Source organism: Arachis hypogaea, chromosome 9 (genome assembly GCF_003086295.3).
Source record: "Arachis hypogaea cultivar Tifrunner chromosome 9, arahy.Tifrunner.gnm2.J5K5, whole genome shotgun sequence".
In the NCBI taxonomy this organism is placed as follows: domain Eukaryota; kingdom Viridiplantae; phylum Streptophyta; class Magnoliopsida; order Fabales; family Fabaceae; genus Arachis; species Arachis hypogaea.
Genome location: NC_092044.1, coordinates 60,024,400 through 60,096,488, shown reverse-complemented (window position 1 = coordinate 60,096,488; position 72,089 = coordinate 60,024,400). Strand labels below are relative to the sequence as shown.

At 38.2% G+C, this 72,089-nt stretch overlaps 3 non-coding genes across 3 annotated transcripts; 1 reads left to right on the top strand and 2 right to left on the bottom strand.

The window, feature by feature from the left end:
• Positions 1–48,335: 48,335 nt before the first annotated feature.
• Positions 48,336–48,443, top strand: LOC112713261 (small nucleolar RNA R71). The gene has a single exon (XR_003158234.1). It is a non-coding gene; the product is annotated as a small nucleolar RNA R71 (small nucleolar RNA).
• A 2,265-nt stretch (positions 48,444–50,708) lies between these two features.
• On the bottom strand, positions 50,709–50,816 carry LOC112713263 (small nucleolar RNA R71). Its single transcript, XR_003158236.1, has one exon. It is a non-coding gene; the product is annotated as a small nucleolar RNA R71 (small nucleolar RNA).
• Positions 50,817–53,916: 3,100 nt separating this feature from the next.
• On the bottom strand, positions 53,917–54,024 carry LOC112713350 (small nucleolar RNA R71). The gene has a single exon (XR_003158323.1). It is a non-coding gene; the product is annotated as a small nucleolar RNA R71 (small nucleolar RNA).
• Positions 54,025–72,089: the final 18,065 nt, after the last annotated feature.

The following is a 72,089-nucleotide window of genomic DNA, read 5'->3' as shown; positions in this document are numbered from 1 at the left end:
CAAGTAACAATATGTGCAGATTGTATTGCTGTCAGAATTACTGTTAGTTGTGAGTGATGCAATATATCAAACAGTTAGTGGGTTAGCAAACTGAATGGTAAATAACAAAGAACATGAAAGAGTAGAGGGGAAGGGGAGAGGTTAACTAAGACAGAAAGTAAATTACTCAAACAGAAAATTAAATCAACAAAACAAAAATTCTCAATCTAGTGATCTCCTAATTTAATCATTGTTGATGCACAATCAATCCCCGGCAACGGCGCCATAAACTTGATGCAGGTGGAAACTGTCTCTCAACAAATTTCCTTCGGCAAGTGTACCGAATTTGTCATCAAGTAAAAACTCACAATAGAGTGAGGTTGAATCCCACAGGGATTGATTGATCAAGCAACTTTAATTAGAAGAATGTTCTAGTTGAGCGAATTTAGAATTTGGGTTGAGATTTGTAGAAATTAAAATGGCAGAAATGTAAATAACAGAAAAAGTAAATGCTAGAATTAAAGGGCTGAAAGTAAATGACTGAAAGTAAATTGCAGAATTGTAAATGGGAATGGGGTGTTTGCTCATAAAAGTAAACGCAAAAATTAAAGAGAATGGGTGAGATCAGAATTGGGGAGTTCATTGGGCGCAGGAGATGTTGCAATTCTCCGGATCAAGTTCATTTTCATCTCTTCCTCAATCAATGCACTCATTGATCTCCTTGGCAATCTTAATTGATTGAATTACAATTTCTTGCAATTCAATCTCTCAAATCTTGATCAATAGCCAATTCCTTGGTCAATTGCTCATGAGAAGAGATGAAGTGTGGTCACTGATTATACCACATGCATTTCCCAAATCAAGTATTGAGAGGATTATAGTCACATATCCATCCAAACCCAATTTGGTCCAGCATGAGAAAGCATTTCTAGCTTGATCTCTTCATTCCTCTTTCAAGACTCAGAAGAGATCCAAGTTTGAATAGCTTCTTTTCCAAGATAACTACCCAATGGGATGAAGATCGAAAGCTTTCAAGTAAAATCAAGAGAAAAGATAAAAGAAGAATAATGAAAACTAGTATTGATCCATCAACTTACAACAAAGCTCCCTAACCAAATGAAAGGGGTTTAGTTGTTCATAGCTCTAGAAATTGAAAACAAAGATGGAGAATTGATGAGCGGATAATTTATACGCTTTTTGGCATTGTTTTTAGGTAGTTTTTAGTAAGTTTGAGCTACTTTTAGGGATGTTTTCATTAGTTTTTATGTTAAATTCACATTTCTGGACTTTACTATGAGTTTGTGTGTTTTTCTGTGATTTCAGGTAAATTCTGGCTGAAATTGAGGGACTTGAGCGAAACTCTGAAAAAGGCTGACAAAAGGACTGCTGATGTTGTTGGAATCTGACCTCCTTGCACTCGAAATGGATTTTCTGGAGCTACAGAACTCCAATTGGCGCGCTATCAACGGCGTTGGAAAGTAGACATCCAGGGCTTTCCAGCAATATATAATAGTCCATACCTTATTCGGGAATTGACGACGTAACTTGGCGTTGAACGCCAAGTACATGCTGCTGTTTGGAGTTAAACGCCAGAAAAACGTCATGATCCGGAGTTGAACGCCCAAAACACGTCATAACTTGGAGTTCAACTCCAAGAGAAGCCTCAGCTCGTGGATAGATCAAGCTCAGCCCAAGCATACACCAAGTGGTCCCCGGAAGTGGATTTATGCATCAATTACTTACTCATGTAAACCTTAGTAGCTAGTTTATTACAAATAGGACTTTTTATCAGTGTATTAGACATCTTGGGATGATTAGTTCTCAGATCATGAGGGCTGGCCATTCGGCCATGCCTGAACCTTTTACTTATGTATTTTCAACGGTGGAGTTTCTGCACACCATAGATTAAGGGTGTGGAGCTCTGCTGTACCTCAAGTATTAATGCAATTCTATTTTCTTTTATTCAAATCTCTCTTATTCTTATTCCAAGATATTCATTCGTACCCAAGAACATGATGAATGTGATGATTAAGTGACGCTCATTATCATTCTCACTTATGAATGCACGTGATTGACAACCACTTCCGTTCTACATGCAACAGAGCTTGAATGTATATCTCTTAGATTCCCCAACAGAATCTTCGTGGTATAAGCTAGATAGATGGCGGCATTCATGAGGATCCGGAAAGTCTCACCTTGTCTGTGGTATTCCGAGTAGGATCCTGGGAATCCAGAAAGTCTCACCTTGTCTGTGGTATTCCGAGTAGGATTCCGGTAATGAATGGCTGTGACGTGCTTCAGACTCGCAAGTGCTGGGCATTAGTGACAGACGCAAAAGAATCAAGGGATTTTATTCCAGTAGGAGCGGGAACCAACCAGTGATTAGCCGTGCTGTGACAGAGCGCGTGAGCGTAGTTTTCACTGCGAGGATGGGATGTAGCCTTCGGCCAGGAGATGCCTCCAGACGATTAGCCATGCGAGTGACAGCCGCAGAGGATCATTTTCCCGAGAGGATTCAAAGTAGCCATCGTCGAACGGTGAACCCCTATACACAGCTTGCCATGGAAAGGAGTAAGAAGGATTGAGTTGAAGCAGTGGGAAAGCAGGCATTCTTGAGCCATACAGTATCTCCATTCGCTTATCTGAAATTCCCATCAATGAATCTGCATAAGTGCTCTATCCCTTTTATTATTTCTATTTTCTTAATTCTATTTTCAAAAACCCATAAACCAATTTAATCTGCCTAACTGAGATTTACAAGGTGACCATAGCTTGATTCATACCAACAATCTCTGTGGGATCGACCCTTACTCACGTAAGGTTTATTACTTGGACGACCCAGTACACTTGCTGATTAGTTGAACGGAGTTGTGTCCACTCGTGCCAATTTCAAATTCTATAAAAATACAACTTAAAGAATAGTGATCACAATTTCGTCCACCAAGTTTTTGGCGCCGTTGCCGGGGATTGTTCGAGTATGGACAACTGACGGTTCATCTTGTTGCTCAGATTAGGTAATTTTCTTTTCAAAAATCTTTTTCAAAATTTTTCTTTTCTTTTCCATTTTTCCAAAAATGTTTTTCGAAAAAATTAATAAAAATACAAAAAAATTAGAAAATCATAAAAATAAAAAAATATTTTGTGTTTCTTGTTTGAGTCTTGTGTTAATTTTTAAGTTTGGTGTCAATTGCATGCTTTAAAATTTTTTCTTGCATTTTTTTCGAAAATCTCATGCATTCATCGTGTTCTTCATGATCTTCAAGTTGTTCTTGACAAGTCTTCTTGTTAGATCTTGATGATTTCTTGTTTTGTGTCTTTTCTTGTTTTTCATGTGCATCTTTGCATTCATATTTTTCATGCATTAAAGATTTCTAAGTTTGGTGTCTTGCATGTTTTCTTTGCATCAAAAATTTTTCAAAATTATGTTCTTGATGTTCATCATGATCTTCAAAGTGTTCTTGGTGTTCATCTTGACATTCATAGCATTCTTGCATGCATTCATTGTTTTGATCTAAAAATTTCATGCATTGAATATTTTTGTTGTTTTTCTCTCTCATAATTAAAAATTCAAAAATCAGAAAAATATCTTTTCCTTATTTCCCTCCAAATTTTCGAAATTTTGGGTTGACTTGGTCAAAAATTTTTAAAAATTAGTTGTTTCTTACAAGTCAAGTTAAAATTTCAATTTTAAAAATTTTATCTTTTCAAAATCTTTTTCAAAAATCATATCTTTTTCATTTTTTTATTATTTTCGAAAATTTTAAAAAGTATTTTTCAAAAATCTTTTTCTTAGCTTTTATGTCTAAATTTTCGAAAATTAGCTAACAATTAATGTGATTGGTTCAAAAATTTGAAGTTTGTTACTTTCTTGTTAAGAAAGGTTCAATCTTTAAATTCTAGAATCTTATCTTGTAGTTTCTTGTTAGTTAAGTCATTTTAAAAATTAAATCTTTTTCAAAATATCTTTTTCTTAAAACTTTTATTTTATCTTTTATCTTATCTTTTTCAAAAATTTTATCTTTTTCAACATTTGATTTCAAAATATCTTATCTAACTTCTTATCTTTTTATCTTTTTCAAAATTTGATTTCAAATCTTTTTCAATCAACTAACCAACTTTTTGTTTGTTTCTTATCTTTTTCAAAACCACCTAACTACTTTTCCCTCTCTAATTTTCGAAAATATCTCATCCCTTTTTCAAAAACTCTTTTTGTTTTAAATTTTAATTTTAAACTTATCTTATCTTTAATTTTCGAAAATTACTAACCCCTTTTTCAAAAATTATTTTCGAAATTTCTCTTCTCTTCTCTTATTCTATTTAATTAATTAATTACTAACACTTCTCTTCACCTCTCTTCATCTAAGAATCCGAACTTCTTATATCCCTTGTATTTGGATTCTTCTACCCCTTTCTTCTTCTACTAACATAAAGGAATCTCTATACTGTGACATAGAGGATTCTTCTTTCTCTTCTTGTTTTCTTCTCTTTCATATGAGCAGGAACAGGGAAAAAGGCACTCTTGTTGAAATTGATCCAGAACCTGAAAGGACTCTGAAGAGAAAATTAAGAGAAGCCAAATTACAACAATCCAGAAACAACCTTTCAGAAATTTTCGAACAAGAGAAGGAGATGGCAGCCGAAAATAATAATAATAATGCAAGGAGAATGCTTGGTGACTTCACAAAGCCAACGTCCAAGTTTGATGGAAGAAGCATTTCCATTCCTGCCATTGGAGCCAATAACTTTGAGCTGAAACCTCAGCTAGTTGCATTAATGCAACAAAACTGCAAGTTTTATGGACTTCCATCTGAAGATCCTTATCAGTTTTTAACTGAGTTCTTGCAGATCTGTGAGACTGTAAAGACGAATGGAGTTGATCCTGAAGTCTACAGACTCATGCTTTTCCCTTTTGCTGTAAGAGACAGAGCTAGAATATGGTTGGATTCACAACCTAAGGATAGCCTGGACTCCTGGGATAAGCTGGTCACTGCCTTCTTGGATAAATTCTTTCCTCCTCAAAAGCTGAACAGGCTGAGAGTGGATGTTCAAACCTTCAAACAAAAAGATGGTGAATCCCTCTATGAAGCTTGGGAAAGATACAAGCAGCTGACCAAAAGATGTCCATCTGACATGTTTTTAGAATGGACCATATTAGATATATTCTATTATGGTCTCTCTGAATTTTCGAAAATGTCACTGGACCATTCTGCAGGTGGATCTATTCACCTGAAGAAAACGCCTGAAGAGGCTCAAGAACTCATTGACATGGTTGCAAACAACCAGTTCATGTACACCTCCGAGAGGAATTCCGTGAATAATGGGATACCTCAGAAGAAAAGAGTTCTTGAAATTGATGCTCTGAATGCCATATTGGCTCAGAACAAAGTGTTGACTCAACAGGTCAACATGATCTCTCAAAATCTGAACGGGCTGCAACATGCATCCAACAGTACTAGAGAGGCAGCTTCTAAAGAAGCTTATGATCCTGAGAACCCTGCCATGGCAGAGGTTAATTACATGGGTGAACCTTATGGAAACACCTATAACCCATCATGGAGAAATCATCCAAATTTCTCCTGGAAGGATCAACAAAAGCCTCAACAAGGCTTTAACAATGGTGGACGCAATAGGCTAAGCAATAGCAAGCCATATCCATCATCTTCTCAGCAACAGACAGAGAATTCTGAACAAAACACTTCTAATTTAGCCAATATTGTCTCTGATCTGTCAAAGGCCACTTTCAGTTTCATGAATGAAACAAGATCCTCCATCAGAAATTTGGAGGCACAAGTGGGCCAGCTGAGTAAGAAAGTCATTGAAACTCCTCCCAGTATTCTCCCAAGCAATACAGAAGAGAATCCAAAAGGAGAGTGCAAGGCCATTGATGTGATCAATGTGGCCGAATGCACCAAGGAGGAAGAGGACGAAAATCCTAGTGAGGAAGACCTCCTGGGACGTCCCTCAAGCAAGAAGGAGTTTCCTATTAAGGATCCAAAGGAATCTGAGGCTCATATAGAGACCATAGAGATTTCATTAAATCTCCTTCTGCCATTCATGAGCTCTGAAGACTATTCATCCTCTGAAGAGGATGAAGATGTGACTGGAGAGCAAATTGCTCAATACTTAGGAGCTATCATGAAGCTGAATGCCAAGTTGTTTGGTAATGAGACTTGGGAAAGTGAACCTCCCTTGCTCATTAGTGAACTAGATACTTGGATTCAGAAAACTCTACCTCAAAAGAAACAAGATCCTGGCAAGTTCCTAATACCTTGTACCATAGGCACCATGAGCTTTGAAAAAGCTCTATGTGATCTAGGGTCAGGGATAAATCTTATGCCACTCTCTGTAATGGAGAAGCTGGGGATCATAGAGGTACAACCTGCCTTGTTCTCATTGCAATTGGCAGATAAGTCATTGAGACAAGCTTATGGAATAGTAGAGGACATGCTAGTAAAGGTTGAAGGCCTTTACATCCCTGCTGATTTCATAATCTTAGACACTAGGAAGGAAGAGGATGATTGCATCATCCTTGGAAGACCTTTCCTAGCCACAGCAGAAGCTGTGATAGATGTCAACAGAGGTGAGTTAGTCCTTCAATTGAATGGGGACTACCTTGTGTTTAAGGGACATGGCCACCCCTCTGTGACAGAAGAGAGTAAGCATGAAGAGCTTCTCTCAGTTCAGAGTCAAGAAGAGCCCACACAGTCAAACTCTAAGTTTGGTGTTGTGAGGCCACAACCAAACTCTAAGTTTGGTGTTACGACCCCATGTCCAAACTCTAAGTTTGGTGTTGGGACTACACTAACATTGACCTGATCACCTTGTGGCTTCATGAGAGCCACTGTCAAGCTATTGACATTAAAGAAGCGCTTGTTGGGAGGCAACCCAATTTTATTTATCTAATTTTTAATTTATTGTTATTTTGTGTTTTATTAGGTACATGATCATGAGGAGTCACGAAAAAAAATCAAAAAAATTAAAAACAGAGTCAAAAACAGAAGAAAAAATTTTTCACCCTGGAGGACGCACAGGCTGGCGTTCAACGCCAGTAAGATGCATCTGGCTGGCGTTCAACGCCAGAACAGAGCACCATTCTGGCGCTGAACGCCAGAAACAAGCAACATCCTGGCGCTGAACGCCAGGAATGTGCCTAGAGGAGACAAACTGGCGCTGAACGCCAGTAACAGGCATGAAACTGGCGTTCAACGCCAGAAACATGCTTTACATGGGCGTTGAACGCCCAGAACGTGCACCAATGGGCGTTTAAACTCCAGAATGATGCACGAAGGCATTTTACATGCCTATTTGGTGAAGGAATGGTATTTCTTTACACCTCAGAATCCTGTGGACCCCACAGGATCACCTCAGGATCTGTGGACCCCACAGGATCCCCACCTACCATATTCCCACCTTACCTTTTAATCCTAATCACACTCTCCTAATCCTAAATCTCATTTTCCTACTTCCCGTGTCACACTTCCCAACACCCATCACCAATCACCTTAATTCCTCTTCCCAATTACCCCATTCACCATTCACATCAGCCCACTCTTCCCCATAAACCCCACCTACCTTCATAAAATTCAAATTCAATTTCCCACCCATTCCCACCCAAAATGGCCGAACATACACCCTCCCCTCTCCCTATAAATACCCTTCCATTCTACTTCATTTTCACACAACACAAACCCATCTTCTCCCACTTAGCCGAACCCACCTCTCTCCCTCTCTACCATATTCTCTTCTTCTTCTTCTTCTTCTCTTCTTTTCTTTCTTGCTCGAGGGCGAGCAATATTTTAATTTTGGTGTGGTAAAAGCATAAGCTTTTTGTTTTTCCATTACCATCAATGGCACCTAAGGCCGGAGTATCCTCTAGAAAAGGGAAAGGGAAGACAAAAGCTTCCACCTCCGAGTCATGGGAGATGGAAAGATTCATCTCCAAGAGCCATCAAGACCACTTCTATGATGTTGTGGCAAAGAAGAAGGTGATCCCCGAGGTCCCTTTCAAGCTCAAAAAGAATGAGTATCCGGAAATCCGACATGAAATCCAAAGAAGAGGTTGGGAAGTCCTAACCAACCCCATGCAACAAGTCGGAATATTGATGATTCAAGAGTTCTATGCCAATGCATGGATCACTAGGAACCATGATCAAAGTATGAACCCGAATCCAAAGAACTATCTCACAATGGTTCGGGGTAAATACTTAGATTTTAGTCCGGAAAATGTGAGGTTGGCGTTTCACTTGCCCATGATGCAAGGAGATGAACGCCCCTACACTAGAAGGGTCAACTTTAATCAAAGGTTGGACCAAGTCCTTATGGACATATGTGTGGAAGGAGCTCAGTGGAGAATAGATTCCAAAGGCAAGCTAGTTCAACTAAGAAGACTGGATCTCAAGCCTGTGGCTAGAGGATGGTTGGAGTTCATTCAACGCTCCATCATTCCTACTAGCAACCGATCTGAAGTTACTGTGGATCGGGCCATCATGATTCATAACATCATGATTGGAGAGGAAGTAGAAGTTCATGAGGTCATCTCCAATGAACTCTACAAAATAGCCGATAAGTCCTCCACCATGGCAAGGCTAGCTTTTCCTCACCTTATTTGCCATCTGTGTTACTCAGCTAGAGTTATCATAGAAGGAGATACCCCCATTGAAGAGGATAAGCCCATCACCAAGAAGAGGATGGAGCAAGCAAGAGAAACCATGCACGGTTCTCAAGAAGTGCATGAGGAAGCTCATCATCAACAAATTCCTGAGATGCCTCAAGGGATGCACTTTCCTCCCAACAACTATTGGGAGCAACTCAACACCTCCTTAGAAGATTTGAGCCACAATGTGGAACAATTAAGGGTGGAACATCATGAGCACTCCATCATTCTCCAAGAAATAAGAGAAGATCAAAGAGCAATGAGGGAGGAGCAACAAAGGCAAGGAAGGGACATAGAAGAGCTTAAGGACATTGTTGGTCCTTCAAAAAGAAGATGCCACTAAAGGTGGATTCATTCCTTGTTCTTTATTTCTTTCTGTTTTCGGTTTTTAATATTGTGTTTATCTATGTTTTGTGTCTCTACTTCATGATCATTAGTATGTAACCATGCCTTAAAGCTATGAATAAATTCCATTAATCCTTCACCTCTCTTAAATAAAAAATGTTTTAACTCAAAAGAACAAGAAGTACATGAATTTCGAATTTATCATTGAATTTAATTTAATTATATTGATGTGGTGACAATACTTTTTGTTTTCTGAATGAATGATTGAACAGTGCATATGTCTTTTGATATTGTTGTTTATGAGTGTTAAAATTGTTGGCTCTTGAAAGAATGATGAACAAAGAGAAATGTTATTGAGGATCTGAAAAATCATGAAATTGATTCTTGAAGCAAGAAAAAGCAGTGAAAAAGAAAGCTTGCGAAAATAAAAAATTTTGCGAAAAAAAATAGAAAGAAAAAGAAAAAGCAAGCAGAAAAAAGCCAATAGCCCTTAAAACCAAAAGGCAAGGGTAAAAAGGATCCAAGGCTTTGAGCATCAATGGATAGGAGGGCCCAAGGAAATTAAATCCAGGCCTAAGCGGCTAAATCAAGCTGTCCCTAACCATGTGCTTGTGTCATGAAGGTCCAAGTGAAAAGTTTGAGACTGAGTGGTTAAAGTCGTGATCCAAAGCAAAAGAGTGTGCTTAAGAGCTCTGGATAGATGGAGGCATTCATGAGGATCCGGAAAGTCTCACCTTGTCTGTGGTATTCCGAGTAGGATCCTGGGAATCCAGAAAGTCTCACCTTGTCTGTGGTATTCCGAGTAGGATTCCGGTAATGAATGACTGTGACGTGCTTCAGACTCGCAAGTGCTGGGCGTTAGTGACAGACGCAAAAGAATCAAGGGATTCTATTCCAGTAGGAGCGGGAACCAACCAGTGATTAGCCGTGCTGTGACAGAGCGCGTGAGTGTAGTTTTCACTGCGAGGATGGGATGTAGCCTTCGGCCAGGTGATGCCTCCAGACGATTAGCCATGCGAGTGACAGCCGCAGAGGATCATTTTCCCGAGAGGATTCAAAGTAGCCATCGTCGAACGGTGAACCCCTATACACAGCTTGCCATGGAAAGGAGTAAGAAGGATTGAGTTGAAGCAGTTGGAAAGCAGGCATTCTTGAGCCATACAGTATCTCCATTCGCTTATCTGAAATTCCCATCAATGAATCTGCATAAGTGCTCTATCCCTTTTATTGTTTCTATTTTCTTATTTCTATTTTCAAAAACCCATAAACCAATTTAATCTGCCTAACTGAGATTTACAAGGTGACCATAGCTTGATTCATACCAACAATCTCTGTGGTATTTCCAACGGAGTTGTGTCCACTAGTGCCAATTTCAAATTCTATAAAAATACAACTTAAAGAATAGTGATCACAATTTCGTCCACCAAGAATACATCATGGAACTAGAAGAGCAGAGTAAAATACAGAGAGTAGTGCTATTTCCAACTTCCAGAACTCCCTAAATAATTCAAAGCTACTCCTATATATACTACTCTTCTCAGCTTCTAGTTGGCTCTTAAAGTCTTGGGCCTTTGGATCTTGAGTTTGAAGCAGTTCTCTTTTTCATTTGGGCTTGGTTTTACTTGCAGAGAGAAAGTGTGAAGTGGGCAGAGACTTTAGCTCAGGACGTTAGGGGTGTTAACGTTTTAGTGAAAGTATGAGTTCGAGAACGTTAGTGACACTCAACATTGTCACTAACGTTCCAATGTACCCCTTTGCCTCACGTTAGAGCCCACGTTAACTAGGTTAACATGGCTTCTAACGTGGCCTTGCCAACCTTCGAGAACGTTAGTGATATTCAACATTGTCACTAACGTTCCAATGTGCCCCAATGTCTCACGTTAGAGTCCACGTTAACTAGGTTAACGTGGCTTCTAACGTGGCCTTGCCAACCTTCGAGAACGTTAGTGACACATAACATTGTCACTAACGTTCCAATGTGCCCCTATATCTCACGTTAGAGTCCACGTTAACTAGGTTAACGTGGCTTCTAACGTGGCCATTCTTAGCCATCCCCAACGTTAGTGACAATGTTGAGTGTCACTAACGTTGGCTCATCTTTCACTCATCAACGTTAGCTTTCCACGTTAACTAAGTTAACGTGGAAGTTAACGTGGCTCCTTGGGGTTTTGTGGTTGCTTCCAACGTTAGTGACAATGTTGGGTGTCACTAACGTTGTCGACCACCCTTGCCTCTTACGTTAGCTCCCACCACGTTAACCAAGTTAACGTGGGAGTTAACGTGGTACATTGCACCTTAGGCCAACGTTAGTGACAATGTTGAGTGTCACTAACGTTGGTTTTCTTCCCCCTTTTAACGTTAGAGGCCACGTTAACTAAGTTAACGTGGACTCTAACGTAGCCACTTATGATCATTGGCCAACGTTAGTGATAATGTTAAGTGTCACTAACGTTGGCTCAAAGTCCCTTCTTCACGTTAGAGTTCACGTTAACTTAGTTAAGTGACTCTTAACGTGGGCAATGATGGCTTCGAGAGCGTTATTGGCAATCACTTTTCTCATTAACTTTGCAAGTTACCTCCCATTCCACGTTAGTGGTAACGTTAATTAGATTAACGTGACTGCTAAGTGGTTCTTCCTTGCTTCCTTTGGTCCTGAAATCAAGCAATAGAGTGCATCAAAGTTCTAGTCCAAGTCATGGGTAATGCAACATACAATTTGTTATTAAACTCATGCAAAATCCTCATTAAATCATGTAAAATTCACAATGTATGCTTGAATCAAGGTGTAAGTGAATATCTACCCAAAACTAGCTTATTTCCTAAGGAAATGCATGAAACTAACTTAAAAACAGTAAAGAAAAGGTCAGTGAAACTGGCCAAGATGCCCTGGCATCAGAAGATCAAGATGAACATCAAGACTTATTTTTGAAAAATTTTCAAGAAAAGAAAAATATTCAAGACACCAAACTTAGAAATATTTAATGCTTAGACACTATGAATGCAAGAATGCATATGAAAAACACCATACAACACAAAACAATAAAATATGAAGATCAAACAAGAGGATTCATCAAGAACAAGTTGAAGATCATGAAGAACATATGCAATGCATGAATTTTCAAAAAATGCAAGAAAATTAGAAACATGCAATTGACACCAAACTTAAAACATGACACAAGACTCAAACAAGAAACACAAAATATTTTTGGTTTTTATGATTTTATTAATTGTTTTGGATTTTTGTAATAAATTTTTCGAAAACATATTTTGGAAAAAAGAAGTAATGAATCCAAAGTCCTCAATCAGAATTCCAGGAATCATGTAATGTTAGTCAAAAGCTCCGGTCCAGGAATTAGACATGGCTTTATAGCCAACCAGGCTTCAACATGTTACATGAAACTCTAGAATTCATTCTTAAAAACTCTTTTGAAAATTTTCGAAAACAGGTGATAAATTTCTGAAAGATTTTTGAAAATTTTTTCAAAATAAAAGAAAATTACCTAATCTGAGCAACAAGATGAACCGTCAGTTGTCCAAACTCGAACAATCTCCGGCAACGGCGCAAAAAACTTGGCGCACGAAAATTGTGAGTAAGGGCATTCAACTTGGTATGCGCATCTACTAACTCAGCACTTTCTTCACAACTTCGCATCACTAACCAGCAAGTGTACTGGGTCGTCCAAGTAATAAACCTTACGTGAGTAAGGGTCGATCCCACAGAGGTTGTTGGTATGAAGCAAGCTATGGTCATCTTGTAAATCTCAGTCAGGCGGATAATAAATGGTTATGGAGTTTTCGAATAATAATAATAAATAAACAGAAAATAAAGACAGAAACACTTATGTAATTCATTAGTGGAAATTTCAGATAAGCGCATGAAGATGCTGTGCTCCTTCTGAATCTCAGCTTTCCTACTGCTTCCATCCAATCATCCTTACTCCTTTCCATGGCAAGCTGTATGTAGGGCATCACCGTTGTCAATGGCTACTTCCCATCCTCTCAGTGAAAATGGTCCAAATGCTTGTCACAGCACGGCTAATCATCTGTCGGTTCTCGATCATGTCGGAATAGAATCCATTGATTCTTTTGCGTTTGTCATCATGCCCAACAATCGCGAGTTTGAAGCTCGTCACAGTCATTCAATCCCTGAATCCTACTCGGAATACCACAGACAAGGTTTAGACTTTCCGGATCCTCATGAATGCCGCCATCAATTCTAGCATATACCACGAAGACTCTAATTTCACGGAATGGGAGGCTCGGTTGTCAGGCGAGGGCAACCATGCGTCATGCATCAGGAATCCAAGAGATACACACTCTAGCTCTTGCTTGTAGAACGGAGGTGGTTGTCAGGCACGCGTTCATAAGGACGGATGATGATGAGTGTCACGGATCATCATATCCATCAGGTTGAAGTACGAATGATATCTTAGAATAAAAATAAGCTTAAATTGAATAAACGATAATAGTAATTGCATTAAAACTCGAGGTACAGCAGAGCTCCACACCCTTAATCTATGGTGTGTAGAAACTCCACCGTTGAAAATACATAAGTGATGAAGGTCCAGGCATGGCTGAATGGCCAGCCCCCAATTGTGTTCAAAAGACCGAATGGTCAGAGACTAGACAGTCAAAAGACACTGAATACAATAGTAAAATGTCCTATTTATACTAGACTAGCTACTAGGGTTTACAGAAATAAGTAATTGATGCAGAAATCCACTTCCGAGGCCCACTTGGTGTGTGCTGGGGCTGAGCTTGAACTTTACATGTGCAGAGGCTTCTCTTGGAGTTGAACGCCAAGTTGTAACGTGTTTTTGGCGTTCAACTCTGGTTTGTGATGTGTTTCTGGCGTTTGACTCCAGAATGCAGCATGGAACTGGCATTGAGCACCAGGTTGTGTCGTCTAATGTCAAATAAAGTATGGACTATTATAAATTGCTGGAAAGCTCTGGATGTCTACTTTCCAACGCAATTCAGAGAGCGCCATTTGGAGTTCTGTAACCCCAGAAAATCCATTTCAAGTGCAGGGAGGTCAGAATCCAATAGCATCAGCAGTCCTTTGTCAGCCTTCTTATCAGAGTTTTGCTCAGGTCCCTCAATTTCAGCCAGAAAATACCTGAAATCATAGAAAAACACACAAACTCTTAGTAAAGTCCAAAAATGTGAATTTTTACATAAAAACTAATGAAAACATCCCTAAAAGTAGCTAGATCCTACTAAAAACTACCTAAAAACAATGCCAAAAATCGTATAAATTATCCGCTCATCAGGCTCCACCCTTCAACCTAGGAGGTTTAGAAACTCATACTGAAAGAAAAATACAATGGTAAACATGTATGATGTGTAATTTCCTCATGATTATGTAAAATATACTTTAAATACTAAACAGATGACTAGTAAAGGTAAAATAGTCTTTTTAATGCTAAAATCCACATCTGGGGCCCACTTGGTGAGTGTTTGGGCTGAGCTTTTATGAGATCCACGTGGTAGGAGACCTCTAGTGCGTTGAACATTGGCTAGGGGGTCCTCTTTGGGCATTTGGACACCGATGACTGCTTTTGGGCTCTGGATGCCAGGAACGGGGCAGGAAGCTGGCGTAGGACGCCAATTTTGGGCCTAGTAATCCAAAGTAAAGTATGAACTATTATACATTGCTGGAAAGCTCTAGAAGTCAGATATCCATAGCCGTTAAGAGTGCTCCATTTGGGCTTCTGTAGTTCCAAAAAAGCTCTTCCGAGTACAGGTAGTTCAGATCTCACTACAAGAAAAAGGTGCATTTGTAACAAAAAATATTGTTACAAAACGTCGAAATTTTGAAACAAAAGTTTTTTGTAACAAAAAAAGGGTCCATTGCAGTAAGTCCCGTTACAAAAAGTTTTTGTAACGAAAAATGGAACTGTTACAATTCAATACGATATTTTGTAACAATTTTTCCTGATACAAAAAATCAGAAGCCGTTACAAAAGTGGTAACAAATTTTGACCTTAAAGGTATTTTTCGTGACAGTCCATTTTTTTCCTATCAAAAAGTTTTGTTACAAAATGTAACATGATTTTGTAACATTTTGTTTTCTTTAGTTATGAAAGCAAATTAATTATTTTGTAACAATTTTTTTTATTACAAATTACATGCATAATTTATTAAATTATTTTTTAAATTAACTAATATATTAACGCTTTTAATAAGCAAGTTTACATGTATATAATATGCAAAAACATACATAAGTCAAACAAGATCCTTTTAGCTAAAATTGTCTTGAAACAAAATAACATTAGCTAGTGAGTACCTTGATTACTTCAACCAAAACATAAAAGTTCTAACATAAAAGTTCAACCAAAACATAAAAGTTCTAACATAGATTAGTGTCTCTGCATCAAAACATTCTTGAGCCCTCAATGTAGCATATGGTCACCATTTCAGCACTCCTGTAAATAAGAAAAATCGAAACAAAAAAGTTAGAAACAAGATATAACACTAATTATAATTTTTCTACTAAGTTTTATCCAAAATGTTTAGAAAAATTTCGGCAGAACCTCCCCTAAAACTTGGATATTTCCACCATCCACGGTTCCAACAAACACAACCAATTCACAACTTGCACCCTTTCAAACAACACAATGCAGTTTAATTGAGCAACCAAATAGGACAACAACCAAATAGTGAATAACAAAACCCGAAGCTTCCAGCTTCCAACAACCAAAACAGTGAAGCACTTAGCCGGATAATCAATCAATTGAGCTTAGCAAAAATTGAAAACCAAAAGCAATTAAATACCAACTCAATCAATTAATTGAATTAAAGATTAATATTGAAAACAGCTTAAAATAAATTATGGCAACATTTCAGCAGTAAATTTGCCTATTTCACAATTTCAATCAATCAATTCAAATTCCATGTGAATTCTTTGACAGTTAAAAACACAAAAAAATCATAATGAATTCATAGGAAGGAAGTAAATAAGCCAATTCTAACAAGAAAACACGAGAAAACAATTAAAATCAATCCAACCAGCAAGAAGCAGAGCAGCACTCAGCAGAACAGCAATCAATGGCCCATCATACAGCACCCAAAATAGTAAAATGAACAAAGGTAATGGATTTAGGCAACATTCTATTCATTGAAGTCAATAACCATTACACTTGCAAACAGCAGGGGCATAGCAGTTTATCCATTAATTCAATAGAAAATCAATCAAGTCAAACTAAACGATTTCAGCAACAGATTTATCAATAAAATCGATCTCAGTTCAGCAACCATCATCTATTCCAACACAAGCAACAATAACTCAACAGCATTTCCTTTCTCATTGAATTTAACAATCATTCAATAAGCAAGCAATGAGGGGGAAAAATCAGCAGCAACCAACAGCAAGTATAGAGTAGCAATAACAACTTAATGTGAGAAATTATTCAACAACAAATGCACATACAAATACAAGGATTACTTAAATGACTCATCATGCTTATCCACATAAGTCTGCAGTGAAACCACTTACCGTTTCACTTAAGAGGCTTGTAACAACAGCTTTTTTATCAACTTCTTTCTTATTCTCCCTTTTAGGCTCACTGTCAGTACTGGTAGGAGGTGGAAGTGCTGAAGCACCAAACATGGCTTCATCATGAGCAGCTTGGATTTGTTCCTCCCTTTTTGCCTTGATAAGAAAATGGATTCAATTTATGTTTAGTGTTCCATACATAGATGATGCATATATGTTAACAAGAACCAAAACTGACTATTCATGAATAAGAAGAGAAATATACCTCTATTTTAGAATACTGGAAACTCTGGCCAATTTGCTTGACCAAGGAAGCATTATCTTCAACCACTGCAGATAGGTGGGCAAATACAATCAGTTCAATTAAGTTTCAGGCTTCAATCTAAACCCCAAACCATTACTCATTATCATTTATAAGAAAAAATATCATTGGCATTCAATAATTAAAAGAATCACCATGACTAAGCAATGAACAATTAAAATCAGTAAGTATTGGTGGTATTAACAAGCACACATCAACAGTACTCAACCTTGGATCAATTAAAAATGAAGTTTACATTATCAGGAAAACATAGGAAGACTAAAAAAATTGTCCATTTTAAAATAGATTATATTTGCAATGAAGAAATCTGGGTAAATTTATTTAGAATAATGAAATTGGCAAACAAGTCCAACCTTCAATTTCCTCATCTTCAAGAGGCGCATCATTGTCAAACTTAAATCGCTTCCAGCCCTTGCCTTTTTCTGAGTCTTGAGCAGTTGCATTAAAAAATATCCCACGAAATCAAGTTAGTACAACATGTATAAACCACCAAATGGAGGCAAGTTTTACTTTGTAGCTGTAACTAATATTGTTCGATTTCCATTACTATGGAGCTATCCATTTATGATTTTTAGTACTTGTTCAGATTTCTATGCAGCCATTATATTAGCATCTATTGTAATAAGAATAATTTTTAGTACATGTTCTTGTTCAGTATTTAAATTTATACACACATTACTTAAGACGAAATGCATATCCAGCATGTGCCAGCAAGACCCCATTTTGAAATCTTAACAAAATCTCCTTGTATATTTCCGTTAGTACCATTCAGATTTTGTGAATACTAATAGCAAGTTCTATATATAGTTATTGTACCAATCATTTGTTTTCTGAAGAAAGCAACAATACGATCCCTTTTTCCTATTCTCTTCTACTTCTTCTCCCTTTCTGCGTGAACTCTCTCTTTTCAACCACAACAACATCAGCAGAATCTATTAACAATATAGGCAACAATATTTTAGCTAACATCAGCAGATTATAAACTAACAATATAGGCAACCATACTCAAATATGTCACAATCTGACTCAGAACAAGCATAACAGTGACAATAAAACGTGCAAATAGACCGTAATCAAGGAAAAGATCACTCTAGAAATAAAAAAGTAGCATCGGACTTACCAGACAGCAACTTTAGCAGATCTGTAATAGCACCAACGCCAGTATTCCAGATGATTGTAGTAGACAAATAGATAAAGCAAAGGGGCTGAAGTAAATCAGAGATACATGCTACCATGAGTGAAACAGGAACATAGTAGAGAAAAAAATTTAAAACAGAACAAAGGTGAAAGAGATTACATTTCAAAATTGGGAAAATTGAAATCAGAACAAGGAGGATGCTGCTGGCCAAGGTGAAATATGGTGGCGGCAGCTTGCTCTCTCATATGACAAACAAGACGGCGGCACCCAAGAATCCCAGCGGCGACAACGACCCCCTTTCTCTCCCTCAGTCGTGTTCTATCTCATCGCTCCTCTTCCTCTCGCTCTCTTCCTCTCGCACGCAGTGGCAATATCATCGACCAAGGTTCGGTGGTGGAGACACCCTCAACTGTAGTGAAATGCGGCGGCTATATAAGCTCGGCGACGACAATGGCGAGGCGGCCGAGCTTGTGAACGACGGCGGCGCAGAGGCAGTTTTTTCCTCTCCCGTACGCGTCACTTCCTCCCGTCAGTCTCCCTCTTCGTGGACTCAAGGATGGCGGCGACATGGTGAGGACGAATAGCGACGACGAACAGAGGTGGCGGCTCCCTGGACGACAGCGGCAGCGTATGCATCAAGGCGCAGTGGCGGCGGTGAGCTCCTCCTCTTCTGGCGCTCCCTCCGCCACGGTTTTGTTCTCCAACGGCAGCAACAAGCGCAGTCTCCCCCTCTCTTCCCCTTCCCTAATTCTGCTTTCCCCTTCTCTTCCTTTCTTTGATTCTGCTTTCCCCTTTCCTAAGATTGATGTGTGTGTTGTGTTGTGTTTTGTGTGTGTGTGTGTGTGTGTGTGTGTGTGTGTGTGTGTGTGTGTGTGTGTGTGTGTATGTGTGTTTGTGGGCTTGTGGCTGTTGGGTGGGCTAGGGGAGTTAGGATTGGGTTAAATTAGAATTAGAGTTAGTTAGAAAATAGGGTTTGATTTGGGAATTTTTGTGTTTAATTAGAGTAGAATAATTTGAATAAAATTGGGGCATAGAATATTAATTTGAACTATTTTAAAATATTTAAAAATGACTTTAAAATATTATTTGTTGTATCAAAGTACTAATTAATTTAAAATAAAATATTTTAATTGAGTTTACTAGATAATAAGATTAATTTTTTTAGGTATAAAAATTAAAGTAATGGATTATAAAAATATTAACTATTTAAATTAAGTCATAAAATTCTTATTATTTCATAACTACTAACGTTATAATTTAAATATAGAAAATATCTCAATACTTATAAAATTGAATAAAGATCCTAATTTATTTCAAATTCAATTAATCAAAATTTACTTTAATTATTTTTAATAAATAAATTTCTGGAATTAAAACTACAAAAATATTGAATTTGAAATTGGCTCATGATAGTCCTTTTTCAAAAGTTATGGGTCTTACATTATGTAAAATATTTTAATTTTTGAAACAAAATAAAATTATTCTAAAAAAAATTATATAAACAAATTTTTTTTACTCTCTAAGTGTTTAACATTTTGAAATAATTGTTTTGTTATAAAATATACTTACATTTTCTGACAAACTAAGTAACTTGTTACAAGTAATGTTAAATTTTATGACAAATTAATTTTTTGTTACAAAACAATTGAAGGTTTTGAAACAAAAAAATCTTTTGTTACAAAATATTTTAAATTTTTGCAACGAATTTTTTTTTGTTACAAAATATTACAATATTTTGTAACAAAACACCATCTCGTTACAAAAATTAACATAATTTGTAACAAAATATTACCATGTTTTGTAACAACTTGTAATATTGTTACAAAACATTATTCTTTTCTAACAATCACAAATTATTATTACAAAATACTATTTTTTGTAACAATTTTAAGTTTGATACAAATTTTTTGATACAAATGTTCCATTTTGTTGTAGTGTCTGGACAGCTGATAAACCACTATTTTATGGTTTATCTTGTGCTCAATTGAGTGGATTTTATCTATTTTTCATACACTTATTCATATGATCTGCATGGTTTTACATTTTCCTTCCTAATTCTGTGCTTTGATTGAAAACATGCTTCTTTGGTCTTAATTTTGCTATGTTTAATCCTCTCTTATTACCATTCAATGCCTTGATATGTGTGTTAAGTGATTTCAGAGATTACAGGGCAGGAATGGCTTAGAGGATGGAAAGGAAGCATGTAAAACTGGAAGGAATACAAGGAACTGAAGGAACTGCTAAAGCTGTCCAGCTTGACCTCTTCGCACTCAAACAGTCATAACTTGAGCTACAGAGGTCCAAATGACGCGGTTCCAATTGCGTTAGAAATCTAACATCCGGGGCTTCGATTTGATATATAATTTCCTATAGAGGCCGTACAGATAGGCGATGCGAATGCGTGCTCCACGCGGATGCGTCGCAGTGACGAAAAACCAGTGTGGCAGATTTTATAACCAGCGAATTCTGGGCTGTTTTTTACCCAGTTCTCGGCCCAGAAAACACAGATCAGAGACTATAAAGTGGGAGACTGCATCCAGACTAGAGACAACATACATTCATTCATAAGTCACACTTTTCATAATTTAGATGTAGTTTTTAGAGAAAGAGGCTCTCTCCTCTCTCTTAGGATTTAGGATTAGGATTCCTCTTAAAGGATTTGGGATTTCTTCTTTTCAATTTCCAGGTTTAATGTTCCTTTTATTTATTTTCCCAATTTGATTTATGAACTTTTCCATGTTACATGTGATATCTTTATTAATTCAATTTGAGGTATTTCAGACTTATGATTGCTTTCTTTTATTTATTATATAAATAATTTAGATTTTTCCCTTTTGGCTTTGGTTGAGTAATTGGTGACACTTGAGTTATCAAACTCAGGAGTTGATTAATATTTGAAGTTTGCTGGTTAATTTGGATCCCTCTAAAGCTAGTCTTTCCTTAGGAGTTGACTAAGACTTGAGAAGTCAAATTAATTGGTCCACTTGACCTTCCTTTATTTAGTAAGGGTTAACTAACTAGGAGCAACAGACAATACTCATCACACCTGATAAGGATAACTTGGATAGGATTTCCAATTCTCATACCTTACCTAGAGATTTTCTAATTATTAATTTATTTTTCTTATCAATTAAATTATTTGTTCAAACCTTTTCAAAACCCCAAAATATACCTTTGCATAACCAATAATAAATCATATTTTCCTACAATTCCTTGAGAAGACGACCCAATGTTTAAATACTTCGGTTATCAATTTTATCAGGAGTTTGTTACTTGTGACAGCCAAACATTTGTACGAAAGGATTTTCTGTTGGTTTAGAAGTTGTACTTACAACGCGATTATTTTTATAAAATTCTTTACTAGCAGGAAATCCTAACGTCAAAATGGCGCCGTTGTCGGGGAATTGCAAACGTGTGCCTTATTATTGGTTATTGTAAATATTTTTCAAAAAAAATTTCATATTTTTATTTTAAATTTTTTTTATCTTATCTTATCTTAGTTTAAAATTTTAAAATTCAAATCTTTTTCAAAAAAAATCATATCTTTTTCAAAAACTTATCTTATCTATTTCTCCAAAAATCATATCTTTTTCAAAATCTTATCTTATCTTATTTCAAAATCTTATCTTATCTATTTTTTTCAAAAATCAAATATTTTTCAAAATCTTATCTTATCTTTTTCTTTTCAAAAATCATATCATATCTTTTTTAAAAAATATTTTCTTTTTGTTAGTTTTTGTTTTTATTTTCTCCTACTACTATGAAATCTCACCCCTCTGGCTTCAAGTTTGATTCTAATGTTGTTGTTAGGAATGGGAACTATAATGAGAACGGGCATTAAGGTTGGAAGAATCAAAGATAGGAAGAGCCACAAGGATTTGATCAACCCTCATGGCAACAACCACCTCCAATGGACTATCAACAACCATTCTGTGATGCATATCAAGGCAATGGCTATGGTGAGCACTCTTTCGATTATCAACAACCACCATCATATGCCTATGAACCCCCTCCTCAACATGACTTTGGACCACCATACTCACAAGCCCCTTACTACCAAACAACCTCATATAATCCTAACCCTCAACCACCATACGAACCACCTTATGAGCCATATGAACCATATATAAAACCACCCCAATTCCAACCCAATTACTCCTAAGAGCCACCACCTCAATATTCACCATCTCCATATCCATCAATCCAAGAGCACTATGATCCTACTTATGATAGCCGAGCGCAACAAGAATCAAGGGATTGTCTCAAGGAAATAGTGGAAAAACTTCATGTAACCCTTCGCCAACTGGATCAAGCGATAAATCGATTACCTTCCCGATGTTCGGACATTCAAGGAACCCCCATGGCTTCAAGTAGAGAATCTACTGAAGAACGTGACATGAAGGAGAAGTTAGAAACTCCGGTGGACAGTGAGTAGCACAATTTTGTATTGGAACAATTAGAAGAAGCTATGCCTGCCATCGAAGAGGAAGAAGTGATTGAAGACTTAGGAGATGCAGAACTTCCATGGGAAACTCAAGTCATAGAACCTCCTTTTAAGACGTTTGCAATTGATGTTGAGGAAGGTGTACAACCTCCAAAGCATATCACAGTTGAAGACTTTGAAGGGGATGATCAAGAGATGGAGTCAATCATTAATGAATTCTTATCTACATTTGAATCCTCTCCCATTGGACTTGACATGGAGATTAAAGAAGAAGAAGCACAACCTCCCATGCCCTTGGTGAACAATGAAGGAGAAATTGAATCAGAAGAAAGCTACCAAGAGGAAGAGGTTGAAATTGAAGAAGCTTGCAAAGAGGTGGTAGTTGTTAAAGAAGAACACAAAGGAGTGGAGCTTGCAAGTTCATTAGAAACCCCTCCCCCTAAGTTGCCATCATCCTTCACAACATTCAAGTGGGTAAAATTCATATCCCTTAGCTTTCTAATCCCACTTGAATATGGGCTACTGGAGACGGATGGTCAACTTAGAGCTCTTTGTGGCATTAAGAGTAAGAGGAAGATAGTCAGTGGTAAGAATTGTCCTGCAAGGTTCATTATGGTTGGAAGCTTTAAGTTTAAACGCAAAGGTTGGTGTAGAGCTCAATTGAATGGGTCTAGGAAGTTGTTTGGCCACTTCAGTGAGAATTCAAATTGCTTACCACCCAGTTGGAACAATGATGATCAACTTGAAGACGGTTGTAGAAACAAGATTTGGGATCCGGGAATATATGAGGATCAATTTTGGAAGCTCAAAGCTTGTGAAGAACTCCATCAAAGCTTGAGGAATTTACTTGGGGTTGATAGAGCTTGTTGGAAGTCCAAGCATTGGTGGAAGTTTGAAGATGAGTTCAAGCACAAGCCGCCATGACAAGGAGCTCACCAAATGTCCAACTTAAGGACTTTAACTAAAAGTGCTAGGTGGGAAACAACCCACCATGGTATGATCGTTCCTTTTTCAGTTTTAATTATAGTCTATTTTGTTTGTTTTTTAGTTTTGATTCAAGCTGGAATCATGCATAGCATTCATCTTAAGCATTGCATTCTGCATACTGCATTATAAAAAAAATCACGCACGCGACGCGTCCGCGGCACAAGTGTGTTCGGAAGAAAAGAAAATTGAACAGAGAGTCATGCGACAGCGTGGCTGGAGGCGTGCCTTTGGCATAAAATTGGTCCACGCAACCGCGTCGCTGACGCATTCGTGTCATGTGGGTAAAATGCCTCCCACGCGTCCGCGTCACCTACGCAAACGTGTGCCTCCAAATCGACGTAAAAAGGGTATATGGCCGAAAGTTGAGCTGGACTTGGGCTGGATTCATGCTAGCAGCACAAGCCCTACCACGCGAACGTGTGCCCTACGCGTCCGTGTCGTTCTTTAAACAAGGCCATCCATGCGATCGCGCCCACCACACGATCGCGTAACCCAAAGTTTTTGCAAAATGAGCTTTTCACCAGAGAGTTGCGCGGCCGCGAGGTTGCACTTGCGCTGAAGGCACGAATCACTTCACGCGAACGCGTGACCTACGCGTTCGAGTCACTTCATTGAAGTGCTATCCACGCGACAGCGTGCCCCACGCGCTCGCGTCGCCTGCGCCGCACAGCTTATCCAAATCAGCCAAAAATTTTATCTTTTCTTCCCCAAATCCTAATTCTTCTTTCCCTTCTTATTTCTTTCTTCCTCCTTTCTTACTTTCTTTTTCTTTTCCATTGGTGTTAAAATTATCTTTTTCAACTATTGCATCTTTTCTTGAATTATTCTGGTGCTTCATGACTTGTTTTATTCTAATTGGGTATTATTATTCATAAGTCAATGCTAATTTTTATAATACTAATATTCCTTTTGCATTGATATGCACTTACACTATATTGCATTACCCACACTCTCTTCCCCATTGTTGCAATTTTTGCACTATTGATATGCCATTTGCTTCCACTATTTTCTCACTTTCATTTTGTAGCTACCATGTAATTGAGACCTTTATTATTTGGCATTAACACCCATATTTTATTTATGTTCTTATCTTTACTTTTGGGTTACTTTCCTTCTTTTCCTCTTCTTTCAGGATGGCCACCAAGGAAGGCAAAGGGAAAGCTTCTAAATGGGGAGACAAACAAGTCAATTTGCACAATCTATAGAGAAAGATATCAGTTGGAGCTGCCCATCCACTTGCACATCTCAGCATGCACCGAGGACGGTACAATCTTTAAGTATGGGGAGGTCGATACCGATCTCCATGGGTTAGTTACCTTCCTTTCAACACCAATATTCTATTTTCTTTGTTTATTCATTGTTACATTTGCATATTTGATTGCATATTTATTTGATTTTATGCATTTGGTTACTACTTGGTTGAAGTAATATTTTCTTTTTCAAGAAATTTTTATAGTATTTCACTAATTTAAATTGAAAAATTTTTGTTAAATTTGTTTGGAAGTTGTATTTGGAACATAGTTAAAAGCTAGAACACACAACCTGTGAGATTTTGTGCTTATTTACATGGTTACATTATTTAACCATAAATTTTTATTCTTGTGTGTTTCCTTCTCTATAACTGCAATCTAGATTTTGTTCCAGTCTATATATCCATTGTTTAGTATATTTACATGCTTGCATAAGATTGAGGCCATTATTTGTATTTTTGCTCACTTATCCCAAATAAACCTACCTTTTATGCCATCTTTGTTAGCCCTCTTGAGCCTTTTAACCCCCTTCTATTTCATAACCACATTACTAGCCTTAAGCAGAAAAACAAAATAAAAATTCCAAGTTTAATCATTGATTAGCTTAAGATAGATACTGTGTATAATTTAAGTGTGGGAAATTTTATGGGAACATTGGATGATAGAAAAAAGTAGGGAATTAAATTGAATAAGTTATTTGAAAATTTGGGAAGCATGCTCATGTGAAATCAAAATAATTAAATTACCATGTGCATTGAAAAAAAAATTATTAAGTAATTAAATAAGGGGGTACAAGAAAAAAAATAATAAAATAAAAAAAATATTACCCTAAAAGCAAAATAAAAAGAATCAATGCACATGGGACAAAATTCAAAAATAAGTTTGATACATGAGCCTGTGATACAAAAGTGGGAAAAATTTGGGTAGCTAGGTAAAGCATTTTAAATTATATAAAGTATGTATATGTTAGGTGAGATCTTAGACTGATCAAGGATTCACTTTGTTAGCTCACTTAGCCTTATATATACATCCTTACCTTTACCTCAGCTCCATTACAACCCTGAAAAGACCTCATGATGTTTGCATTAGTATACTAAATATTTGTTGATTGATTAGATGAAGAACAAAAGTTTAGAAAGCATGACTAGGGAAGAGTAGAATGATTGACCCTAGACACTTGAGAGATTAGAGTGATATACACTACTAGTGAGGGTTCAATGCTTGATTCTATGTTTCCTGCTTTCATGAGCTATCTTCTTACAAAGTTTACTTGATTTTTAGTGTATGATTTGAATTAGTGGAATTTGGTTTATGTTTGTCTTGGAGAACTTATTTATTTTTAACCAAGTAGGTAGAAACATTTTGCATGTAGTTGCATTCATATAGATAGGTTGCATTGAATACTCTCTATCATTCCTTTTCACTCCTTTATAGCTTCTCTTGAGCTTAGCATGAGGACATGCTAATGTTTAAGTGTGGGGAGGTTGATAAACCACTACTTTATGGTTTATCTTGTGCTCAATTGAGTGGATTTTATCAATCTTTCATACACTTATTCATATGATTTGCATGGTTTTACATTTTCCTTCCTAATCTGTGCTTTGATTGAAAACATGCTTCTTTGGTTTTAATTTTACTATGTTTAATCCTCTCTTATTACCATTCGTTGCCTTGATATGTGTATTAAGTGATTTCAGAGATTACAGGGCAGGAATGGCTTAGAGGATGGAAAGGAAGCATGCAAAACTGGAAGGAATACAAGGAACTGAAGGAACTGCTAAAGCTGTCCAGCCTGACCTCTTCGCACTCAAACGGTCATAACTTGAGCTACGGAAGTCCAAATGACGCGGTTCTAGTTGAGTTGGAAAGATAACATCTGGGGCTTCGATTTGATATATAATTTGCTATAGTGGCCATACAGATAGGCAACGCGAATGCGTGCTCCACGCAGACGCGTCGCAGTGACAAAAAACCAGCGTGGCAGATTTTATAACCAGCGAATTCTGGGCTGTTTTTGACCCAGTTCTCGGCCCAGAAAACACAGATTAGAGACTATAAAGTGGGGGAATGCTTCCAGACTAGAGACAATATACATTCATTCATAAGTCACACTTTTCATAATTTAGATGTAGTTTTTAGAGAGAGAGGCTCTCTCCTTTCTCTTAGGATTTAGGATTAGGATTTCTCTTAAAGGATTTGGGATTTCTTCTTTTCAATTTCCAGGTTTAATGATCCTTTTATTTATTTTTCCAATTTGATTTATGAACTTTTTCATGTTACATTTGATATCTTTATTAATTCAATTTGAGGTATTTCAGACTTATGATTGCTTTCTTTTATTTATTATATAAACAATTTGGATTTTTCCCTTTTGGCTTTGGTTGAGTAATTGGTGACACTTGAGTTATCAAACTCAGCAGTTGATTAATATTTGAAGTTTGCTGGTTGATTTGGATTCCTCTAAAGCTAGTCTTTCCTTAGGAGTTGACTAGGACTTGAGAAGTCAAATTAATTTGTCCACTTGACTTTCCTTTATTTAGTAAGGGTTAACTAAGTGGGAGCAACGGACAATACTCATCACACCTCATAAGGATAACTAGGATAGGATTTCCAATTTTCATACCTTGCCAAGAGATTTTCTAATTATTAATTTATTTTTCACAGCATGACCATGCCTCCTTCAAAAGGCCATAACTAGAGCTACAGACATCCAATTGATGTGCTTTTAGTTGCGTTGGAAAGCTGACATTCAGAGATTTCCAATGATACATAGAAATCCATATTTGGAATGAAATTGAGGCACAAGTAAAAGGCATCTTTAAGGACTAAAAATAATTAAAAATAGACCAAAAGTGCAACCACCAAGATTCGAAGAGGGAGACCAAGGGAAGCCCATCAAGCCAAGGAAGTAGCGCTCTCAAGGAGAGCTCTAAGTTAACGTTGTGAGCTTTATCGGGCTCCCACTCAAGAAAATGCAAGGAAAAGGCTCACAAAATGCTTCCACCAAGGCTTGAACCTGAGACCTCACCAAGGCAACATGAAAGTTGCACTCTCCCCATGCACCGAGCACTATCCTGATGCTGTCCAAGGCTTGTCACGCACAAATTTGGAAGGCCAAGGCAAGGGAATATTGCGCTCTTGGCACCAACCGAGTATTGCCCTGGGAGACCGAGTATTGCCCTGGGAGGTGACTTTGGTTCATTTTCCAACCAACTTGAACCAAGTACCATGCCTCCAAACCAATTAAACCAAGGCCTACTTGACCCATCTCTCTTCAAATCCAAAGCAAGCAAAACCGAATTAACATCACTCAAAGGCACAAGGATCAATTAGCTTAGGAATTTATTTTAATTTGTTTAGAATTTCAATTTGTTTTGTATTTTTGTAAAAAGCCTATATAAGGCATCATTTTCATTCTAGTAAAAGAAGGTTGGCTCCATTAGGGAGCAGTAGGATTAGGAGTAGAGAGATCTCCCTTTTAGTTTTTCCTTTTTGAATTTGAATTTTGGATTGGGAGTGAAGGAATTTTATTTCATTCTTGATCTGAAACTTCTCTTTGTTCTTCTTCTACATAATCTTAGTGAGTTGATAATTGAATTTGAGTTTTCATTTACTGCTTCCATCTTTCTTCCTTCTGCAAATTGTTTTCTGCTAGATCAAGGAAGGAATTGAGATCTAGACTTGTTTTTTAGTCTCATTGAGCCTCTGAGTTCTTGAATTTCCTTCCTAGCTCTTGAAATTGAATTGAATTTACTTTCTGTTTTGTTCTTCACTGAAATTTTCCCTTTCTGTTTAGATTTGCTGCAACTCTTAATTTATTTTCCAGCACTTGTTCCTTTGCAATTTATGTTTGAGTTTGCTGTGAGCTTGATTAACATTTCCTGCAATTTAAATTTCGCTGCACCTCAATTTCCTTTTCTGTGATGCTGTTTACTTTCCTTGTCATTTAAGATTCTGTCCTTTGTTCTAAGCTTTGATTTACTTCTTCTTTAATTTCCAGCACCCAACCCCCATTTTATATTTCATGCAATTTACATTTCTTGTCATTTAAGATTCCATCAATTTACATTTCTTGCTCTTTAAGCTTCTATCCACTTTACTTTCTGCAATTTACAATTCATTTCTCTTTACATTCTGTTGATCAACTTCACACAATTCACTTAATGTTAGCTTGACTAAACTAATCACCCACTAAAGTTGCTTGATCCATCAATCCCTGAGGGGTCGACCTCACTCTAAGTGAGTTATTACTACTTGATGCGACCCGGTACACTTGCTGGTTAGATTTGTGTGTTGGGAATTCATTTTCCAAAAACACCATCACTCATTATAACACCAAACTTAAACTGTTGCTTGTCCCTAAGCAACTAAAAACACAGTAGGATAAAAAGAAAATTAAGATGTGATAAATTTCTAAGTTTCCAATGAATCTTAGTTAATCCAGATGATATTATTGACTCTCCTAGTTAAGCCCTTTTTTATTCTTCAACACAGCTTTTAGAGTCTTGGCTATGACCCTAAGCACTCTATTTTCCAGTATTACCACCAGATACATTCATGCCACAGACATTTTAACTGTGTGAACCTTTTCAGATTGTGACTCAGCTTTGCTAGAGTCCCCAGATATAGGTGTCCAGAGTTCTTAAGCACACTCTTTTTGCTTTGGACCACGACTTTAACCGCTCAGTCTCAAGCTTTTCACTTGACACCTTCACGCCACAAGCACATGGTTAAAGGCAGCTTGGTTCAGCTACTTAGGCTAGGATTTTATTCCTTTAGGCCCTCCTATCCATTGATGCTCAAAGCCTTGGATCCTTTTTACCCTTTCTTTTTGCTTTAAAAGGTTATTGGCTTTTTCAATCTGCCCTCCTTTTCCTGCATTTTTGGGCAGTAATAGATTTTTTTGCTCTTTATTTTTTCTTTTTTTCGCCATTTTTTTCTTTTTCGCATGCATAATAATTTTTTTTTCTTTTGCAACATGCTTTTTCTTTTTCTTTTGCTACTCTTTCTTGCTTCAAGAATCAATTTTTGGATTTTTCAGATTATCAATAATATTTTCCTTTTCTTTTATTCTTTCAAGAGTCAACATTCTAAAATTTCAACTTCAAATATGCACTATTTAATCATACATTCAGAAAACAAAAGCAATGCCACCACATCAACATAAATAAACTATTTTTATTTTAAACATGAAATTCATGTATCTCTTAATTCTTTTCAAATAAAATTTTCTTTTAAGCAAGGTGAGAGATATATAGAACATTTTATAGCCTTAAGACATAAATGCAATTGATCATGCAACAAGAACAAGAGAGCAAGCAAGACAACATAACAAAGAAAACACAGGAAAAGGAGATAAAGAGTACGAATCCACCTTTAATGGTGGCGGTTAGTGCTCCTCCTTGAGAATCCAATGTGATGCTTAATCTCTTCAACGTCACTCATTTGCCTTTGTTGTTCTTCTCTTATAGCCCTTTAGGAGTGTTAGAAGTCGAAAAACAAAGCTTTTTGCAACACCAAACTTAAGAGTTTTGCTCATCCTCGAGCAAATATGAAGAATGGGGAAGAATATAGTAGAAAAGAGTGTTGTAGGTGGGGATTTTGTGGGACCTACTGGTCCTAACAGGCTAGGGCAATTGAATTCCCTGCCCTCCATATGGGCGTTGAACGCCCAGCTGCTACACCATGGCTGGCGTTCAGCTCCACCAACACTCCATCCAAAGTGTTCTGTTTTCACTGCTGAACATTTTTGTCTCTGTTCTGATTGCTGCACATGATCATGAACCTAAAAAAATAACTAAAAGAAAAATAAAATTAGGAAAATAAAATTAATTAATTAAGGTTGGGTTGTCTCTAAACAAGCGCTTCTTTAATGTCATTAGCTTGACGGATAACTTCTTTCTAGGAAGAAGATAGTCACAGAGGAATAAATCTTTATTCCTTACTGGGAGCTTCCTTCCTGTGCTTTCTTGGATTAGCGTAAGACGCTCAAGAGACAGGATCTTGTTCACTGTCTGGGGTAGGGTTGGGCTTGCAACAATATGTTGGTGTCCCTGTTTGCCACTTCCCTCTTCCATGGTTAATACCATGATGAGATAAGTGAATGCCACCATCATCTATGGTGAAAAGCCTTCAGTAGGGATATTTTTATTTTTCCAACCCCTAGGCATATTCCTTTTGGGGCCTTCCTTCTTGGTGGATAGTGTACATCCAACATTAAACTTACGTTTGGCCTTAGGAGGGATGGAATTTGTTCCATCCAATGGAGGAAGCTTTGATGCTGAATCCTTTAGGCAAGTACCTCCTTTGTCAGTGGGTAATAGAGGGTCAAGAACCTTGAATATCATCCAATCCTTATGCAAGGTAATCCTTGTTTCCTCTTGGATTCCCAGCTTTTCCATTACTATACTTGACCCTAGGTCATATAGAGCCTTCTCAAAGGTCATGGTGCCTATGGTGCAAGGTATCAGAAAGCGTCCAGGGCCTGGAAGCTTCTGAGGTAGCTTCTGCTGAACCAAAGCATTAAGTTCTTTGGAAAGTAATGGAGGTTCTTCCTTCAAAGGCTTTGTACCAAATAGTTTGGCATTCGGCTTCATTAGAGCTCCTAAGTACCAAGCAACTTGCTCTTCCCTAGTGTCTTCATCCTCATCCCAGGATGACTATTCATCAGAACTCATGCACTGTAGAAATCCATGCAAAGGAACCTCTATGGTCTCTATATGAGCCTTGGCTTCCTTTAGTTCTTAGATAGGAAATTCTTGAGTGGGTTTTGAGAACTCAAAGGGTGTGTTTTTACTGGCATTCAATGCCAACAATGATAGCTCTTTGGGCATTGAACGCCCATGCTGTGCACCCTTACTGGCGTTAAACGCCAGTACCTTTAGCATTTTGGTCGTTGAATGCCCATGCTGTGCACCCTTACTGGCGTTAAACGCCAGTCCCTTTAGCATTTTGGGCATTGAACGCCCAGCAGGGGTATCCTTGTTGGCGTTCAATGCCAGCTTCCCTAGGTGTGTGGGCATTGAATGCCCAATCAGGAGTTGATCACTGGCGTTCAGCACCAGAATGACTGCCTATTTGGGTGTTGAACGCCTAGCCAGTGCTCCTTGGCTGGCGTTCAACGCCAGCTCTGCTTCCAGGATGGGCATTGAAGGCCCAGTGAGGGGTTCCTCACTAGCGTTCAGTGCCAGGCTCTTTGCCATCTTGGACGTTGAACGCCCAATGAGAGCTTCCTCAGTGGCGTTCAATACCTTTTCAACTTCTTCAGATTCGGCATCTGCCTCAGTGGAAGGTATCAGATTTAGACTTAAGCCAAGATCATACAGGACTTTGTCAAAAATGATCTTTCTAGTAGTCCATGGGAACTGGAAGCTCCCTGGACCTGGCATCTTCCTAGGCAGCTCATTCTGAATTAGGATACTGCACTTTTTATTAAGTACCTCTATTCCATCTCCCCTTATGTCCTTCTTTTCAAATACCTCTGTAAAAGAGATATTGACTTGCAGTTTCTTAAGGGCTGCTGAGGAATAAGCCAACTGCTCATCTGCTAATTCTTTCTCCACGCCAAGGAAAGATAGCTCTTGAGGTTCTTTCACCTCTGCAAGAGTAAGCTCTGTAATCATCACAGACTCCTCTTGCACGCCCAGAGAAGAATCAACTTGAGGTTCCTTCTCTTTTGTAGGGACGTTATCAATGGCAGTCTCAGGATCCTTCTAGTCTGTGATTGCCTTTAGTCCCTCAGTAGTAGACTCCTGAGGTTTGGCTTCTTTGGTGAAGACTACTGTCTCACCTTCTTTCAAGGTCTCCTTCTATGAGAGAATGATGCTTTCTATGAGGGCCCTTTGGGGATGCACCTCCTCAAATAACTTAGTAAGAGGAATATTAACCTGTTCAGGTGTAGACCGCTCATGGGTGAGAATGTCTCCTTGAGGGTAGTTACCACTCATATTACTGGAAGTATTGTAAGCCTCAGCAGGGGGTGCAGTTACAGGCTCCATATTTTGAACTTCTGTCCTAACTAGAGTCTGAACATCTGTTGCTAACTTAGCTAATCTCTGTAAAGGAGAGAACCTATTTAGGAATTTTTTAATAACCTTATCCCAGGTGTTCACACTTCCTTTGGGTATAATGTACCACCAATCTTTTGCTCGATCTTTCAGAGCAAATGGGAATAGTTTTAGCTTGTGAAATTCAGGGTCCACTCCATTGGTGTCTGCAGTATCACAGAACTGCAGAAAGTTAGAGATGAATTTACTGGGGTCTTCTTGTGGGTGTCTGTGAAACTGAAACTTTTGCAACACTAATGCGATATGTTGTGTGTTGATCTCAAAGCTTCTTGCTCTGATAGGAGGTACATTGATACTTTCTCCATAGAAGCTAGCAGTGGGATTTTTATATGATCCCAGAGTTCTTCTGAACTCTTCATTTTCATTTGGGTTCATGATGAAGAAAGTTAGAAGAAGAGAAAGGAGAAAGAGGATAGAAATAATAGAAGTAGAAAGGATAAACAAGAATTAAAATATTTTTGCTTTTATTTTATTTATTAAAAATTAAATTTAATTAATTAAAAGGAATTAAAAATTAATTATTGAAATTCGAAAAAGAAGAGAGAGAAAGAGAAGAAGAATTTTCGAAAATTGAAGGAGAGGAATTAGTTAGGAAGTTTTAAAAAGGAAGAGAGAAGATAAGTAACTAATTGAGAAAAGATTTGAATTTAAGATTTCAAATTTGAAAATTAAATTTTAAATTTTGAAATTTGAATTTAAAATTTAAATTTTTGAAAGAGTCAACAAGATAAGATTTGAATGTTGCCCTAGTTCGTTCACTAATCTCTGTCTATTTTTCTGTCATTAAAACTTTACAGACTTTTCTTTGGTTTTTATCTTTTCTTTAACTTTTTATCTTTCTTTTATCTTTGCCTTACTAATATATTCTTACCACTCCCTAAGTATTTTATGAAGGTAATTATGAGATTCTATGCTTAAAGTTGTCTTTCTAAAGCTTTTACAGAAAACTGCCTTTTTCGTATTATTTTATTATTTTTATTAAAATATTATTTTTAATTAAATATTATTATTTAATATTTTATTATTATTTATTATTTTATCATTAAATTTTCGAAAATTACTCCACTTTAACTTTTAACCTTTAAAATTTACTTTTTACCACCCGTAACTTTTAATATTTCTACTTTAACCACCCTAACTTTCAGAAATTACCAAATAACCCCTCAAACACCAAAATAATTACAACCTTTACCTTTCTAAGATCTAAAAGGTGTTCTTCAATGTTCTTCACCACACTCAAAGTGTTCTTCGTGTTCTTCGTATATTCTTCTGATTCTTTCTCTATTTTTACCCGTTTTTCAGTCTTTTCAGCAACTGATTTTTACCAAAATTCATAATAAATTCCCAGCCACTAAAACACCATCTTTTCCACATGATTTCAACACAAATTGAACCCCAATTTAAGCTCTAGTGTTCGTTTTTCCAGCAGCCCTCAAGAACAACATTCATAGCTTGAATATCATCAAATTTCATCAAAATTTCAACAAACTTTCACCAAGAATAACTCATATAAGCAATCAATTTCAACTTTCAAGCATAACCAAACCATATCATAATCATACATCTCAAACACAATCAATCAAGATTAAATTTGTCACACCCTACCTGGTTTTGCTGCTCCGAATTTGGTTAGACTTTCAGGTGGTCCTTAAGCACTTTTTCCTCCTAAATCACATCAAGAACAACTTTAAATCCAAAAACTCTCAACTGACCAAATCTCACTCAGCATGTTAGGAAGGGATTTCTCACCTTAGATTTGCTGAAAATTGATGTTTCTTGGCCCTCAAGTCAAGTTAAGCATCCTTCCTAAGGAAGAACATCAAGAAAACACATGTTTTGCATGGTTTTCCTTGAAAACCAAATTGAAGAGGGAGGGAGACAGCCATCTTACCTTATTTCCAGCCTTGATATGTTATATGGTTATATAGAGGAAGAAGAGAGGATCATTTTGGTGAAATCGAAATTTTGATTTGAGTTTTAGTTCAGAAAAAATCAAGCTTTGAAGATTAAGTGTTCAAAGCTTGATTTCTTCTGAACTAAAACTCAAATCAAAACTCCGATTTCACCAAAATGATCCTCTCTTCTTCCTCTACATAACTGGTACATGAAATTGTGATCTCTAACAATGGTTCTCAACTTGGTATGCACGTTTACAATCTCAGCACTTTCTTCACAACTTCGCACAACTAACCAGCAAGTGCACTGGATCGTCCAAGTAATAAACCTTACGTGAGTAAGGGTGGATCCCACGGAGATTGTTGGTATGAAGCAAGCTATGGTCATCTTGTAAATCTCAGTCAGGCAAATTCTAATGGTTATAATGGTTTTCGAATATAAAGATAAATAAAGCATAAAATAAAGTTAGAGATACTTATGTAATTCATTGGTGGGAATTTCAGATAAGCGCATGAAGATACTGTGTTCCTTCTGAATCTATGCTTTCCTACTGCTTTCATTCAATCATTCTTACTTCTTTCCATGGCAAGCTGTATGTTGGGGGATCACCATTGTCAATGGCTACCGTCCGTCCTTTTAGTGAAAATGGTTCAGGTGCGCTGTCACCGCACGGCTAATCATCTGTCGGTTCTCGATCATGCAGGAATAGGACCCATTGATCCTTTTGCGTCTGTAACCATGCCCTACAGTCGCGAGTTTGAAGCTCGTCACAGTCATTCAAGGTTTAGACTTTCCAGATTCTCAAGAATGCTGCCAATGGATTCTAGCATATACCACGAAGATTCTGATTAAGGAATCCAAGAGATATTCATTCAAGCTTATTTGCATGTAGAACGAAAGTGGTTGTCAGGCACATGTTCATGAGTGAGAATGGTGATGAGCGTCACATAATCATTACATTCATCAGGTTCTTGAGTGCGAATGCATATCTTAGAATAAGAATAAGCGTGAATAGAAAATAGTAGTAATTGCATTAATACTCGAGGAACAACAGAGCTCCACACCCTTAATCTATGGTGTGTAGAAACTCCACCATTGAAAATACATAAGTGATAAAGGTGTTCATGGGTTCCGGCCCCAGAGAGGGAACCAGGATAACCAAGATGTCTAATACAGTAGTAAAAATTTCTACTTATACTAAACTAGTTACTAGGGTTTACAAAAATAAGTCTAAGTGCAGAAATCCACTTCCGGGGCCCACTTTGATGTGTGCTTGGGCTGAGCTTGAGCTTTACATGTGCAGAGGCTTCTCTTGGAGTTAAATGCCAAGTTGTTACGTGTTTCTGGCGTTTTACTTTAGAATGCAGCATGGAACTGGTGTTGAATGCCAGTTTGCGTCCTCTAAACTCGAATAAAGTATGTACTATTATATATTTCTGGAAAGCCCTGGATGTCTAATTTCCAACGCAATTGAGAGCATGCCATTTGGAGTTCTGTAGCTCCAGAAAATCCATTTTGAGTGCAGGAAGGTCAGAATCCAACAGCATCTGTAGTCCTTTTTCAGCCTCCTATCAGATTTTTGCTCAGGTCCCTCAATTTCAGCCAGAAAATACCTAAAATCACAAAAAAATACACAAACTCATAGTAAGTCCAGAAATGTGAATTTTGCAAAAAACTAATAAAAACATACTAAAAAGTAGCTAGATCCTACTAAAAACTACCTAAAAATAATGCCAAAAAGCGTATAAATTATCCGCTCATCACAACACCAAACTTAAATTATTGCTTGTCCCCAAGCAACTGAAAATCAAATAGGATAAAAAGAAGAGAATATACTATAAATCACAAAATATCAATGAATATTAGTTCTAATTAGATGAGCGGGACTAGTAGCTTTTTGCTTCTGAACAGTTTTGGCGTCTCACTTTATCCTTTGAAGTTTAGAGTGATTGGCATCCATAGGAACTCAGAGTTCAGATAGTGTCATTGATCCTCCTAGTTAAGTATGTTGATTCTTGAACACAGCTACTTTTATGAGTCTTGGCCGTGGCCCTAAGCACTTTGTTTTCCAGTATTATCACCGGATACATAACTGCCACAGACACATGACTAGGTGAACCTTTTCAGATTGTGACTCAGCTTTGCTAAAGTCCCCAGTTAGAGGTGTCCAGAGCTCCTAAGCACACTCTTTTTGCTTTGGATCATGACTTTAACCACTCAGTTTCAAGCTTTTCACTTGGACCTTCATGACACAAGCACATGGTTAGGGACAACTTGATTTAGCCACTTAGGCCTGGATTTTATTTCCTTGGGTCCTCCTATCCATTGATGCTAAAAGCCATGGATCCTTTTTACCCTTGCCTTTTGGTTTTAAGGGCTATTGGCTTTTTCTGCTTGCTTTTTTTTTCTCTTTCTTTTTTTTCGCAAGCTTCTTCTTTTTCACTGCTTTTTCTTGCTTCAAGAATCAATTTTATGTTTTTTCAGATCATCAATAACAGTTCTCTTTTTCATCATTCTTTCAAGAGCCAACAAATTTAACATTCATAAATAACAAGATAAAAAATATGCACTGTTCAAGCATTCATTCAGAAAACAAAAAGTATTGTCACCACATCAATATAATTAAACTAATTTTAAGGATGAATTCAAAACTCATGTACTTCTTGTTCTTTTGTATTAAAAACATTTTTCATTTAAAAAAGGTGAAGGATTCATGGAATTATTCATAGCCTTAAGACATAGTTACTAAATACTAATGATCATGTAGTAAAGACTCAAAAAACATAGACAAACATAAAGCATAAAATCGAAAAACAGAGAGATAAGAACAAGGAAGTTAAGGAATGAGTCCACCTTAGTGAGGGTGGTGCCTGATGCCAGGGCATTTTGGCTAGTTTCACTGACCTTTTCTTTACTATTTTTAGGGTAGTTTCATGCATTTTCTTAGGAAATAAGCAGGTATTTGGTTGAAAATGCAATCATACCATGATTCAAACAAACGTTGTGAATTTTGAATGATTTCATGAGAATTATGCATGAATTATATGATAAATTGGATGATGCATGATCCCATGATTAAGAGCAAGACTTTGATGCACTTTGTTTGATTGACTTCAGGCCAAAAGAAGAAGAGAAGAGCCACGTTAGTGGCTACGTTAGTTACACTAACGTGGGCACTAACGTGGAAGGAAGGAAAGCCCCAACGTTAGTGAGAAAAGTTAGTGGCATTAACTTTGAAGAAAGGAAATGGAGCCAACGTTAGTGACACTTAACATTATCACTAACGTTGGACCAAGCTCATAAGTGGCCACGTTAGTTGCCACGTTAACTTAGTTAACGTGGCCTCTAACGTTAAGAAGAAAAGAGGACGCCAACGTTAGTGACATTCAACTTTATCACTAACGTTGGCTAAGTCACAAGAAGCCACGTTAACTCCCACATTAACCTAGTTAACGTGGAAGCTAACGTGAAGAAACAAGGTTGTCGACAACGTTAGTGACACCAAACATTGTCACTAACGTTGGAAGCAACCCACAATCCCCAATGAGCCACGTTAACTTCCACGTTAACTTAGTTAACGTGGAAGCTAACGTGGATGAAAGAAGGTGATGGCCAACGTTAGTGACACTCAACATTGTCACTAACGTTGGAAGGAGCCACGCAAGCCACAATGAGCCACATTAACTCCCACGTTAACTTAGTTAACGTGGTAGTTAACGTGGGCAAAAGTCCCACCTGGCAGCCTGACCATGCCTTCTTCAAACACGCATAACTTGAGCCACAAAGCTCCAAATGACATGATTCCAGTGGCATTGGAAAGTAGGATTCCAGAGCTTTCCAAGAATATATGGCATTACATGGTTGACACTAAATTTGAGGGAGAAAACCTGCCCCGAAAATGCAGTGTTGAACATGATATCAACCTGTATTAAGGCCAACTGACCTCTTCACATTTCAAGAAGTGTAACTCGAGTTGTAGGGCTTCAAATGATGAGCTTTCAAAGGCGTTGGAAAGTAGACATCCAGAGCTTCCAACAATATATAATAGTATGGGGTGGACACTAAGTTTGAGCTTCAGAAACTTGCAATAATGAAGCCCTGGTCGCTAGCGTTATTGGCACTCAACTTTTTCATTAACGCTAGCGACGATGCCAGCGACCATGTCCAATTCAAAGGAGCATAACTTGAGCTACAGAGGTCAAATTGAGGTGATTCTAGTTGCGTTAGAAAGCTGACATTCAGAGCTTTCCAACGATATATAATACTGTATAGTGGGCATGAAATTGGAGCACAAACCGGAGGCATCTTTTAAGCCCCAAAAACACCAACTGGTAGCAAGTGTGACGTTAGCCACACTAACTTCAGCACTAACGCCACACTTGTAGCGTTAGTGTGGCTAACGGTAGCACTAACATTGGCACCTGGACCTCAACTTTACTCACTTCTCTCTTAAGTCTACTTCAAAGCCCAAGCAAGCAAGCCCACAATTGTCAACCAATCAAGGCCACAAGAAGCATCTAGAATAGGAATTTTCATTTAAGTGTAATTTACTTTTAATTTCATTTTGTAATTTAGGAGAGCCTATATAAAGGCTTTAGTTTTTACATTCAAGTAATTCTAGATAGGGGAGAATTGAAGGAAGGGGGAAAGAGTGAAGACCAATTCGAACTTCTATGAATTGGCACAATCCAACGGGAGTGGGTCTTCGGACCCCTCCCCTCAACCACTCTTCTTCCTTTTCTTTTCTTTTTTTTTCTTAGTAGTAGTTTAATTCTGGTTTGTACTTTTCATTTATGAATTTTGAAGTTTCAATTTTAGTTTTAATCTTCATCTTTACTTTTCTGCACTTTCTTTCCTTTCTATTTTCGTAGAGCAATGATAAACTAACGCTTTTCATTGGGTTAGAGAGCTCTGTTGTGATTTAATGGATCAATTGTAATTCTTATTCTTCTTCTTCTTTCTTTTCTCTTGATTTTGCTTTAAAGCTTTCGATCTTCATCCAATTGGGTAGTTATCTTGGAAAATAAGCTATTCATACATGGATCTCTTCTGAACCTTGGAAGAGGAATGAAGAGATCATGCTAGAAATGCTTTCTCATGTTGTACCAAATTAGGTTTGGAAGGATATGTGACTATAATCCTCCAAGACTTGATTTGGGAATGCATGTGGTATAATCAGTGACCATACTTCATCTCTTCTCATGAGCAATTGACCAAGGAATTGGCTCTTGATCAAGATTTGAGAGATTGAATTACAAGTAATTGTAATTCGATCACTTAAGATTGCCAAGAAGATCAATGAATGATTGAGGAAGAGATGAGAATGAACTTGATCTGGAGGATTGCAATATCTCTTGATCCCAATGTTCATTTTATTTTTAGTTCTTACATTTACTTTGCTTGCCATTTTATTTTTCTGCACTTTTATTGCTTTCTTTACTTTTTTGTAAATTTACAATTCCTGCTGCTCATCATCCAAATCTGAATCGTCTAACTAGGATAATCAATTAACCATTGACTGCTTAATCCGTTAATCTCTGTGGGATTCGACCCCACTCTCTTGTGGGTTTTACTTGACGACAAATTCGGTACACTTGCCGAAGGAAATCTATTGCAAGACAATTTCCACCTGCATCAAGTTTATGGCGCCGTTGCCGGGGATTAATTGTGATTAACAAACTACCGGTTGGTTGATTACCTAGATTAGATATTTTCTTTTGTTTTGCTTATTTCATGAAATTGCTTTAGTTCTTTATTTTCTATGCTCTCTAACTGTTTGTGTTAATGCCTCACCAAGAAGCCCCTGTTCGTGATAGCTCTGGCTCTTGGTGATTTTGTTATTAATACAACAGTTCTTTTACTCAGATTTTTTTTTCCAAATAAAATTGGCATATGATCACATTCTAAGTTTGGTGTTGCCCTGCAACAATCTGTTTTCAATCTTTCTGGATACTTGCATCAATTCTAAGAGAAAGTGTCACACTAAGTTTGGTGTGCCACTTATTTTTCTATGCAATGTATCCAGCAACACCACTTGTTTGTATAATCATAATGCCTTTGCTTCTTAGGCTTGCGGTGTTATCCTTAATTTTTGCTTGCTTAACCACATACATCACTTACATTTCAGTATGTAAGACGTTCATGACCCATCATAGACCCCACCACCACTGTTTTATTTGCTGCTTGAAGACAAGAAATTAGTCTAAATTGGTGTGGGAAGGGAGAAAAGTAGGAGAAAAAGGGCAACAACAATAAAGATGAACTACAAGGTGGTAAAGTTCCTTTTTCTTCTTACTTATTTCCATTACATTCAATTGCATGATTGTCTTCTAAGTTCTTTGTATGTATGTGTGCTTGCTCCTTGCAAATAAGCATGTCAATTCTGTCTTTTAAACTTTTTATTGATTAAGGCTGTGTTTTCTAGTCTTTATGTCACTGCATCCTTGCTTTACTTAATTGTATGCTTGTCCCTTTGAATCAAATGAAAAAGAGAATGATTGTTTTACAAAAGACCAGAGAGGAGTTCATACTATGGAATAAGTTCATGAGTTTATGGTATAGTCATAAGTTAGCTAAGTTGGTTCAACCACAAGGTGGGAGGACAACTATTTGTCAGGAATCCTATGCTTTGAACACACCCCATGAGACTAGCTAAGTAAGAAGATCCTAATAAGAAAAAGGGAAAGAACAATAAAGGTTGAAAAATAAAAGAAAAAGAGTAAGCAATAAGGCTAGCCACCAATGGTTTTAAACTTGAGGCATGTGTCTGTGGTGCTCCTGTGTGAGGGATCTACTTGGATGAATAAGCTCTTAGGGGTGCCTTATCACCTGGTAACTTGGGTTAACTAACTCGGGATTATCAGCTGAAAGTCCACTATCAAGAGTAACCATCACTACAGAGCATTTAGTAACCCAAAGAGGTGCTGGACACCAAGGTCTCAAGAAAAGAAAATAAATAAACTATGTGCCTGTGGTGTGTATGTATGGGGGAGAGACTTGAGCAAGTAAGTTCTTAGGGGTGCTTCAACACCTAGCACCTTGAACCAACTGGTTCGGGAGTGCTGGCTGAAAGCTTACCTTAAAGAGTTGCCCCCATATAGAACACTTAGCTTAAGAACAAAAATAAGCCCTGAAATAACAACATAAGGATCAGTGAATAAAGGTCTCATGGGATGCAATCACCTAAGTATTCTAGGACATGATAAAGGTCTGAAAGCCAGGAATGAACCTAAGTTGCTATGCATGAAACCACCATAAAACCAGGAACATGACTTCCACAAGAATGACTCATTTCTCTTGGCATTCCATTCATCATTCTCTTGTTCCAGTACTTGCTTAGGGACAAGCAAGCTTTAAGTTTGGTGTTGTGATGCCAGAGCATTTTGGCCAGTTTCACAGACCTTTTCTTTACTGTTTTTAGGGTAGTTTCATGCATTTTCTTAGGAAATAAGCAAGTATTTGGTTGAAAATGCAATCATACCATGATTCAAACAAACATTGTGAATTTTGAATGATTTCATGAGAATTATGCATGAATTATATGATAAATTGGATGATGCATGATCCCATGATTAAGAGCAAGACTTTGATGCACTTTGTTTGATTGACTTCAGGCCAAAAGAAGAAGAGAAGAGCCACGTTAGTGGCTACGTTAGTTACACTAACGTGGGCACTAACGTGGAAGGAAGGAAAGCCCCAACGTTAGTGAGAAAAGTTAGTGGCATTAACTTTGAAGAAAGGAAATGGAGCCAACGTTAGTGACACTTAACATTATCACTAACGTTGGACCAAGCTCATAAGTGGCCACGTTAGTTGCCACGTTAACTTAGTTAACGTGGCCTCTAACGCTAAGAAGAAAAGGGGACGCCAACGTTAGTGACATTCAACTTTATCACTAACGTTGGCTAAGTCACAAGAAGCCACGTTAACTCCCACCTTAACCTAGTTAACGTGGAAGCTAACGTGAAGAAATAAGGTTGTCGACAACGTTAGTGACACCAAACATTGTCACTAACGTTGGAAGCAACCCACAATCCCCAATGAGCCACGTTAACTTCCACGTTAACTAAGTTAACGTGGAAGCTAACGTGGATGAAAGAAGGTGATGGCCAATGTTAGTGACACTCAAAATTGTCACTAACGTTGGAAGGAGCACGCAAGCCACAATGAGCCACGTTAACTCCCACGTTAACTTAGTTAACGTGGTAGTTAACGTGGGCAAAACTCCCACCTGGCAGCCTGACCATGCCTTCTTCAAACACGCATAACTTGAGCCACAAAGCTCCAAATGAGGTGATTCCAGTGGCATTGGAAAGTAGGATTCCGGAGCTTTCCATGAATATATGGCACTACATGGTTGACAATAAATTTCAGGGAGAAAACCTGCCCCGAAAGTGCAGTATGAACATGGTATCAACCTGTATTAAGGCCAACTGACCTCTTCACATTCCAAGAAGTGTAACTCGAGTTGTAGGGCTTCAAATGATGAGCTTTCAAAGGCGTTGGAAAGTAGACATCGAGAGCTTTCCAACAATATCTACTAGTATGGGGTGGACACTAAGTTTGAGCTTCAGAAACTGGCAATAATGAAGCCCTGGTCGCTAGCGTTATTGGCACTCAACTTTTTCATTAACGCTAGCAACGATGCCAGCGACCATGTTCACTTCAAAGGAGCATAACTTGAGCTACAGAGATTTAATTGAGATGATTCCAGTTGTGTTAGAATGCTGACATTCAGAGCTTTTCAACGATATATAATACTCTATAGTGGGCATGAAATTGCGCACAAACCAGAGGCATCTTTTAAGCCCCAAAAACACCAACTGGTAGCAAGTGTGACGTTAGCCACACTAACTTCAGCACTAACGCCACACTTGTAGCGTTAGTGTGGCTAACGGTAGCACTAACATTGGCACCTAGACCTCAAATTTACTCACTTCTCTCTTAAGTCCACTTCAAAGCCCAAGCAAGCAAGCCCACAATTGTCAACCAATCAAGGCCACAAGAAGCATCTAGAATAGGAATTTTCATTTAAGTGTAATTTGCTTTTAATTTCATTTTGTAATTTAGGAGAGCCTATATAAAGGCCTTAGTTTTTACATTCAAGTAATTCTAGATAGCGGAAAATTGAAGGAAGGGGGAAAGAGTGAAGACCAATTCGAACTTCTGTGAATTGGCACACTCCAACGGGAGTGGGTCTTCGGACCCCTCCCCTCAACCACTCTTCTTCCTTTTCTTTTCTTTTCTTTTTCTTAGTAGTAGTTTAATTCTAGTTTGTACTTTTCATTTATGAATTTTGAAGTTTCAATTTTAGTTTTAATCTTCATCTTTACTTTTCTGCACTTTCTTTCTTTTCTATTTTGGTAGAGCAATGATAAACTAACTCTTTTCATTGGGTTAGAGAGCTCTATTGTGATTTAATGGATCAATTGTAATTCTTATTCTTCTTCTTCTTTCTTTTCTCTTGATTTTGCTTGAACGCTTTTGATCTTCATCCAATTGGGTAGTTATCTTGGAAAAGAAGCTATTCATACTTGGATCTCTTCTGAACCGTGGAAGAGGAATGAAGAGATCATGCTAGAAATGCTTTCTCATGTTGTACCAAATTAGGTTTGGAAGGATATGTGACTATAATCCTCCAACACTTGATTTGGGAATGCATGTGGTATAACCAGTGACCATACTTCATCTCTTCTCATAAGCAATTGACCAAGGAATTGGCTCTTGATCAAGATTTGAGAGATTGAATTACAAGTAATTGTAATTCGATCACTTAAGATTGCCAAGGAGATCAATGAATGATTGAGGAAGAGATGAGAATGAACTTGATCCGGAGGATTTCAATATCTCTTGATCCCAATGTTCATTTTATTTTTAGTTCTTACATTTACTTTGCTTGCCATTTTATTTTTCTGCACTTTTATTGCTTTCTTCACTTTTTTGTAAATTTACAATTCCTGCTGCTCATCATCCAAATCTGAATCGTCTAATTAGGATAATCAATTAACCATTGATTACTTAATCCATTAATCTCTGTGGGATTCGACCCCACTGTATTGTGGGTTTTACTTGACGACAAATTTGGTACACTTGCCGAAGGAAATCTGTTGCAAGACAATTTCCACCTGCATCAGTGCCTTCTTCTTGAAGAACCAATGGTGTTCTTGAGCTCCTCTATGTCCTTCCTTGCCTATGTTGCTCCTCCCTCATAGCTCTTTTGGAGGGAAATGCATCTCTTGAGGCATCTCAGGGATTTCTTGATGATGAGCTTCCTCATGCATATCTTGAGATCCATGAATGGGCTCTCTTATTTGCTCCATCCTCTTCTTAGTGATAGGCTTGTCCTCTTCAATGAGGATGTCTCCTTCTATGATAACTCCAGCTAAGTTGCATAGATGGCAAATAAGATGAGGAAAAGCTAGCCTTGCTAAGGTGGAGGGCTTTTCGGCTACTTTATAGAGTTCTAGAGAGATGACTTCATGAACTTCTACTTCCTCTCCAATCATGATGCTATGGATCATGATGGCCCGATCCACAGTTACTTCGGATCGGTTACTAGTGGGGATGATGGAGCGTTGGATGAACTCCAACCATCCTCTAGCCACAGGCTTAAGGTCCAGTCTTCTCAATTGAACCGGCTTACCTTTTGAGTCTCTTTTCCATTGAGCTCCTTCCACACATATGTTCATGAGGAATTGGTCCAACCTTTGATCAAAGTTGACCCTTCTAGTGTAGGGCGTGTGTCTTCTTGCATCATAGGCAAGTTGAACGCCAACCTTACGTTCTCCGGACTGAAATCTAAGCATTTCCCCCGAACCATTGTAAGCCAATTCTTTGGGTTTGGGTTCATGCTTTGATCATGGTTCCTAGTGATCCATGCATTTGCATATAACTCTTGAACCATTAAGATTCTGACTTGTTGAATAGGATTGGAGAGAACTTCCCATCCTCTTCTTCTAATCTCTTGTCGGATCTCCGGATATTCGCCCTTTTTGAGATTAAAAGGGACCTCAGGGATCACCTTTGTCTTGGCCACAACTTCATAAAAGTGGTTTTGATGGGCTTTTGAGATGAATATCTCCACCTCCCATGACTCAGAGGTGGAAGCAATTGCCGTCCCTTTCCTCTTTCTTGACGTTTCTCTGGCCTTAGGAGCCATCAATGGTTATGAAAAAACAAAAAAGCTATGCTTTTACCACACCAAACTTTGAATGTTGCTCACCCTCGAGCAAAAGAATAAAGAATTGAAGAAGAAGAAGAAGAAGATATGAAGGAGAGGGAGAGAGGTGTGTGTTTCGTCCAAGGGGGAGAAGAGAGGGTTGTGTTATGTGAAAATGAAGAAGGATGAAGGGGTTTATATAGTGGAGGAAGAGGGGTTTTGGGTCCGGTCATTCAGGGTGGGTTTGGGTGGGAAAGAGATTTTGAATTTGAAGGTAGGTGGGGTTTATGGGGAAGAGAGGATGGATGTGAGTGGTGAAGTGGTGATGGGGAAGAGTGATTGAGGTGATTGGTGAATTATATTTAGGGAAGAGTGTTATAAAAAGGTGTGAGAGAGAGGGATAAGGTAGGTGGGGATCCTGTGGAGTCCACAGATCCTGAGGTGATTCTGTGGGGTCCACAGATCCTGAGGTGTAAAGGCTTTCTCATCCCTGCACCCTTTAGGCGTGTAAAATGCCCTCTATACACAATCCTGGCATTTAATGCCAGACTGCAGCTTATTTCTGGCGTTAAACACCCAGATGTAGCATGTTTCTGGCGTTTAATGCCAGCCTGATGCTTGTTTCTGGTGTTAAACGCCAAATAGATGCTTGTTTCTGGCGTTAAATGCTAGACAGATACTTGTTTCTGGCGTTTAAACGCCAGACAGCTCTTCCTCCAGGGTATGCTTTTTCTTCTGCTATTTTTGATTCTGTTTTTAATTTTTACAATTATTTTGTGACTCCACATGATCATAAACCTAATAAAACATAAAAGAACAATAGAAATATAGATAAATAAAAATTGGGTTGCCTCCCAATAAGCGCTTCTTTAATGTCAATAGTTTGACAGTGAGCTTTCATGGAGCCTCACAGGTATTCAGAGCATTGTTGGGACCTCCCAACACCAAACTTAGAGTTTGAATGTCGGGGTTCAACACCAAACTTAGAGTTTGGTTGTGGCCTCCCAACACCAAACTTAGAGTTTGACTGTGGGGGCTCTGTTTGACTCTGCATTGAGAGAAGCTGTTCATGCTTCCTCTCCATGGTTGCAGAGGAAGATCCATGAGCTTTAAACACAAGGTAGTCCCCATTCAATTGAAGGACTAGCTCTCCTCTGTCAACATCAATCACAGCTCCTGCTGTGGCTTGGAAGGGTCTTCCAAGGATGATGCATTCATCCTCATCCTTCCCAGTGTCTAGGATTATGAAATTAGCAGGGATGTAAAGGGCTTTAACCTTCACTAACATGTCCTCTACCAATCCATAAGCTTGTTTTATTGACTTGTCTTCCATCTCTAATGAGATTCTTGCAGCTTGTACCTCAAAAATTCCGAGTTTCTCCATTACAGAGAGTGGCATAAGATTTATACTTGACCCTAGGTCACACAGAGCCTTCTTAAAGGTCATGGTGCCTATGGTACATGGTATTAAGAATTTACCAGGATCTTGTTTCTTTTGAGGTAAAGTTTCCTGAACCCATGTATTTAGTTCACTAATGAGCAAGGGAGGTTCATCTTCCCAAGTCTCATTACCAAACAACTTGGCATTCAACTTCATAATGGCTCCTAGATATTGAGAAACTTGCACTTCAGTCACATCTTCATCCTCATCAGAGGAAGAATAGTTCTTAGAGCTCATGAATGCCAGAAGGAAGTTTAATGGAATCTCTATGGTCTCTATATGAGCCTCAGATTCCATTAGGTCCTCAATAGGGAACTCCATTCTGTCTGGAGGACGTCCCATGAGGTCTTTCTCATTGGGATTCACGTCCTCCCCTTCCTCTTTGGATTTGGCCATTTTGATTATATCAATGGCCTTGCACTCTCTTTTTGGATTCTCTTCTGTATTGCTTGGGAGAGTACTAGGAGGAGTTTCAGTGATTCTCTTACTCAGCTGACGCACTTGTGCCTCCAAGTTTCTAATGGAGGACCTTGTTTCATTCATGAAACTTAAAGTGGCCTTAGATAGATAAGAGACTATGTTTGCTAAGATAGAGGGGCTCTGCACAGAATTCTCTATCTGTTGCTGAAAAGATGATGGAAAAGGCTTGCTATTGCTAAACCTGTTTCTTCCACCATTATTAAAGCCTTGTTGAGGCTTTTGTTGATCCTTCCATGAGAAATTTGGATGATTTCTCCATGAGGTATTATAGGTGTTTCCACAGGCTTCACCCATGTAATTCACCTCTGCAATTGTAGGGTTCTCAGGATCATAGGCTTCTTCTTCTGAAGATGCATCTTTAGTACTGTTGGATGCATTTTGCAATCCATTCAGACTCTGAGAAATCATGTTGACTTGCTGAGTCAACATTTTGTTCTGAGCCAATATGGCATTCAGAGCATCAATTTCAAGAACTCCCTTCCTCTGAGGCGTCCCATTACTCACAGGATTCCTTTCAGAAGTGTACATGAACTGGTTATTTGCAACCATGTCAATGAGTTTCTGAGCTTCTGCAGGCATTTTCTTTAGGAGAATAGATCCACCTGCAGAATGGTCCAATGAAATCTTAGACAATTCAGACAGACCATCATAGAATATATCCAGGATGGTCCATTCTGAAAGCGTGTCAGAAGGACACTTTTTGGTTGGTTGCTTATATCTCTCCCAAGCTTCATAGAGGGATTCACCTTCTTTCTGTCTGAAGGTTTGAACATCCACTCTAAGCTTACTCAGCTTTTGAGGAGGAAAGAACTTGGCTAAGAAAGTCGTGACCGGCTTATCCCAAGAGTTCAGGCTATCTTTAGATTGAGAGTCCAACCATACTCTAGCTCTGTCTCTTACAACAAAAGGGAAAAGCATAAGCCTGTAGACCTCGGGATCAACCCCATTGGTCTTAATAGTATCACAGATCTGCAAGAATTTAGTTAAGAACTGAAAAGGATCTTCTGATGGAAGTCCATGAAACTTGCAATTCTGTTACATCAGAGAAACTAATTGAGGCTTTAGCTCAAAATTGTTTACTCCAATGGCAGGGATTGAGATGCTTCTTCCATGTAAGTTGGAATTTGGTGCAGTGAAGTCACCAAGCATATTCCTTGTATTGTTGTTGGGTTCGGTTGCCATATCCTTTTCTTGTTCGAAAATTTCAGTTGGGTCCTCTTCAGAGTCTTGTGCTTTAGCTGCTCTTAGCTTCCTCTTCAAGGTCCTTTCAGGTTCAAGATCAGCTTCAACAATAATACTTTTTTCCTTGTTCCTGCTCATATGAGAGAGAAGAAAACAAAGAAAGTATGGAATCCTCTATATCACAGTATAGAGATTCCTTTATGTGAGTAGAAGAGAAGAAGAATAGAAGAGGAAAAATTCGAACACAAAGAGAAGAGAATAGGGTTCAAATTATGAGTGGAAGAGCAGTGTTAGTAAATAAATAAATAAATAGAAAGAGATGATAGGGAGAGAAATTCGAAAATTAATTTTTGAAAAATGGTTAGTGATTTTCGAAAATTAGAGATAGAAAAGTAGTTAGGTGGTTTTGAAAAAGATAAGAAACAAATAAAAAGTCAAGTAGTTAGTTAAAAAAGATTTGAAAATCAATTTTGAAAAGATAAGAAGTTAGAAAAAAGGATTTTTGAAATCAAATTTTTGAAAAAGATATGATTTGAAATAAGTTGTTTCTTTGGGTTGACTTAGTCAAAAATTTTTAAAATAAGTTGTTTCTTGTTAATCAAGTCAAGATTTCAATTTCAAAAATCCTATCTTTTCAAAATCTTTTTTAAAAATCAAATCTTTTTCATTTTTCTTTTATGATTTTCGAAAATTTAAAAATATTGTTCAAAATCTTTTTCTTAATTTCATTTCAAATTTTCAAAAACTTTACTAACAATTAATGTGATTGATTCAAAAATTTAAAGTTTGTTACTTTCTTGTTAACAAAGGTTCAATCTTTAAATTCTAGAATCATATCTTTTAGTTTCTTGTTAGTCAAGTAATCAATTTTAATTTTAAAAATCAAATCTTTTTAACTTCCTTTTCAAATCTTTTTCAAAATAAATTTCAAATCATATCTTTTTCAAAATCAATTTCAAAAATCTTTTCTAACTTCTTATCTTTTCAAAATTGATTTTCAAATCTTTTTCAATTAACTAATTGACTTTTTGTTTGTTTCTTATCTTTTTCAAAACCACCTGACTACTTTTCTATCTCTAATTTTCGAAAATCATTAACCATTTTTCAAAAATTAATTTTCGAAAACTCCCCTCTCTCATCTCCTTCTATTTATTTATTTATTTATTAACACTTCTCTTCATCTAAAAATTCAAACCCTTTCTTCTCCTCTGTGTTTGAATTTTTCTCTTCTTCATTCTTATTCTTCTTTTCTTCTACTCACATAAAGGAATTTCTATACTGTGACATAGAGGATTCCCCTTCCTTTTCTGTTCTCTTCTTTTTCATAAGAGCAGGAGCAAGGACAAGGACATTCTTGTTGAAGCAGATCCTGAACCCGAAAGGACTTTAAGGATGAAGCTAAGAGAAGCTAAAGCACAACCCTCTAGAGAGGACTTGACAGAAACATTCAAAAAAGAAGAAGACATAGCAGCCGAAAATAACAACAGTGCCAACAATGCAAGGAAGATGCTTGGTGACTTTACTGCACCAAATTCCAACTTACATGGAAGAAGCATCTCAATTCCTGCCATTGGAGCAAACAATTTTGAGCTAAAGCCTTAATTAGTTTCTCTGATGCAACAAAATTGCAAGTTTTATGGACTTCTATCAGAAGATCCTTTTCAGTTCTTAACTGAATTCTTGCAGATCTGTGATATTGTTAATGCCAATGGGGTTGATCCCGAGGTCTACATGCTTATGCTTTTCCCTTTTGCTGTAAGAGACAGAGCTAGAGTATGGTTGGACTCTCAACCTAAAGACAGCCTGAACTCTTAAGATAAGCTGGTCACGACTTTCTTAGCCAAGTTCTTTCTTCCTCAAAAGCTGAGTAAGCTTAGAGTGGATGTTCAAACCTTCAGACAGAAAGAAGGTGAATCCCTCTATGAAGCTTGGGAGAGATATAAGCAACCGACCAAAAAGTGTCCTTCTGACATGCTTTCAGAATGGACCATCCTGGATATATTCTATGATGGTCTGTCACTGACCTTTTCTTTACTGTTTTAGGATAGTTTCGTGCATTTTCTTAGTGAATAAGGCAAGTTTTGGATGAAATTACACTTACACCTTAATTCAAGCAACTTTTGTGAACTTTGCATAATTTCATGAGTATTTTGCTAGAATTGTATGATAAATTAATGATGCATAATCTCATGACTTTGGCTAGAGCTTTGATGCACTTTAATTACTTGTTTTCAGGGCAAAGGAAGCAAGGAAGAACTACGTTAGTATTCACGTTAACCTAGTTAACGTGAACACTAACGTGGAATGGTAAAGCTTACAACGTTAATGAGAAAAGTGTTCACCAATAACGCCTGCGAAGCCACCCAAAGCTCACGTTACTTGCCACGTTAACTAAGTTAACGTGGTAGTTAACGTAGAAGAAGAAGGAACTCCAACGTTAATGGTAAAAGTGAACACCATTAACATTGGAGAACTTGGCAATGATCCACGTTAAGAATCACGTTAACTTAGTTAATGTGAACTCTAACGTGGAAGAAGAAACACAAGCCAATGTTAGTGACACTCACTTTTGTCACTAACGTTGGACCATCTAGCATTGCCTACGTTAACTTTCACGTTAAGCTTATTAACGTGAAAGTTAACGTGGAGTTGAGATCAAGGAACCAACGTTAGTGACACTCACTTTTGTCACTAACGTTGGGAGATGGCTTCACTACTACGTTAAGAGCCACGTTAACATAGTTAACGTGAGTTCTAACGTAGAGAACATGGCATTTGGAGCATTAGTGACAAAGGTGAGTGTCACTAACGCTCTCGAAGGTGGATCACACCTACGTTAAGAGTCACGTTAGCTAAGCTAACATGGACTCTAACGTAGGAACATAGGGGCACTAAGCAACGTTAAGGGGAAAAGTGATTCCCATTAACGTTTGCGGAGGGGTATAAGCCAACGTTATTGGAAAAAGTGAGTCCCAACAACGTTAGCCAAGTTTTGAGAAAGCAACGTTAATGATCACGTTAAGACCACTAACGTTGGATTTAATGTGGATATATGAGGTTGGAACGTTAGTGGAAAAAGTGAATGCCACTAACGTTCCCGAGCCCACAATGGAAATCAACGTTAAATCTCACTAATTACCCAAAGCCTAAATCATCTTTCTCTGTAAGTTGGGCCCACTAAAGATGAGAACTGCTTCAACTCAAGATCCAAAGCCAACATCCAAGACTTGAAGAACTCACTAGAAGATCAAGAGGAGTAGTATATATAGGAGTAGTTTTGAACTTTAGAGAGGCTTGGCACTTTTGGAAACTACTCTCTATAGATTTACTTTTCTGCACTTTTAGCATGTATTCTTCTTTTCTGACATTTTCCATTTCTAGAGCTATGAACAACTAAACCCCTTTCATTGGGTTAGGGAGCTCTGTTGTAATTTGATGGATCAATTATAGTTTTTATTCTTCTTCTTCTTTCTTTTCTCTTGATCTTACTAGAAAGCTTTCGATCTTAATTCAATTGGTTAGTTGTCTTGGAAAAGAAACTCTCCATAATTGGATCTCCTTTGAGCCTTGGAAAAGGAATGAGGAAATCATGCTAGAAATGCTTTCTCATGTTGGACCAAATTGGGGTTTGGGCGGATATAGTGACATGTAATCCTCCCAACACTTTGATTTGAAAATACATGTGGTATAATCAGTGACCACACTTCATCTCTTCCCATAAGCAATTAAATCAAGGAATTGGGCAATTGTTCAAGCTTAGAGAGATTGGATTGCCAAGAAATTGGGAACCAATCACTTAAGATTGCCGAGGAGATCAATGAATGCATTGATTGAGGAAGAGATGAGAATGAACTTGATCCGGAGAATACAACATCTCCTGAACCCAATGATTTCCCCAATTCTGATCTTACCCATTCTCTTTACTTTCTGCCATTTAATATCATGCTCATTACCCCAAATCCCCATTTAAGATTCTGCACTTTAATTTCTATTATTTACTTTCTAGTCATTTAAATTTCTGCATCTCAACCCAAATTCTATTTAGCTCAACTAGCACATTCTTCTAACTAAAGTTGCTTGACCAATCAATCCTTGTGGGATTCGACCTCACTCTATTGTGAGTTTTACTTGACGACAATTCGGTATACTTGCCAAAGGAAAATTTGTTGAGAGACAAGTTTTCATGCATCAAGTTTATGGCGCCGTTGCCGGGGATTGATTTTGAATCAACAATGATTAAGTTTGAAGATCACTAGATTGAGCATTTTTTTTCTTTTTGTTTAGTTTATTCAGTTAATTTCTTTTAGTTTATTTTAATTTCTTCCTCACGCCCTGCACCCTCTTTTATTTTTTGCCTTTCCCCCTTTGATTACAATTCTGCTCACTAACCCACTAACTGTTTGATAATTTACATCACTCACACTAACAATTATCCTAACCAGAATAGTTTTTTCATTTTATCTCCTGTTGTGCAATCTGTTTATTGTATGACAGGGAGAAGAGAAGGAGCTTCAACATCCTTTGATTCAGAACCTGAAAGAACCCTTTGGAGACTAAGAAAGGAAGCAAGAGGAAAAAGGATTATTGGTGCTGAGGAAGAAGAGGAAGAGTATTTTGAACCCAACATGGAAAAAATATGGAGAACAATCATGAAGAAGAAGCTCATAATCATGTCAGAGAATGCCATGCAAACTGGGCTGGGCAAGAAAGGAGAGTCTTAGGATCCTATATCAATCCTAATCCTGGAAACTGTGGAATCAGCATTCAGAAGCCCACCATACATGCCAACAATTTCGAGCTAAAACCCCAGCTCATCACTCTTGTGCAGAATAATTGCTCATTTGGAAGAGGTGCTCAAGAAGATCCTAATCAACACTTGACCACCTTTCTAAGGATTTGTGACACAGTGAAGTCCAATGGAGTCCACCCAGATGTCTATAGGTTGCTCTTGTTCCCTTTTTCACTCAGGGACAATGCATCTAAATAGCTTGAATCCTTCCCAAAGGAAAGCTTGACTAATTGGGAAGAAGTGGTGAACAAGTTTTTAGCAAGATTTTACCATCCTCAAAGGATCAATAGGCTAAGAACTGAGATGCAAACTTTTAGACAACAAGATGGTGAGACACTTTATGAAGCATGGGAGAGATTCAAAGACCTAACAAGGAGATGCCCACTAGACATGTTTAATGAGTGGGTTCAACTTCACATCTTCTATGAAGGTCTTTCCTATGAGTCAAAAAAGGATGTGGATCATTCATCCGGAGGCTCTCTAAACAAGAAGAAAATCATTGAAGAAGCCATAGATGTCATTAAAACAGTTGCTGAAAATGACTACTTCTATGCCTCCGAAAGAAGTAACACCAGAGGAGTAATGGAGCTGAACCACATGGATGCATTGTTAGCTCAATACAAGATAATCACCAAGCAGCTAGCAGATCTTACCAAGAAGGTGGAGGAGAACCAAGTTGCAGCAGCCATCACCTTATCATCAGCTCAAGAAGGAGTAAACATAGGAGAAGAAGGTGATTGGGAGCAAGCCAACTATGCTGGAAAATCACCTAGACAAGTCCATGATCCATACTCCAAAACTTACAACTCTGGATGGAGAAATCACCCCAACTTTGGATGGGGAAACCAACAAGACCAAGGGCAAGATCAAAGACGCCACAACCTCAACTCCAACAACAATGCCACTCATCAAAACACCTCACAGAGATATTACCAACATCCATCTAACCAATCTTCTCAACCACCTAATCTCAATCCACCATCATCAACAGATGATAGGCTCTCAAAGATTGAAGCTCTACTTGAAAACTAATGCAGAGAAGTCCAAGACAACAAAGTGTTTAAGGAAGAAGTGCGAGCCAATATCAAGAGACACGGAGAAAACATCAAGAGATTAGAGTCCCAAGTAGGGTATTTATCCCAACAGATTCCCAAACCCACTGATGGATTCCCCAGTGATACAGAGAAGAATCCAAAAGGAGAAACAAAGAATGTGAGATGGGAATAATGCAAGATGATAACCACAAGTAATGAGGGGAGTATGAATGGAGTAGAACACCCCCAAAATAACCAAAAGGAAAGCCAGGAAGAAGGAAGCGATACAACTCAACTTACAACCAAGGGAGAGCTAAAGAAGAAGGAGGTGTTGAACCCATATGCACCTTTTCCCCATAGGCTTAAAGGTGGTATAGCAGGGAGAATGTACTCAAGGTTCCTTGATATGTTTACATCTCTTGATGTAAATATACCATTCATCAAAGCCCTCCAGCAAATGCCTTTCTACATCAAGTATATAAAGAAGCTACTAGCCAGAAAAAGTCCATTGAAGGGTGGACAAACAATAAAAATGAACAGGGATTGCAGTGCTCTCATTCAACTAGGGCCACCTACAAAGAAGGAGGATCCAGGGAGTTTCCACATCTCTTGTGCCATAGTAGAAACAATGATTGACAAAGGGCTTTGTGACTTGGGAGCAAGCATCAACTTAATGCCTCTCTCCCTCATGAAGAAGCTCCAAATCAATGAACTAACTCCTACTGATGTAATTATCAGATTGGTTGACAAAACTCAAAAACAAGCAATATGAGTGGTTGAAAATGTGCTGGTGAAGGTTCGGAGCTACTATCTTCCCACAGATTTTGTTGTTCTGGAAATAGATGAAAATCCTATTTATCCCATCATTCTAGGAAGACCATTCCTAGCAACAGCCAGAGCACTCATAAATGTAGAGCGAGGAGAGCTAGTGCTGAGAATACATGATGCGTAGCTCACTTTCAATGTTTTCAACCTCTCACAAGAATCAAGTCAAGAAAACAAAGAATTAAGAGAAGAGCACAATGAAGCACTGATGCAAGAAACAAACAAGGAAGCACAAATAACACAATTGGAAACCACATTGGATGGGAAGTCACATATCCAAGAAGAACCTCACTTAAAGGTAATCCAAAGGGAACCAGAACCACCAAATTCATGCAGAGGAAACAACAAGGATCCCTTAAGGAAAGGAGCTATAGAGAACAAGCAAGCATCAAGAGATACAAAGAAGAAAGTCCCAAAGAGATGGAGAAATAAAAAAATTCCTACAGAAAATTTTTCGCCAGGTGATGAAGTGATCTCTACATACTTTCCATCTATACCACCTCACCTCCCCACTATTCCATCTCAGCTGCCTCCTGTTTACACTATCAACAAAATCTTATCTTTGGAGCATATGGAGCATATAAACAAAGCCAATGGACATAGGTTCACTGCAAGAGGAGAGGATTTCAAGCACCACCAGCCACCCTAACAAGGGTAAACCGTCAAGCTAATGACGTTAAAGAAGCGCTTCATGGGAGGCAACCCATGTTCTATACTTCTTTTCTTAAATCTCTAATAATAGTAATAAGGCAAATTCCATGGAATTTCAAATCAATTTTGACAACTAATATAAAGCTCTTCTACATGCAACGTATAGTACATGATAAGTTTGGTGTTTAAAGCACTTAAAGTGAGGTTTGAACACACCCTATGAGGAAGATTTATTCCCCAAATTTATTGCACCATGTGATCACAAACAAGTTTGGTGTACCAACGTGCATGCATGGGAAGCTTAATAGTTGATTGATTTGCATTCATGGAAAGCATTTAGTCATGCAAAAACAAAAGAAAAATAAATATTTTGTTAGTTCACAAATTTTTTCCACCAAAAATTTCAAATAACCCGTTCTTTCCGTATATAGGGAATCAAAACGTACATTGATGGTACTTGATGGAGCAATTTAAGAAGGGAGATTCGGCCAAGAGAATTTCACACTTGTCTTCATGGGGAAAGTCCTTGGAAGTGTTGCCATGCAACATTGGGAATAGATCATTTCGAAGACCGAACCAAGACCCCATAAAGGAGGTAATCCTTGTGCTCATCTTACACCAAACACCAACCGTTCACTATCAAGGCTGTGCCATTGATCTACACCATTCAACCATCACCACCAGCCTATATAAAGAACCCTCACAAATCTAGTCCTTCTCAAATATTCATCCAACCCACTTCTCTTCCTTATCTCAAAACACATTTCTCCAGAACACATTCTTCTTCAACCCAACTGAACTCTATCTTCAAACCCCTAATCTTTCCTATCTTCGCAATTCATATCCCACTCATGGCATCATCAAGTTCCAAAAGGCGAAGAGGAAAGGAACCCATGGAGCAGCCTTCCTTCGACGCCAAAAGATTCAAAACAGCCTTCCATGAGCTCGAGTTCAAACGAATAAAGGACAAAAAGATACTACCCAAATCAACATTCTAGTTCAATGAAGATGAATGTCCACAAATTCGAGAGAAGATTGAGAAAAGGGGTTGGCAAAAGCTCACTAACCCGGAAGCAAGGGTAAACGCAACTCTCAGCAGGGAATTTTATGCAAATGCGGTTAGAGAAGACAAGACCACAACCCCCACCTTCAAAAGCTATATAAGAGGAACAGAGGTAGATTTCAGTCCGAATGCTATAATTAGAACTTTTCACCTGAAATCACCACAATTTGTTGAGCTCGGGTACCAAGAAAGAATGAACAATGGCCCCGACAATGATGAATTGAAAGAAGTTATAGGTGACATATGCATTGTGGGATCTGACTGGGAAAGATATTCGGATATGAGGCCCCGGTTCATCAAGAGAGGAGACCTCATCCCAGAAGCCAAGGGATGGTTTGAGCTTGTGAGATGATCTATCCTTCCATCCGCAAACAATTCTGAGGTCAACATTGCTCGAGCTACCATGGTACATTGTCTAATAAGGGGTGGAAGCATCAATGTGCATGAAATTATAGCTGAAGGAATTCAAGAATCAGCCGAGAAGAAAGACTCGGGTGCTAGACTTTGGTACCCCAGCACCATCCTTAGATTATGCATGAAAGCTAAGATTGTCTTTGAAGATAGCAATCCAACTTGGGTAGGTCTTGGGAGATCACATACACTCCAACGCATAACCCATGTGACTCCAGCTCAACAGCAGAAAAGACCCCATCTAAGGAAAAGGACAACAGAAGAAGCACAAGAGGAAGGACCTATCCAAGAAGAAACCCAACCAACATAACATCATCAAGAAGGGTATTATGACCCAACCAACATCAATTTGGGTCATATACGAGGAGCCATTGACAATTTATCAAGAATATACATGGAAGGACAAGAACAACAACTGCAATTTCAATCTCAGAGAATAGATCGTCAAGAGGAAATGCTAACAAATTGGATGAATCAACAAAGGGAATGGCAGAAACAGTTAATGGAGCAGCAACAAGAGCACTACTCCCAGTTCACTCAAGCCATCAGTCAAGTGTCTGAAAGGCAAGAAAGCCAAGATAAACACCTTCAGGAACTCAATCAACGCCAGATGAATCAGATGAAGGCATTCAACGAATTAAGTGTGCTCAATGAAGGAAGGCAACTGCATCGAGAAGAATTTAGCGTTAACACTCAGGCAAGGTTAAACTATATGACTGAGCATATGCATCACTTGCACCCCGACATCCCAAGCTATGAGGAAGTTCGCAAGAACTTAACAGAACAAGAAGAGGGGAAGGTGAAACAGCAAAAGGAAGCATTGAAGAAGAAGATGGAGGATGCCGGTTTCTGGAAAAAGCTGATGGGGAAGCGTAAAGGGAATGGAGACCCAAGTAATCAAGGAGAATCCCAAGGTAGCAGAAGAACATGAGCATACCAATAAGTGAAAGGCGGTGAAGTCCCTTCTTAGTTTATCTTTTTCAAAGCTTTAAATAAGGAAAATCATGTATGAAATAGAACATGCTTCCATGGTAGCTTAGGACTTTCAATTATGCATTTAAGTTTTATTGCTTAGGCTAAGTGTGATAGCCTAATGTCTAAGTGTTCACTTTCACCTTTCTTACTTGTATGCTTGTCTCTTTAAGTTAATCAAAAAGAAAATGTTATGAAAAGAACAAGAGTGGAGTTTTTTTTTTGTGAAGTGCATTCTGAATGTTTGTGGTATGTTGATTAGTAAGCTAAGTTGGTTCACCAAAGAAGGAAAGAAAGCAACTATCTATCCTGAGTCCTTTGTTTGAGATACACCCTTTGAGACTAGCTAAACAATAAGATTCCAATAAGAAAAGAGAAAGAGCAATAAAAGTCAAAAGGAAAGAACCACAATAAGAAACAATGTTAGGCATCAAGGGTTTCAAAACTGAGGCATATGTCTATGGTGTTTATGTACAAAGGATATACTTGGATGAATAAGCTCTTAGGGGTGCATTATTGATGACAGGTCATCTTAGCCCAGTTTCACTAGCCTCTTTCCTTTGTTTTCAATAGGTTCTATGCACTTTCTTGAGCCATAAGTAAGCCATTTGGGTAGAATTTCATGTTTTCCTTCGATTAAATCAACCACCCTTTAATTGACACAAAATCATGAGGTTTAAGCTAAAATTAATTGGTTTTTAAATGAATTTTAAGCTTTGTGAATTTTGTGATACTTTGATTGGTTGTTTTGATTACTTGTAGGTGAAGAAAAGAAAGAAACAAGGGAAGCGTGGCCTAAGGAAGGAAAAAGCGTGGCCCATGACCATTTGTTCCTTGGCATCATGAACTGACATGCATTAATGCTTATGCATGCATTCAAGCCAATGAATCATGGCATTACATGAATGAACGTTCAAGTTCATTAATTAGCATTGCTAATAAAAATTAATGCATGTATAAAGCATTTGATCATTAATGAATGAATGCTACGTTAATACATTGGCATTAATTAATAAAGCCAATAAAAGCATGCAATGTTAAAGCCAACTGGCTAAAGAACATATCAAGCCCTTTCAACGTTAATGCAATTGGCTTTATTAATTAATTAATGAATACATGCATGATTTTTAATTGCCAATGAATAAATGAATGAATATTAGCATTCATTGGCATAGCACATGCACCAGGGGAGGCCAACGTTTGCGACCAAGCTTGCCTCAAACGTGAGGTCAAACGTTGGCGCCATTTTAGCATGGAGAAGCACCCCTGATTGATGCCTTGGATGAGCAACGTTTGCGCCAACGTTTGCCTCAAACGTTGGGCCAAACGTTGGCTAAAAGAGAAGCATGGGAGCGCCACATTTGAGCTCACGTTTGACCTCAAACGTTGACTCAAACGTAAATCCCCAAGGCCCAAGTTGCAAACAGATTTCTTTCCAACACCAAGAGCAATCAACAGAGGCTTATGTCAACCCAATTCCATCAAGACCAAGGGCCCAATTCAAGGCTTGAAGATCATTAGAAGAGAGTGTATAAATAGATTAGAATTTGAGCTTTTCTTTGGAGAGCTTTCCTTTTAGAATTTTTAATACTTAGAGTAGAGAGCTCGTCTTTACATTTGAGTTGTTGCTTTTAGAATTTGAGAGTTCCTGGGAAGGAGAATTGAATTCTCTTCCTCTGGGTTATTTTTGCTTTCTTTTCTACATACTTTGTTTGAGTCTTGGGTGTTGAGAATTGGGGAAATTCTGTCTCAATCTCACCTTGAGATCTCTTGTTTACTTTTTCTGCACAATTGAATTTGAATTTCTCTTCACTGCTTCATCTTCTTTCTACTGCTTGATATTTACTTTTCTTGCAATTGAATTTTAAATTTGGATCTAGGAAGGCATCGAGATCTAGACTTGATTATCTAGTCTCTTGGGTCCTGAGATCTGGAGTTATCATTTTATTTTCTCTGTTGAATGCTTTTCAAGTTCATTTACATTTCCATTTTAGATCCAGTTCAATTCAAGTCATCTTCTACTCTTCTATGTGTTAAGATTTACTGTTCTTTTGTTTAATTTTTGCAATCCCACATCCCTGACCCATTTACAATTCAAGCCATTTACGTTTCTTGCACTCTAAGATTCTGCAATTTACATTTCTTGCGTTCTAAGTTTCTGCCATTTAATTTCTTGTTCTTTAAGATTCAACACTTTTATTTTCTGTTCTCTTTAATTTCCTGCAATTTACCCTTCCCCTTTTACATTCCTTGCAATTTAGTTACTGCCAATTACAAATCAATCAACCAATACTTGATTCGCTTGACTAAATCAACCACTAAACTAAAATTGCTCAATCCTTCAATCCCTGTGGGATCGACCTCACTCATGTGAGTTATTACTACTTGATGCGACCCGGTACACTTGCCGGTGAGTTTTGTGTTGGATCGTTTTCCACACATCAAGTATCACTTGGTAACTTGGATTAACTAATCCGGGATTATCAGCTGAAGGTCCACTATCAAGAGTAACCTTTGATACAAAACACTTAGTAACCCAAAGAGGTGCTAGACACCAAGGTCTCAAGAAAGGAAAAATAACAAACCATATGCCTGTGGTGTGTATGTATGAGGGAAAGAAACTTGAGGGAGTAAGTCCTTAGGGGTGTCTTAACACCTAGCACCTTAAAACCAACTGGTTTGGGAGTGTTGGCTGAAAGCTTATCATAAAGAGTCGCCCTCTTACAAAGCATTTAGCAAAAAGAAAATTAACTTCGAAAAAGAAGGAAGGATCAATAAGGCAAGTTTTAGGATAGTTTCATGCAGTTTCTTAGTGAATAAGGCAAGTTTTGGATGAAATTACACTTACACCTTGATTTAAGAAACTTTTGTGAAATTTGCATAATTTCATGAGTATTTTGCTAGAATTGTATGATAAATTAATGATGCATAATCTCATGACTTTTGCTAGAGCTTTGATGCACTTTAATTGCTTGTTTTCAGGCAAAGGAAGCAAGGAAGAACCACGTTAGTATTCACGTTAACCTAGTTAACGTGAACACTAACGTGGAATGGTAAAGCTTGCAACGTTAATGAGAAAAGTGATCACCAATAACGCCTGCGAAGCCACCCAAAGCTCACGTTACTTAGTTAACGTAGTAGTTAACGTAGAAGAAGAAGGAACTCCAACGTTAATGGTAAAAGTGAACACCATTAACATTGGAGAACTTAGCAATGATCCACGTTAAGAGTCACGTTAACTTAGTTAACGTGAACTCTAACATGGAAAAGGAAACACAAGCCAACGTTAGTGACACTCACTTTTGTCACTAACGTTGGACCATCTAGCATTGCCTACGTTAACTTTCACGTTAAGCTTATTAACGTGAAAGTTAACGTGGAGTTAAGATCAAGGAACCAACGTTATTGACACTCACTTTTGTCACTAACATTGGGAGATGGCTTCACTACTACGTTAAGAGCCACGTTCTAACGTAGAGAACATGGCATTTGGAGCGTTAGTGACAAAGGTGAGTGTCACTAACACTCTTGAAGGTGGATCACACCTACGTTAAGAGTCATGTTAGCTATGCTAACGTGGACTCTAACGTAGGAACATAAGGGCACTAAGCAACGTTAATGGGAAAAGTGATTCCTATTAACGTTTGCGAAGGGGTATAAGCCAACGTTATTGGGAAAAGTGAGTCCCAATAATGTTAGCCAGGTTTTGAGAAAGCAACGTTAGTGGTCACATTAAGACCACTAACGTTGGATTTAACGTGGATATATGAGGTTGGAACGTTAGTGGAAAAAGTGAATGCCACTAACGTTCTCGAGCCCACAATGGAAATCAACGTTAAATCTCACTAATTACCCAAAGCCTAAATCATTTTTCTCTGCAAGTTGGGCCCACTAAAGATGAGAACTGCTTCAACTCAAGATCCAAAGCCCACATCCAAGACTTGAAGAACTCACTAGAAGATCAAGAGGAGTAGTATATATAAGAGTAGTTTTGAACTTTAGAGAGGCTTGGCACTTTTGGGAACTATTCTCAATACATTTACTTTTCTGCACTTTTAGCATGTATTCTTCCTTTCTGCCATTTTTCATTTCTAAATCTATGAACAACTAAACCCCTTTCATTGGGTTAGGGAGCTCTGTTGTAATTTGATGGATCAATTATTGTTTTCATTCTTCTTCTTCTTTCTTTTCTCTTGATCTTACTAGAAAGCTTTCGATCTTAATTCAATTGGTTAGTTGTCTTGGAAAAGAAACTCTCTATAATTGGATCTCCTTTGAGCCTTGGAAAAGGGATGAGGAGATCATGCTAGAAATACTTTCTCATGTTGGACCAAATTGGGGTTTGGGCGGATATAGTGACATGTAATCCTCCCAACACTTTGATTTGGAAATACATGTGGTATAATCAGTGACACACTTCATCTCTTTCCATGAGCAATTAAATCAAGGAATTGGGCAATTATTCAAGCTTAGAGAGATTGGATTACCAAGGAATTGGGATCCAATCACTTAAGATTGCCAAGGAGATCAATGAATGCATTGATTGAGGAAGAGATGAGAATGAACTTGATCCGAAGAATACAACATCTCATGAAACCAATGATTTCCCCAATTCTGATCTTACCCATTCTCTTTACTTTGTGCCATTTAATTTCATGCTCATTACCCCAAATCCCCATTTAAGATTCTGCACTTTAATTTCTGTTATTTACTTTCTAGTCATTTAAATTTCTGCATCTCAACCCAAATTCTGTTTAGCTCAACTAGCATATTCTTTTGACTAAAGTTGCTTGACCAATCAATCCTTGTGGTATTCGACCTCACTCTATTGTGAGTTTTACTTAATGACAATTCGGTATACTTGCCGAAGGGAAATTTGTTGAGAGACAAGTTTTCATTCATCAATTGTCTAAGATGTCATTGGACCATTCTGCAGAAGCTCAGGAACTCATTGACATGGTTGCAAATAACCAGTTCATGTACACTTCTGAAAGGAATCCTGTGAGTAATGGAACGCCTCAAAGGAAGGGAGTTCTTGAAATTGATGCTCTGAATGCCATACTGACTCAGAACAAAATATTAACCCAACAAGTCAATATGATATCTCATAGTCTGAATGGATTGCAAAATGCACCCAACAGTACTAAAGAAGCTTATGATCCTGAGAACCCTGCAATGGTAGAGGTATATTACATGGGTGAAGCCTTTGGCAACACCTATAACCCTTCATGGAGAAATCATCTGAATTTTTCATGGAATGATCCATAGGAGCAGGGCTTCAATAATAACAACGGTGGAAGAAACAGGTTTAGCAATAGCAAGCCTTTTCCATCATCTTCTCAGCAACAAACAGAGAATTCTGAGCAAAGCTCCTCTAGCTTATCAAACATAGTCTCTGATCTATCTAAGGCCACTCTAAGTTTCATGAATGAAGCAAGGTCCTCCATTAGAAATTTGGAGGCACAAGTAGGTCAGCTGAGTAAGAAAATCACTGAAACTCCTCCTAGTACTCTCCCAAGCAATACATAAGAGAATCCAAAAAGAGAGTGCAAGGCCATTGATATACTCATCATGGCTGAATCCAAAGAGGAAGGGGAGGACGTGAATCCCAATGAGGATGACCTCTTGGGACGTCTTCCAGACAGAAAGGAGTTCCCTATTGAGGATCTAAAGGAATTTGAGGCTCATATAGAGACCACTGAGATTCCATTAAACTTCCTTCTGCCATTCATGAGCTCTAAGAACTATTCTTCCTCTGAAGAGGATGAAGATGTAATTGAAGAGCAAGTTGCTCAATATCTAGGAGCCATCATGAAGCTGAATGCCAAGTTGTTTGGTAATGAGACTTGGGAAGATGAACCTCCCTTGCTCATTAGTAAACTAAATACATGGGTTCAGCAAACTTTACCTCAAAAGAAACAAGATCCTGGTAAATTCTTAATACCCTATACCATAGGTACCATGACCTTTGAGAGGGCTCTGTGTGACCTGAGATCAGGTATAAATCTTATGCCACTCTCTGTAGTTGATAAACTGGGGATCTTTGAGGTACAAACTGCAAGAGTCTTATTAGAGATGGCAGACAAGTCTATAAATAAGCTTATGGATTGGTAGAGGACGTGTTAGTGAAGGTTAAAGGCCTTTACATCCCTGCTGATTTCATAATCTTAGACACTGGGAAGGAGGAGGATGAATGCATCATCCTTGGAAAACCCTTCCTAGCAACAGCAAGAGCTGTAATTGATGTTGACAGAGGGGAGCTAGTCCTTCAATTAAATGGGGACTACCTTGTGTTTAAAGCTCAAGGTTATCCTTCTGTGAACATGGAAAAGAGGCACGATAAGCTTCTCTCAATACAGAGTCAAACAGAGCCCCTATAGTCAAACTCTAAGTTTGGTGTTGGGATGCCACAACCAAACTCTATGTTTGGTATTGAACCCCCACATTCAAACTCTAAGTTTGGTGTTGGGAGGTCCCAACAATGCTCTGAACATTTGTGAAGCTCCATGAGAGCTCACTATAAAGCTATTGACATTAAAGAAGCACTTATTGGGAGGCAACCCAATTTTTATTTATCCATATTTCTATTGTTCTTTTATCTTTTGTTAGGTTTATGATCATGTGGAGTCACAAAATAATTGCAAAAATTAAAAACAGAATCAAAAACTGCAGAAGAAAAAGCACACCGTGGAGGAAGAGCTTACAAGCATTTAAACGCCAGTAAGGAGCATCTGGCTGGCGTTTAACGCCAGAACAGAGCATGAATCTGGCGCTGAATGCCAGAAACAAGCAGCAGTCTGGCGTTTAAACGCCAGGATTGCACCCTGAGGAAAGCTTGCATTTAATGCCAGAAACAAGCATCAATCTGGCATTAAACACTAGGATTGCATATAGAGGGCATTTTACACGCCTAAAGGATGCAGGGATGAGAAATATCCTTGACACCTCAGGATCTGTGGACCCACAGGATCACCTTAGGATCTGTGGACCCCACAGGATCCCCACCTACCTTATCCCTCTCTCTCACACCTTTTCATAACACTCTTCCCCAAACATCATTCACCAATCACCTCAATCACTCTTCCCCATCACCTCTTCACCACTCACATCTATCCTCTCTTCCCCATAAACCCCACCTACCTTCAAATTCAAAATCTCTTTCCCACCTAAACCCACCCTAAATGATCGAACCTTAACCCTCTCTCTCTACTATATAAACCCCTTCACCCTCCTTCATTTTCACACAACACAACCCTCTCTTCTCCCCTTGGCCGAAAGCTACACTTCACTCCCTCTCTTCCATATCTTCTTCTTCTTCTCCTATTCTTTATTCTTTTGCTCGAGGACGAGCAAACCTTTTAAGTTTGGTGTGGTAAAAGCATAGCTTTTTTATTTTTCCATAACCATTTATGGCACCTAAGGCCGGAGAAACCTATAGAAAGAGGAAAGGGAAGACAAAAGCTTCCACCTCCGAGTCATGGGAGATGGAGAGATTCATCTCAAAGGTCCATCAAGACCACTTCTATGAAGTTGTGGCCAAGAAGAAGGTGATTCCTGAGGTTCCTTTCATGCTTAAGAAAAATGAGTATCCAGAGATCCGACATGAGATCCAAAGAAGAGGCTGGGAAGTTCTTACCAACCCCATTCAATAAGTCAGAATCTTAATGGTTCAAGATTTCTATGCCAATGCATGGATCACTAGGAACCATGATCAAAGCATGAACCCAAATCCAAAGAATTATCTTACAATGGTTCGGGGGAAATGCTTAGATTTCAGTCCGGAGAATGTAAGGTTGGCATTCAACTTGCCTATAATGCAAGAAAATGCACGCCCCTATACTAGAAGGGTCAACTTTGATCAAAGGTTGGACCAAGTCCTCATGGACATATGTGCGGAAGAAGCTCAATGGAAAAGAGACTCAAAAGGCAAGTCGGTTCAATTGAGAAGGCTGGACCTTATGTCTGTGGCTAGAGGATGGTTGGAGTTCATCCAACGCTCCATCATCCCCACTAGCAATCGATCCAAAGTAACTGTGGATCGGGCCATCATGATCCATAGCATCATGATTGGAGAGGAAGTAGAAGTTCATGAAGTCATCTCTCTAGAACTCTACAAAGTAGCCGAAAAGCCCTCCACCTTGGCAAGGCTAGCTTTTCCTCATCTCATTTTCCATCTATGCTACTTAGCTAGAGTTGTCATAGAAGAAGATATCCTCATTGAAGAGGACAATCCCATCACTAAGAAAAGAATGGAGCAAACAAGATAGCCCATTCATGGACCTCAACAAGAGCATGAGGAATTTCCTCATCAAAAAATCCCTGAGATGCCTCAAAGGATACATTTTCCTCCACACAACTATTAGGAGCAACTAAGGATAGGAGCACCAAAATCACTAGGGATCAAGCAACAGAAGCAAGGAAGAGACATAAAAGAGCTCAAAGAGCACCATTGGTTCTTCAAGAGGAAGACACCACCCTCACTAAGGTGGACTCATTCCTTAATCTCCTTGCTCTTATTTTTTCTATTTTTCAATTTTTATGCTTCATGTTTGTCTATGTTTGTGTCTTTATTACATGATCATTAGTGTCTAGTCACTATGTCTTAAGGCTATGAATAATTCTATGAATCCTTCACCTTTCTTAAATGAAAAATGTTTTTAAAACAAAAGAACAAGAAGTACATGAGTTTCGAATTCATCCTTGAAATTAGTTTAATTATATTGATATGGTGACAATACTTTTTGTTTTCTGAGTGAATGCTTGAACAGTGCATATTTTTGATCTTGTTGTTTATCAATGTTAAAATTGTTGGCTCTTGAAAGAATGATGAAAATAGAAATGTTATTGATGATCTGAAAAATCATAAAATTGATTCTTGAAGCAAGAAAAAGCAGTGAATAAAAGGTTGCGGAAAAAAAAAAGCGAAAAAAATATAATAAAAGAAAAAGAAAAAGCAAGCAGAAAAAGCCAATAGCCCTTAAAACCAAAAGGCAAGGGTTAAAAGGATCTAAGGCTTTGAGCATCAATGGATGAGATGGCCCAAGGAAATAAAATCCAGGCCTAAGCGGCTTAATCAAGCTGTCCCTAACCATGTGCTTGTGTCATGAAGGTCCAAGTGAAAATCTTGAGACTGAGTGGTTAAAGTCATGATCCAAAGCAAAAAGAGTGTGCTTAAGAGCTCCGGACACCTCTAACTGGAGACTTTAGCAAAGCTGAGTCACAATCTAAAAAGGTTCATCCAGCCATGTGTCTGTGGCATTTATGTATCCGGTGGTAATACTGGAAAATAAAGTGCTTAGGGCCACGGCCAAGACTCATAAAAGTAGCTGTGTTCAAGAATCAACATACTTAACTAGGAGAATCAATAACACTATCTGAACTCTGAGTTCCTATAGATGCCAATCATTCTAAACTTCAAAGGATAAAGTGAGATGCCAAAACTGTTCAGAAGCAAAAAGCTACTAGTCCCGCTCATCTAATTAGAACTAAGCTTCATTGATGTTTTGGGATTTATAGTATATTCTCTTCTTTTTATCCTATTTGATTTTTAGTTGCTTGGGGACAAGCAACAATTTAAGTTTGGTGTTGTGATGAGCGGATAATCTATACGCTTTTTGGCATTATTTTTAGGTAGTTTTTAGTTGGATCTAGCTACTTTTAGGGATGTTTTTATTAGTTTTTATGCAAAATTCACATTTCTAGACTTTACAATGAGTTTGTGTGTTTTTCTGTGATTTCAGGTATTTTCTAGCTGAAATTGAGGGACCTGAGCAAAAATCTGATAGGAGGCTGACAAAGGACTGCTGATGCTATTGGATTCTGACCTCCCTAAACTAGAAATGGATTTTCTGGAGCTATAGAAATCCAAATAGTGCACTCTCAATTGCATCGGAAAGTAGACATCTAGGGCTTTCCAGAAATATATAATAGTTCATACTTCATTCAAGTTACATGATGCAAAGTGGCGTTCAACGCTAGCTCCATGCTGCATTCTAGAGTAAAATGCCAGAAACACATCACAAACCAGAGTTAAACGCCAAAAATACGTTACAACTTGGCATTTATCTCCAAGTGAAGCCTCTGAACGTGTAAAGCTCAAGCTCAGTCCAAGCACACATCAAAGTGGGCCCCAGAAGTAGATTTCTGCACTTAGACTTATTTCTGTAAACCCTAGTAACTAGTTTAGTATAAATAGAACTTTTTACTATTGTATTAGACGTCTTTGACCATATCTTTGATCAGTTTATGCGATCTTAGACACTGGGGGCTGGCCTCTCGGCCATGCTTGGACCTTCATCACTTATGTATTTTCAACGGTGGAGTTTCTACACACCAAAGATTAAGGTGTGGAGCTCTGCTGTACCTCGAGAATTAAAGCAAAGTACTACTATTTTTCTATTCAACTCTCATTTATTTCTATTCTAAGATATCCATTCGCGCCCAAGAACTTGATGAATGTGATGATTATGTGACGCTCATCATCATTCTCACCTATGAACGCGTGCCTGACAACCACTTCCGTTCTATAAGCAAATAAGCTAGAATGAGTATCTCTTGGGTTCCTTAACCAGAATCTTTGTGGTATAAGCTAGAATCCGTTGGCGGTCATTCTTGAGAATCCAGAAAGTCTAAACCTTGTCTGTGGTATTCCGAGTAGGATTCAAGGATTGAATGACTGTGACGAGCTTCAAACTCGCGAGTGTTGGGCGTAGTGACAGACACAAAAGGATCAATGGATCCTATTCCAGCATGATCGAGAACTGATAGATGATTAGCCGTGCTGTGACAGAGAACCTGGACCATTTTCACTGAGAGGACGGATGGTAGCCATTGACAATGGTGATCCCCCAACATACAGCTTGCCATGGAAAGGAATATGCACGATTGGATGGAGACAGCCGGAAAGCAGATGTTCAAAGAGCCATACAGCACCTTCATACGCTTATCTGAAATTCCCACCAATGAATTACATAAGTACCTTTATTTTTATTTTATGCTTAATTTATCTTTATATTCGAAAACCATTATAACCATTAGAATCTGCCTGACTGAGATTTACAAGGTGACTATAGCCTGCTTCATACCAACAATCTCCGTGGGATCGACCCTTACTCACGTAAGGTTTATTACTTGGACGACCCAGTGCACTTGCTGGTTAGTGATGTGAAGTTGTGAAGAAAGTGCTGAGATTATAAACGCGCATACCAAGTTGAGCACCATTGTTAGAGATCACAATTTCGTGCACCAGCTACTTTATGAGTCTTGGCCGTGGCCCTAAGCATCTTGTTTTCCAGTATTACCACCAGATACATAAATGCCACAGACACATAACTGGGTGAACCTTTTCAGATTGTGACTTAGCTTTGCTAAAGTCCCCAATTAGAGGTGTCTAGAGTTCTTAAGCACACTCATTCTACTTTGGATCACGACTTTAGCGACTCAGTCTCAAGCTTTTCACTTGCACCTTCATGACACAAGCACATGGTTAGGGACAGCTTGATTTTGCCGCTTAGGCCAGGATTTTATTCCTTTGGGCCCTCCTATCCATTAATTCTCAAAGCCTTAGATCCTCTTTACCCTTGCCTTTTGGTTTAAAGGACTATTGGCTTTTTCTTCTTGCTTTTTCTTTTTTTCTTTTTTTTGCCACTTTTTTTTTTGCAAGCTTTGCTTCTTTTTCACTACTTTTTCTTGATTCAAGAATCAATTACATGATTTTTCAGATCATCAATAATATTTTTCCTTTTTCATTATTCTTGCAGGAGCCAACAATTTTAACATTCATAAACAACAAGATAAAAAATATGCACTGTTCAATCATTCATTCAGAAAACAAAAATTATTGTCACCACATCAATATAATTAAACTAATTTCGAGGATGAATTCGAAATTCATGTACTTCTTATTCTTTTGTTTTTAGAACATTTTTAATTTAAGAGAAGTGAAGGATTCATGGAGTTATTCATAGCTTTAAGACATAGATACTAGACACTAATGATCATGTAGTGAAGACACAAACATAGATAGCTCATAAAGCATAAAATAAAAAAACAGAAAAATAAGAACAAGGAAATTAAAGAACGGGTCCACCTTAGTGATGGCGGCTAGTTCTTCCTCTTGAAGATCTAATGGAACGCCTAAGCTCATCTATGTCTCTTCCTTGCCTTTGTTGCTCATCCCTCAGAGCTCTTTGATCTTCTCTAATCTCATGGAGAATGATGGAGTGCTCTTGGTGCTCCACCCTTAGTTGATCCATGTTGTAACTCAAGCCTTCCAAAAAGGTGTTGAGTTGCTCCCAATAGTTGTGTGGAGGAAATTGCATCCCTTGAGGCAACTCAGGGATTTCATGAGGAATTTCCTCATGCTCTTATTGAGGTCCATGAGTGGGCTCTCTTGTTTGCTCCATCCTTTTCTTAGTGATGGGCTTGTCCTCTTTAATGAGGATGTCTCCTTCTATGTCAATTGCATAGGTGACAAATGAGATGAGGAAAGGCTAACCTTGCCAAGGTGGATGACTTGTCAGCCACCTTGTAGAGTTCTAGAGGTATGATCTCATGAACTTCCACTTCCTCCCCAATCCACAGTCACTTTAGATCGCTTGCTAGTAGGAATGATGGAGCGTTGGATGAACTCCAACCATCCTCTAGCCACAGGCTTAAGGTCTGGGTCTCAATTGAACCGGCTTGCCTCGTGAGTCTCTTTTCCATTGAGCTCCTTCCACACATATGTCCATGAGGACTTTGTCCAACCTTTGATCAAAGTTGACCATTCTAGTGTAGGGGCATGCGTTTTCTTGCATCATTGGCAAGTGGAATGCCAACCTTACATTTTCCAGACTGAAATCTAAGTATTTCCTCCAAACCATTGTAAGCCAATTCTTTGGATTCGGGTTCATACTTTGATCATGGTTCCTAGTGATCCATGCATTGGCATAAAACTCTTGAACCATTAAGATCCCGACTTGTTGAATGGGGTTGGTGAGAACTTCCCAACCTCTTCTTCGGATTTCATGTCGGATCTCCGGATACTCATTCTTCCTGAGCATGAAAAGGACCTCAGGGATCACTTTCTTCTTGGCCACAACTTCATAGAAGTGGTCTTGATGGACCTTTAAGATGAATCTCTCCATCTCCCATGACTCAGAGGTGGAAGCTTTTGCCTTTCCTTTCCTCTTTCTAAAGGTTTCTCCGGCCTTAGGTGCCATAAATGGTTATGGTAAAACAAAAAAAGCAATGCTTTTACCACACCAAACTTAAAATATTTGCTCGTCCTCGAGCAAAAGAAGAAAGAAAGAAGGGGAAGAAGAAGAAAATGGAGGAGAAGGGGGGTAGGTTCGTCCAAGGGGGTAAAAGAGGGTTTGTGATGTGTGAAAATGAAGGAGTTAAGAGGGGTATTTATAGGGAAAGAGAAGGAGAATGGCCGAATGGAATTGGGTGGGTTTGGGAGGGAAAAGAGTTTGAATTTGAAAGTGAGGTAGGTGGGGTAGCTGGGGAAGATGGATGGAGGT